At 44.6% G+C, this 50,998-nt stretch overlaps 1 pseudogene; it reads right to left on the reverse strand.

Moving 5' to 3' along the window:
* Positions 1 to 8,208: 8,208 nt before the first annotated feature.
* LOC111723142 lies at positions 8,209 to 45,535 on the reverse strand (annotated as a pseudogene).
* Between the last annotated feature and the right edge of the window lie 5,463 nt (positions 45,536 to 50,998).

The following is a 50,998-nucleotide window of genomic DNA, read 5'->3' on the forward strand; positions in this document are numbered from 1 at the left end:
AATTTACTGTTGGGGATTCTTGAGGGTACAAGAAACCAAGTTTCACTGATTACATTTGTTAGGTAAAGGCCCTCTTACAATCATGTCTTGGCCCCAAAAGGTGTGGCACACACCAAGACCCCAACTCCCTCCCTCCTTCCCTCTCTCTGCGAATCCCTTCCCCACTCCTCCCTCCTCCTTCCTCTCTGCTCACCCCCTCCCCTTGTCATTAATTGTCCTTAGATCAAAATTGAGTACATAGGATTCATGCTTCTCCATTCTTGTGATGCTTTACTAAGAATGTGTTCCCACCAATCACCTATGGTCCATCTTACAAGGGTACATGTGAATCTTAATGTAGAATATAAATGTCTTAACACAATAACTAAGAAAATGCCATGAAGGCTATGTTAACCAGTTTGGTGAAAATATTTCAAATTGTATATAAAACCAGCACACTGTATCCCATGATTGCATTAATGTACACAGCTATGATTTAATAACGTGTTCCACTTCCATCCATGTTAATACAAAGGCTGTAAAGTCTCCATCTTTTTTAATGGCTGAATAGTATTCCATGGTATACATATACCACAGCTGTTAATCCATTCCTGGGTTGGTGGGCATTTAGGCTGTTTCCACATTTTGGCAATTGTAAGTTCAGCTGCAATAAACAGTCTAGTGCAAGTGTCCTTATGGTAAAAGGATTTTTTTTCCTCCGGGGTAGATGCCCAGTAATGGGATTGCAGGATCAAATGGGAGGTCTAGCTTGAGTTCTTTGAGGGTTCTCCATACTTCCTTCCAAAAAGGTGATATTAGTTTGCAGTCCTACCAGCAGTGTAAAAGTGTTCCCTCCTCTCCACATCCACACCAGCATCTGCAGTTTTGAGATTTTGTGATGTGGGCCATTCTCGCTGCGTTAGATGGTATTTCAGGGTGGTTTTGATTTGCATTTCTCTAATAATTAGGGATGATCATTTTTTCATGTTTGCCATTCATCTGTCTTCTTTAGAGAAGGTTCTATTCATGTCTCTTGCCCATTGATACATGGTATTGTTGACTTTTTTCATGTGGATTAATTTGAGTTCTGTATAGATCCTAGTTATCAAGCTTTTGTCTGATTCACCATGTGCAAATATCCTTTCCCATTGTGTGGGTTGTCTATTTGCTTTGGTTGTCGTCTCCTTAGCTGTACAGAAGCTTTTCAGTTTCATTAAGTCCCATATGTTTATTTTTGTTGTTGCAATTGCCACAGCAGTCTTCTTCATGAAGTCTTTCCCCAGGCCAATATCTTCCAGTGTTTTTCCTATTCTTTCTTTGAGGATTTTTATCATTTAATGCCTTAAATTTAAGTCCTTTATCCATCTTATCAACTTTTGTGAGTGGGGAAAGGTGTGGGTCCAGTTTCAGTCTTTTACATGTGGGATATCCAGTTTTCCCAGAACCATTTATTGAATAGGAAGTCTTTCCCCCAAGGTATGTTATTATTTGGTTTATTGGAGATTAGGTGGTTGTAAGGTGTTAGTTTCATTTCCTGGTTTTCTATTTGATTCCAAATGTCTGTCTCTATTTTTGTGCCAGAACCATGCTGTCTTGACCACTATGGCTTTGCAGTACAGTCTAAAGTCTGGTATGGTGATGCCCCTGGCTTTGTTTTTATTACTAAGAATTGCCTTAGGTATACAGGTTTTTTTCTGGTTCCATACAAAACATGGAATCATTTTTTCCAAATCTTGAAAGTACAATGTTGGTATTTTGATAGGGATGACATTGAATAGGTAGATTGCTTTGGGAAGTATAGACATTTTAACAATGTTGATTCTTCCCAGCCACGAGCATGGTATGTTCTTCCATTTGTTAAAGTCTTCTGCTATTTCCTTTCTTAGGATTTCATAATTTTCTTTATAGAGCCCTTCACCTCTTTTCTTAGGTATATTCCTAGGTATTTCATTTCGTTTGGGGCTATGGTGAAGGGAGTTATGTCCTTAATTAGCCTCTCATCTCGGCTGTTATTGGCGTGTACAAAAGCAACTGACTTGTGGACATTGATTTTTTTTTTTTTTTAATATCCTGAGACATTACTGAATTCTTTTATGACTTCCAGGAGTCTTGTGGTTGAGTCCTTCGGGTTCTCTAAGTATAAGATCATATTGTCAGTGAAAAGGAGTTTGACCTCCTCTGTTCCCATTTGGATGCCTTTTATTTCCTTGTCTTGCCTAATTGTATTGGCTACAGAGGTCCTCAAACTTTGTAAATAGGGGACCAGTTCACTGTCCCTCAGACTGTTGGAGGGCTGGACTGCAGGCCCTGGGATGAGTTGGCTGCTAAGCAGGACAGGCAGTGGTGGCAAAAACACCTGGCAGGCCAGATAAATGTCCTAGGCGGGCAACAGTTTGAGGATGCCTGGGCTAGAACTTCCAGCACTATGTTGAATAGTAATGGTGACAGAGGACAATCTTGTCTGGTTCCAGTTCAGAGAAGAAAAACTTTCAGTTTTACTCCATTCAGTAAAAATTAGCTGTGGGTTTGTCATAGATAGCTTCGATCAGTTTCAGAAATGTGCCACATATGCCTATACACTTCAGTGTTCTAATTAGAAAAGGATACTGGATTTTATCAAATGCTTTTTCTGCATCTATTGAGAGGATCATATAGTCTTTGGTTTTACTTCTGTTGATACAGTGAATAAAGTTTATGGACTTGTGTATATTAAACCAACCTTGCATCCCTGGGATGAAAACTACTTGATCATGATATATGATTTTTTTGATGATAATCTACAATCTATTGGCTAAGAGTTTGTTGAGAATTTTTGCATCTATATATTCATTAGTGAAATTGGTTTGAAGTTCTCCTTTTTAGTTGGGTCTTTTCCTGGTTTTGGTATCAGGATGATGTTTGCTTCATAGAATGTGCTGGGGATGATTCCTTCCTCCTCAATTTTTTGGAATAATTTCTGGAGTATGGGAATAAGTGCTTCCTTGAAGTTTTGATAGAATTCTGGTGTGAAGCCATCTGGACCAGGGAATTTTTTGGTTGGCAGATTTTGTTTCTTTAATCTCAGTGCTTGCAATTGGCCTGTTCAGGAGCTCTGTTTCTTCTTGGCTAAGTCTAGGGAGAGGTGTGATTCCAAATATTGATCCATTTTCTTCACATTGTCAAATTTCTGAGCATAGAGTTTCTGGTAGTATTCAGAGATGATCTCTTGTATCTCCGTGGCATCAGTTATTTCCCCTTTATCATTTCTGATTGAGGTTACTGGAGATTTTACTTTTCTGTTTCTAGTTAGTCTGGCCAAACATTTATCTATTTTATTTATTTTTTTCAAAAACCTGACTCCTTTTGTTTTCAATTTCATTTCTGATTTAATTTTGGATATTTTCTTCTGCTGGGTTTAGGCTTAGATTGTTCATTTTCCAATTCCATAAGATGTCTTGTGAGTTTGTTGATGCACTCTTTCTGTTTTTCAAATGTAGGCTTCTAAAGCAATAAATTTTCCTCTCAGAACTGCTTTTGCTGTATCCCACAGGTTTGGGTAGCTTGTGTCTTCATTGTTGTTGTGCTCAAGGAAGTTAATGATTTCCTCTTTCTTCCTGCACCCAACTGTCATTCAACAGAAGGTTGTTTAATTTCCATGCCTTTGTGTGGGGTTGAACATTTTTGTTGGAGTCGAGTTCCACCTTGAGGGCCTTGTGGTCTGAGAAGATACAAGGTAAAATTTCAATTCTTTTGATTCTGTTGGGGTTTGTTTTGTGTCCTAGGATAGGATCAATTTTGGAGACTGTTCCATGGGCCAATGAGAAGAATGTATATTCTTTACCTTTTGGGATGGAGTGCTCTATATGTGTCTATCAAGCACAATTGCTCTAGGGTCTCATTTAAGTCCCTTATCTTTGTTTAATTTCTGTTTAGAGGGTCTGTCCAGCTCTGTAAGAGGAGTATTAAAGTCTCCTGTTATGGTATTATAGGATATCATATTGCTCAGACTGAGTAATGTCTGTTTCAAGAATCTGGGAGCATTTAAATTGGGTACATAAATATTTAGAATTGAAATGTCTTCTATTTTTCCCTTGACCAATGTAAAGTGACCGTCTTTGTCTTTTTCGACTTTAGTTGCTTTAAATCCATGTGTCTCTGAAAATAAGATTGAACTCTTTTCTGAATTCATTTGCCTGAAAAATTGTCTTCTAACCCTTAACTTGGAGTTTTAATTTGTCTTTTGAAGCCACGTGTTTCCTGCAGACAGCAAATGGATGGCTTGTGTTTTGTAATCCAGTCAGCCAATCTATGCCTCTTCAGTGGTGAATTCAAGCCATTGACATTTATCGAGATAATTGATAAGTATGTTAGTGTTCTATTCATCTTATTTTGTGAGAGTCCATTGCTTAGTTTTATCTTTTCCATCATTGTGAAAGCTAGGTTCTGTCCTTTAATTTCTGAGTTCTCACTTTGCTATTGATCCATTGCGATGGTCAGTGTGATGCGTTGAAGTATTTCCTGTAGTCCTAGTCTTGTTGTGGCAAATTTCCTCAATGTTTGCATATCAGTAAATGATTTGATTTCTCCATCAATTTTAAAGGTTAGCTTAGCAGGATATAGAATTCTGGGCTGGAAATTGTTCTGTTTAAGTAGATTAAAAGTAGATGACCTTTATCTTCTGGCTTGGAAAGTTTCATTAGAGAAGTCTGCAGTCACCCTGATGGATTTGCCTCTGTAGGTCAACTGGCACTTTTGTTAGCTTGAAGAATCTTTCCTTTTGACTTTGAACAGACTCATCACAATGTGTCTTGGAGAGGCTTGGTTAGAGTTGAGGTGACCTGGGGTCTGATATCACTCTGAAAGGAGTGTCAGGTTCTTTGAAATTTGGGAAATTCTTATTTATAATATTCCAAGTATGGCTTCCATTCCCCTGGGGACATTCTTCTTCCCCTTCTGGGATATTTGTAACTCATATGTTCAAACGCTTCATATGGTCCCACAATTCTGATAATGAATGTTCTGCTTTCTCTCTTCTATTCTGCCTCTTTAAGTATCTAAGATATCTCCAGAGCTTTGTCCTCTACCTCTGAGATTCTTTCTTTTGCATGGTCTAATCTGTTGTTGATACTTTCTATTGCATCTTTAAGTTCCTTCAGTTCCTTCAGCTCTGCTATATCGTTTCTATATTCTTCATATGGTTCATCTCTCATTTGATTGATTTTTGGATAGAATTTCTAACTTTTAAAGTTACATCATAGGTGAGTCTAAGATGCACACTTACTGACAAGAACTGATTCCTGTTGCAAGGTATAGGGGCTTCCTAGAGAAAGGGACCCAGGTTAAAGTCTACCATCCAGGATGCTTGCCACCATTCTTGGTGATGCCTCACTTTGACAAGGGGCGAGAGTATCAGGTGTCTTTGGGGCCATCTTAGGGCTAGGACATCTTGGCAGAAGAGCACCAGGTTTACTTGGGGATGACTTGGTCAGCCTTGTGGAAAGCAGCTGTGCCTTCCCTGCTTCCCTTCCAGGGGAGGCAGCTTAAACAGGCTGATGTGCTGAGGAATAAAGTCAGCCCAGTCATGTCTTTACAAAGCCAGTCATGAGGCTGCTGGTTTCTTATGGCTCCCTGCCTTCCTGAACTTAAGGTATCAGAGCATACTAGGACTCTGGCAGTAGCAATGGGACTCAGGGAGATCATCAGGAACATGCTGCAACTATGGGGAAAGTGACCCGAATTCCCCTTGTTCCTCCTCTCAGGAAGGCAGGCTGGCAGAAGAGCCAGTAATGGCCTAAGCTGGAGGCCAGGACTTGGCAGGGAAACCAAGCTGGCTGTCAGATAGAACAGGGTAAGTGGTGGCATGTAGAAAGTAGAGGGAGGCTCTGGAGTCCTGCCCCCCAGTGAACAGGACTTGGACACCTATGGCCTGGAGAACCTGATACCCATGTGGCTCAGGAGCCCTTTCTCTGGGAACTTTTGCTTCTAAGTCTATGTGAGGAGGAAAGGCTGACTGCTGGAAGCTAGGAAGTGGAGCCTGCTAGGAAGAAGTTTGGGTCAGGCTTTTTTCTCTTCACATTTTAGGTTATAAACTTCCTACTGCCATAGCTTTGAGCCCCCTAATTCTTTGTGTCTATCCTAGTTACCAAAGGCATTTGTTTATTAGCATGTTTCTCGTAGTCACTTCCTAGCGCTTCCAGCTCTGCTCGTGTTGCCCTCTGTTCTCCCATGTTGCCTCTTTCTGTTAACTTGTATTAATCAGCTATCTCAGGTCCCTTATGTAATTCTAAGACATGCCACATGAGTCTTATGCTTGCTTTCTCTTCAGACTTGTCATGCTTTTCTGCCTACCTTATCAAAGCTATACATGATGATAGATTAGCCTTCCATTGAAGCCTTAGTTTATTGTCTAATCTAGGAGCTGGGCTACACATGGTGGCTGTAACTGCAAGGGCACAAAAGGTTCTGGTTTCCCCTCTTCTCTCCACTGGCTGTCTCTGGGTTTTCTAGTGAACTGTCAACACTCTATCTTGGACCTCATTTGCAGTCTGTTATACTGGAACCCTATTGTGGGGTATGAGAGAGGGAAGACACTGTGTAGCACTACAACTAAACATCAGGTTTCCAATAGGCCTGACACACCACTTCCTTTTCTCCTGTGAGACAGGAGGACTTTGGGGCAGAGGTTGACTAATTGCTCTTCTCCCAGGGCAGAAGGCTCTGGTAACGTCTTCCTCAGACATTCCTTCTTCCTGGGTCCTGGAAGATGGTCCATATTTGAAAATGACTACTTTTTCCTCCTCTGGTCTGAAACAGGGGCTCTTTCTCTAATCCTTACCATGAAAACCTGGTGAGGCTCTTTGGTTAAACCCACCCTTGGGATGCCTCACTCAAGCTGGTCCTGCAACCTGCCAAAACTACCCTGTACGTGTCATTTCCAAGTTACTGGCTCCAACTTGCACTGCAAGTAAGCCTGTCTTCACTGCGGTTTCTTCAGAGCATCTGGTGTTCCTTGCTGATCCTGTATCTTAGCTGTGGGTAAGGGACCAAGCAAAACAAATCGGTAATTCCAGATACTCAACAGCTAGAGTTAGACTTGACAGAATTTGTAAATAGATGAGAGCTGGCTCTATACCTATATCGTATGTGGATTCTGTTTAGGATTCTTGATTCTAGGATCTGAGTGGCATGATCCAGCCAAGTTCTAATGAAATAGCTGAACTAAAGACTTAAGTCTCTCTAGACTTCCTTAGAAGCTTTGGGAATGTGTGGCCATCATGAGACTCAGATATCAGACAGCAAACTTTAGACATGTGGCCCTAGATAATTGAGGGTGGGTGTGTAGAGCTTATGCTCTGAACCTGGAGGAAAACCAGCTCTCTGAAAGGGGCTGGTTTATGTTTTGGTCACAGGCTACCCCAGCAGCAGGAATGAAGCTTGCTGTGTTCCCCCCACCTTAAAGCAGCTGGGGATTCCCACCCTACTCTGCTGTTGCTGGAGAGCATCAGAAACTCATGCCCTGGGGTTGGGGATGGGGGATCCTTGTGCTAGGGAGTTCTCTAAGCAAATGGCTCAGCTTTCTCCATGCTGGGGCAGAGCTAGCATGGCTAGGTTCCCTGGTATGCGAGCTCAGATGAGATCAACACACAGGAGGCTTACTAGGGCATATTCATTTTTTAAAAATAAAACATGTATTTATTATAAATTCTGATCACTAACAAGCAGCAGACTTTGGTCTCAGTGTTGTTCCCTCTATAAACATATCTTTCAGAATGGACTTTCCTCTCTTGCTTTAACATTTACTGAGGATTCCTATATAGACATCTTAAGTCTATGAAATGAGTTACAAATTTTCCAACTCCACCACTTCTAAATGTTTTTTATATCTTCATAGGAGAGGAAAAAATTCCCTGCTATGGAAAATTCCTGGGTCAAAATGCCTATTGTTTTTATCCTTGAGTCAAACCACAGAAGTCTCAGGATATTAAAAAAAAAAAAATGTTGCGTATGAATGACTTATTCTTACCAATTTGAAATATTTTTCCTTTTAAATGTCTCTCTATTCTAACCCATGGAGCAGCAGGTCCCACTAGGGGTCTGAGGGTAACATGTGCAACAGCCCAGTCTGTGCATAGCCTGAGAGCACACGTGAAGAGGACCAGTGTTCAGCTGTCAGTAGTACCATGGAATTGACTGTTGAGAGTTTCTGCCATCAGTTCCGATCAGAGATGTATGTGCCCTTTTTTCAGTACTTCATTCCCACTGGAGGCTTCTTATTAAGGCCTTGTTCCTGTGGATGCATTTAGGGCCCATGTTGTCTTCAAGATGTGGAGTAGGAAACTGCAGGCAGGAAGCAGGAAGAGTGCACTCACTTTCCCTACCTGCTTTTCAGGAACCCATGCTTATCCTGCAAGAAATTGTGGGTGAACCCAACTATCTGTGTCTGCAGAGAGAGACTTCCCATGGACCACATACCATCTGACATCACAGTCATTCTGTGGAGATTTCACTGCCTCTGTGGATGACCCAGCCCTTGCTGCAGTTCTGGCCAACAAGACCTCCGAGGCAGAAGTTAACAACTGTTAACTCCCTCAAGAGGCAGACTCCAAGACAGGCAAACCCCCTTCGTCATGGGGAGAAACTAATCCAGGAGTGAGAACTACTGCAGGATCAGTAGGATCAGCCCCCTGGGAACACAGCCTTTGCTCAGAACCTTCTGGGGATATTTCTTTCTTTTCCACATTTGACCTTTTAAAAGTGATTTCCAGAGTTTGGCCTCTTTTGCTGTGCTAAGGAATATCTTTTTGATTTGTGAAAGCATGTGTGCATAGTCACTTATATACATCCAGTTTCTGCCTTTGGTGCTCTGACGTAATTGCTAACACCAGGCCCATAGAGTGTCCCAGTGAAGAAGATTAACTGGTGGCAGTTTGTTAGGTAATGGAAGAATAGGCAGCACTTTCTTAGGTTTTGGGATGTCACTATGTTCTACTTTCTCTTGGGGGCAGAACTGTTACCCTTGACAGATTTTTCTCGTTTTGTTCCCTTTGCAGAGGTTCCTGATATAACAGGTGCGCTTGGATGACTCACAGCTTGTTGATCCTCTACCAAACAAGTTTCTGCTGATGCTTGGCCAAATCTGTAATTCTCACATTCTTCTCTGGAGTTCCCCTTGCCTTTTGCATTCTTCATACTTGAGGAGGTCAAAGATTCTCCCCCAAATCTACTAGGGCATATTCTTGTGACTAATGCCTCTAAGAGAAAAACAGGATGCAGGATTTGGGCAGAGTGGAGCTGGGATGCAGTCTCCTTGAAGCCTCAGCTATCTCTGCATCTACGGGGTGCTCTGAAACTGGACAGCTTGGCAACCTCAGCTGTTGCAGCTTCAGGTGAGAGGATTGAGCCTTCCTAATCTCATGTGGGTCAATCTGGAAGGATGGTAAACTCTGGGTGAGGTGGCTGTCCTCCACTGAGGCATTTCCAAAAGGGACTGATAATAGACCTTTGTGCTGGTGGCTGGGGGAGGCTCCACCCCTGAGAAGTCTGAGAGCCTAGCAGTGCCCAGCACACTCCTGGTCTGGATCTTGTGCTGGTAGGGCTCAAACCTCAGGAAGTCTGTCTGGGGCACAGGAAAATGACATGTAACAGGGTCTGTCCTTGGCTGCTGTCCGATTTCCCCCTCTTCTCCATCCCCATTAACCCTGTTCCCTCGAGCACTGTGCTCTGCTATATTTATCCTGGGGAATGGTTAGAGTGCTCACTGTGACATTCCCATCTCTTCTGGTCGAACACTTCTGAGGCTTAGCTATACTATGTCTAGGCAACTACTGCTAATGGCATAGCATATCATCCAGGGCAGATGTGTCGTGCTTGTCTAACTCTGCTCTGAAGAGCTGAGAGCCTCTGTATGCTATGTACTTATGAGACCTGAGGTATCTACCTTCTCGTGGGATTGCTGGGGCATAGCATATTCAAGGTCACCAAGTACTACCACTCAAAGCTGAAGGTGTGGTTAATTCTTTCACCTCTCCCCCAGAACACAGACTTCCCCACTTGATAGGGTAAAAGATGGTCATGTGTAGTTCTAATTAGAACAGCCTATCTCCTATTTAAACTTGTCTCTGTTCTTCACTTTTTTTGAACTACCTGATGTTCTTAATAGTACTGGAGTTCTTGCCTACCTTCCTAGGTATTACTTATATCTCTTAGATATCTCCTGTCTCTTGTATTGCTGATAAATTGTCTAATCAGTTTAATTCTGACATGGCCAATAGGAAACACATCTAAATTCCACCCTCTCATTCCCTGGTCCAGACTTTTCTTTTTGATGTTGAGGATTTTTTTTTAACCTCAAGGCAAAATGTTATCCCTTTTCTTCTAATAGCCTTAACTTTTTCACTATAGAGACTTCAAACACATATAAAGATAGAATTTCAACAGCTAGAATAGTCTAGGTCTCAGAAGGAAAATTAACTTGCAAGCTTCTATATGGGCATCATGTGGTTTCCTATGGGAGAAAATGACATTCTGTTCAAAGGGCTCTGGTTTATGTAACATGTTTTTTTCCTCACCAAGAAAACTAGAATATAACCCATTAAATCTGGGTATAGGAGACACATTCAAAGGAAAACTACGTGTAAAGATAAAAATATCTAAGATCTGGGGTGATCTAGAACCTATAGCAGGACTTCATGGCACCAGCTGGTGATCAGACAGGAGGGTTACTGGTAAAGGCAACTCAAGTTGTTGGAACTCTTGTTCAAAATATCTACGGGCTTCTATAACTTGGACTATGTCCTAAGGATCTAAGGACAAAGCAGAAACTGACTACCAGCATCTCTAGCTCTGTCTTCCGTCTGAGTCCAGTCTCTGATGTAGGCTCCTAAGGGGCCAGGTAGAAGTATGCTATGGGTACCCCAATGCCTTGGGAGAATAGGGGCTCTGGCACAGGGTCTAGGTACTATGGCTTCCTGCTAATTGTATAGCCCTGGGCTTGAAGCCCTCCTTTCTTTTTGCTCACCTCCTCCATTTCACTCGATTCTTAATCCTGTACTACCTTGAATTCGATTCTTGATGCCAGCAACTCCTTGGTGAAATAAAGTCTTAGTCAAACTAAGCAGGGCTTCTGGCTCTGCTTCCCGATTGGTGGTAAATGAGGTACCTTCTCAGTTTGGCTGCTGGTAGGGCTGCCAGCTCTGCTTGACTGGTCGGGAGTCTCTATAGGCATGCTGTGTGCCTCAAAGTTATAGTTCTAGGTCACCCAGATTTGGAAGCATCTTTTTTTTTTTTTTTTCTATCCCTGTTACCATCCTTACCCTTAGTGTGCACTGCTGCAGTTAATGCCAGGCATTAATCCTGTTTACCATCAGATTGGTATCAACTTTGTAGATCTTTCATTATGACCTGTTTCAAATAGGCTAAATCCATGTTTCCATGACCTATTTGAAGTATCTTTGGGGTGTTCTTCTGAGCTTTGAGAATGTTAGGTATCTTAAGGCTATGAGAGTTAGACTCTCATGAGAAGTATTACTAGATCAGTGAACAGGACTTAAACTTCATCTGTAGTAAGGCATACGTAAATCTGATTCCTCAAAGCTTCCTCTTAGAGATTCATGCGTCCAAAGACCTAAAAATGAGGTCTCGTGTCAAGTTTTATCCTAAATCTCTTAATATGACCATAACAGTCTATCAGCGTGTTTCCCCTCTAGAGTAACAAGAATTTAGTCAAGATGATGGCAGCTTAAGTATTAAAACAGTCTCACAAAAGTTTAGCCTCTTCTAGATGTACTCAGAGCCTGGAAGCAGTACACCAAGTTATCCTATACCACTCTTAACTCCTTGCACTTGACCTGCTTTGGCAGCTCCTGTGAGTTAATCTTTGCAGTAACTAGCAATGGTGAACCTTTGGAATGAATGCCTAAGTTTAAGACAGGTTTACTAAGCCAGGCTGCAGGGGTATACCTTTCCTGCCTGTCTGGTTGTTTACATGCAGTAATTTCACAACTGGTTCAGTGAATCTATTCACTCTGGAAATGCTTAAAGAACAGTTTGAAGAAGCTACCAGAGATGAAGAGATGACTTGAATGGCAAAAGGTCACTGGATTAGGTAGACATGATAGTTGGGCATACAACTCCTTCTAGCCTGAGTTAGCTATTCAGTTTTTGTTCCTTATCAGTTATTCAGTCAGACCATTTGGACTCTTAAAGATGTGATTATATACACCATCCTTCCTGAAGTTGGATGAGATCTTGTTATTTACTTATTTTATCACTTTATTTGTAAGTGCTAGTATAAGAAACTCAATGAAAACATTGCTAACCCAGAACAGGCTAAATTTTATGGTTTCCTCCTAACATAGAGGTCAGCAGGACTTTCCTACATCTTAAGTTTTATGAGCAAATAACAATTGATGACTTTAAGAGTCTTGAAGTGTTCTTATAAGTATTTCTATATTGACCAATCAAAAACTTATCTAGAACTAATAAAAACCGTCAAACATTAATTTTGAAAACAACGGACCAACTTAGATATCAACTAACCAACTGCCAATGTTCACTTGCAATGCTTACCTATGATGAGGCTTCGTGTCTTTCATCTTTGAGTGCCCTTGCAGGCAGAAAGATGCTGCTGAATGCTGACGTCTTATTAGACCTGTCTTATAAGATCACATGCTATTATCTTCAATGTTATCAAAATCATTCAGCTGAACTTGTGTCTTAGGAATAGGTTGGGGCATGGCTGAAGAGATAGTAAGAACAGGGATAGGATCAGAATCAGGGGTACACATACTTGAAAGACCCAAATGACTTGACATAAGCCATCTGTCATCCTAGGGGTTGTATAGTAGTATTCAAAGACAGTAACAAGTTTTAGGAAGGGTATAAGGTAACTGCCACTCTCATAGTAGAACATAAAATAGTCATTAAACAGTTTGGAAGCTTTTTTAAAATGTTAAACTGAATTTCTATATGGTCAGAAAGCATCTGGGTATGGTTATGACATCTAATAATGGTCAGGGACCAAAAGAATAACAGGAAAAAAGCCGTAACTACCCTGGGTTACAAAACAATTACTGGGGCTGTTAGGATCTAGAAGGAGGGTCTAGAATATTAGAACATTCTAATCTTTGACCTATCTCATGCAAATAAGTCTCCCAAAGGATGTCTAGGAAACATTAGACCACCCCTCTACTTCCAATATTCTGAATTAGCCCTGTCACTGAGATTTCAAACTTAAATCTTAGTTCACTTGTCCTGAGGCCTATAGGTGTAGGGGTGGTCGTGGTAGCAGGAGCCATGTAACTAATCTTATGAGAAGCATAGTAAGGCTAATGTGGACAGGGACAATGTCAGTTTCTAGGAAGTATAGTAGATCCCTTTCCTCCTTGACCACGGCATTGTCTTCCTATATTGCAGAAGATGGGAAACTTCCCAGACTTAGCTATAAAAATGTAGAAAGGTAAGACTCCAGACACGATCTGACTCTGCCAGCTCCATGCACTTACAGCTGTCATCTATTGGCAAGCCAGCATGGAGGGGTAGCCTTATTTGCAGAGGCGGTCTGCTATCCAGCACTACTAGCCTTGGTGTTATGTCAGTTGTGGCAGTGTAAGTTTCCCTCTAAGGTCATGGCCCAGTTCCTCTGGGCAAGTTTTGTGGTGCCATTCTGGCAGTGATTCTTGGAAGACAGGCTGAAGTCTGTTCAAGGATCTCATAAGTTTATAATTCCATGTTCTATTTCTACTTAAAAAGATGGTTTGCTGCTTAAATGAAGACTATGAGGCTGTGTTAGGAATACATAGCTTTTGAAACAGACAAGTGTCAAATTGACAGTCACTCTGGCAGACAGCATTGTAGGAAGTCATATGGGGGTAAATATAAGTTAAGCTAGTTAATCAGAAATGATGATTAACAATGGAAATGGGACAGTGGATGGGTTTAAGATGTTGGTTTGGGGTAGGGAACCTATAGCCTTCTGATTTCAAGATTTTTTTTTTTACTTGTGTTTTATTTGGCTTAAAACTCAACAATAACAATGTTCAAATTGAGCTGCGATAAATAGTCCTAGTACAAGTGTCTTCGTAATAAAAGGTTTTTTCCTTCTGGATAGATGTCCAGTAATGGGATTGCAGGATCAAATGGGAGGTCTAGGTTGAACTCTTTGAGGGTACTCAATACTTCCTTCCAAAAAGGTTATATTTGCAGTCCCACCAACAGTGTAAAAGTGTTCCTTTCTCTCCATATCCATGCCAGCATCAGCAGCTTTGAGATTTTGTGATATGGGCCAGTCTCTCTGAGGTTAGATGATGTCTCAGGGTGGTTTTAATTTGCATTTCTCTAATTAGGGATGAGCATTTTTTCCACGTGTTTGCTAGCCATTCATCTATCTTTACAGAAGGTTCTATTCATCTCTCCTCCACATTGATGTATGAGATTGTTGCTTTTTTTCTTGGATTTTCTGCATAGATCCTAGTTATTAAGCTTTTGTCTGATTCAAAACAAGATTGTTTAGTACTGAAGGGGGCAAGAAAAGCATCTTTCTGCTTCACTCCTGATAAAAGGACATGTGACTTTTTGATTGAGTCTAAGTTTTACAGAACATTTAAGGACCTAGAAGGCCATGTGTGGCCTTAAGGCTGCATGTTCTCCACCCCTGGAGGCTCAAGTATACAGCAGGTTCAGTGATGTGAGCCAGGAAACAGGAACATCAGTTGGGATTCATGAGTTGAGACTATTAACTCAGTCTTGGGCAAGCTTGATCTATGTTGCCCATGGGGCATCTGAGTATAAGCATCAACAGGGGACTAGGCAAATGAACTTGGAGTTTCTAAAGGCAAGACCAATACTAGGAAGACAGACTTGGAATTTCCTGGCTTCTAGGAGAAGGATATAGCTAGAAAATAACTTCAGAAACTGCCTATATTCTAATATGGTGTATCCTGAGAGAGCTCCAACACTCAAAGATTAGATTACAGGCAAAGGGGGACTAAGGAAGAGACTATGGTAAGGCAGCCGAGGCAGAGCCCAAGTTGAATGACAGGTTTAATAAGATAAACACAGAATAGAAGCATATGTCAAAAATGGGGCAACTTGGTGTCCCCAGTTGTTAAAGTAGTAAACAGAAAGTTGACAAGAGAAAAGAATGTATAATATAAACTTTTGCGCTCTAGCAATAGAATAGGAGAAATAAGAGGTTGTTTCCTAGAGAGCTCATGTTGACAAGATCTCATCGTAAGGTCATGCAGCAGAACTATCTTAAACTGTAAAGCGTTAACACAGGTAGACTATCCACCTTTCTATAGAATGAGTGCTTAAGCCTACAAACCAACCTGTAATCTATCTTATAGTAGGAAGCTCCTACTCATCTTTAGAAGACTGTAGTGTTGCTCAAGAGTGAAAGAAAACAGACGTTCAACATTCCTTCCCACATGCCTTCCCCTCTTGTCTGCCAGCCAAAAAATGCCAAGATCGACCAAGATGTACTTGATCCTAGGACGCTTAATCCAGGAGGCTCTTTCCTCCATACTTCCTAGAGGCTGGGATGTTCCATTCCAGCCTCTCAAATGTTTCTCTGTATAGCTCTCTCAGGAGGGAGAAAGGATCTCAGTGTTGGAGGTAGAACAACCAGGATGCTCAGTCGAGATAGCCAGAGCTGGGCCCTGTTCTTATTTGCATAGACTTAAGGGGTACAGGTGCAATTTTGCTTCCTTAATATATTGTATAATGGGCTGTTAATATATCCATCACCCAAATAATATACACCCATTAAGTGATTCCTCATCTATCCCTAGGCCCAACTTTTTTGACCTTACCTTGACCTAAGGGTGGTATGAATCTTCTACAGACTAGAGATGGGCTAAGATCTTCTACATGCTGTTCTAAGATTTTTCCTGCATCATATTGGATGTCTAATTGGCTGTTATGTCATGGACACATAAGACTGAACGTTCCTAATCTTAGAAATGGCCGTCAAACTTTAAACAGCTTGATATCTTAGATAAGGATGATACTACTCACACCTAAGCAAAACTAGAGTTCATATCTTACCAGTTGTACTAGGACTCCTCTCAGCTTTTGTGAAATTGGATCCAAATGAGGTCCACACAGTTCAGTGGTGTCCTATGTTTAATGTGTAGGTGTTCCCCTCCCCTCCTTTTTTTTTTTTTTTTTTTTTTTAACTTACAATACTCAAAGTAGTAGTATCTGTCCCATAGATTCCTCCACACATAGGCTTTTGTTAACTGCATCTCTCTGGTGTAACTTGATGTATTCCTTTCCTCTATGGCAGTGGTTCTCAACCTTCCTAATTGCTGTGTTACAAATGGAAAAACGGGTCGTGACCCACAGGTTGAGAACCATTGCTCTATGGGTTTCTTGTAAATCTCTAGTTAGCTCTACAGGATTAGATGGAAACTTACTACTTACTTACACAGTTGGTAAGACAACTCTGTAGGTAGCTATGTAGCATCGGGGCATGTACTACTTGGCTGTTACCTGAGGTGGACAGCCACTATTATCTGGTTCTAACTTCTAAAACTGTTCATTAATCTCTAACAATGCTCTGAGGAACTTATTCCACTAGTTCTTAAGGTCCAGGATAAATAGGACTTCTTAATTTTCACTTCTTGACCAAACATGGCTTGGCTTTGTCCGAATACTACAGTTTATGATGATAACAGTCTGAAATACCCTCATAGTGGTTGGATGAGCATTGTAGCATGTCTCAGCAACAACTATTATGTGGCAATGATGCTGCATGGCATCATAGGTGCTCAAAAGTAAACCCAAAGAACATTGAGTGCTTAGCTTTGCAAAGCAGATAAAGTAATATAGTTTGTATAAGTCAAAGCTTCCTGGGAACACAACTGTTGGCCTTTTTCAGAACAGATGGGAGACTGAAACCAGCTCAAAAGACTGCTGTCGGGTTTTAAAAGGCAATTTTTACTAGCACCTTCTAAAGTACCAGTGCTAAGAAAGGAAAGATTTTTCTGAAACATCTACTTATTCCTGAGTAGTCATAGTTCTCCTTGAGATGTGTCCTCTGCTGGGGGCCATGTGAAAAGGGCCACCGAATAGGTCAGAGTGCTGACTTCCTAGCTGGGGTCATGCCCAGGCTCTTCTGATCCTGATGTTTATTACCATGCATGGTGTATTTGCTCTACAGTGGCTCCCGTGGCCTATGTATTCCCTTTCCTCCCTAGTCTTTTGGCCTTCCTGCTGGCTATGAGCTCACTATGTACATATGGGCCTTGGGTATCAGGCCACCTGACTCACCCTTTTGGGCATCTGGTGCTTGCAAGCAGATGGCTCTTCTAGCCTGTATTCTAGTGTTCTCACTTCATCCTAGTGCTGCTCTTACCTTCCCCCTTCACTCACCTTCAATCACTGTCATTGGTCTCATCTCCAGCCTCTGAGTCTAACTTCTGGGACTGTCAGCTTGGTTTGAGATTCTTCTATCTTGAACCCAACCACTGTCATCCTTCTCTCAGGATTCTTCCAGTTGCCTTCAGAATATCATCCTGCTCTACTTCAAGTGCTGCCTGCCTTGGTCAGCACTCAGTGCCTGAACTGTCTTCAGAAAAACTTAGAAGAATACAACTCAACAGCTACTCACATATTCCTGTATAACTTTTAGACTTAGTTCTAGGTGTATCTAAGTGTATTAAACTGGATCCAGTTGTCAGATGGCATATCTATTGGCCAAGAAAATTTCTCAGTTCCTGTTGATACATTAGTTACATTAGGGTTGCATGGTTGTGGAACTGCTATTACTACTTATGGGGTCATCTCTTACTAGTCATGACTAGAAGGGTGGCCTAGGAAGCTAGCTAGCTGTGGGCCTTCAACATGCTCAGTGATACTAGGATTTTGCTCTGAGAATGTCTGGTTGAGGCTGGCCACCTGGGAGGCCTAAATGTAGTAAGCCTCAAGATAAACAGGTAGCTTGATAACTTGGAGGGATGTTCCATTTATGCCTACTTTAAAAGAACTTATCATGACAGGGTATCAGAGTGACTTTGTGGATGCCACTTACCAGGCCCAGGCCTAGTTGGTCTCCAGCTTTGGCTTATTTAGGCATGTTCCGGAAGCGGACCGTTATGCTACTTTGCTCAGGAACAATTGCTCTTAGGTGCCTTAGGTCGATTTACTTTAGCAGAAGGGAGAGAGAAATAGTCTTTGAGGGTGAAGTAGTCTTAGAAGAATAGATCTTAGCATTCTTGAGCAGAGCTTAGTGATCTTCAGCAGAAAGACAGTGCGCATGGTATTCTACATGCAGGAGAAGTGACAGAGTCAGAGTGAGGGGTCCATGATAGGATGGGCTCACTCCTGATTGCCTTCTCCTCCAGCCTAATATAAGGCTAAACTTGTGCCTCTCAACACCACAGGAGTAGACAGCCCATTCACCAATGCTTGCATCTCACGAGCTCTCTCATGCTTATTACCAGAGCTAAATCCCTCTCCATGCCCTTTTCACCAAGGTGTTCCATTTTTGAGCTATACAGGTATTACCTATAACTCAGTCCTCCTGGCCATAGGTTATATGGGCTGCTACAACAGGGTACTGCTGAATTCTATGCATCTATTGAGATGATATGGTCTTTGTTTTTGCTTCTGTTCATATGGTGAATCACACTCATAGATATGTATATGTTGAACATCCCTGGAATGGAGCTTACTTGGTCATTGGCAGGGGATGGGGCATGGCAGGGCAGGGCCTGACAACAATGCAAACTTTGATAGGCAGTTCTCGATAATCACTTCTCAACAATTATTATTATTACAGTTTAACATTATAAAATTAACAAATAATATAAAACTCATATTCTGGTAAAATAGCCACATGGCAGCCCAAACCCATGTATTTCCTTCCTGTTCTCCTGCCTGTTTGTGCATTCTTTCCAAAAATCGGGACTTTTTAAAAACACTGCAGGACATGGGACAAACTGTTAAGAAGTGGGACTGTCCTGCCAAAAGCGGGACATCTGGTCACCCTACTCTTGAGCCATTGTGGTACCTGGGCTCTGAACTTTAGCATAGCATAGAACCTCTCAGACTGTGGTGCCTGGAAAGAATCGGAGCTGAAGACCCTAAACCATGGGGACTGGTCCCTGTCAGGCTTCCCAGGAGGGCTTAAGAACTTCTCAAGGGGCTAGCTAAAACTATCTTCCAGTTCTCCCCTCTCAGAACTGAGGCCAGGGCTGTAGGATACAATAAAACAGGGAGGGCAGCATTTTAGTTCAATTTAAAGAAGTTCAGGGATCCCTTCAGTCTGTCCTTCCTGGGGGACCAGAGCTAGTAGGTGTCCATTATGCTAATCCATGTATAACACAGATCTGAGACTTCCTGCAGGATAGGTCTGGTTTTGCTCTCAGTGTTTGCTTGTCTGAGGGAGTGCTAGTGGCTTCCGCTATCCCATCCTTGTTGCCATTTATCGGGGCCTAGAACTGGCCAGGTCTCTGGCCCCAGCTTATCTATTGTCTGGATGTGGATCACTGTGTATCTTGTCAGGAACAATTACCCTTAGGTGTCTGATGGCTATTTGCCTTAGCAGAAGGGAGAGAGAGAGAGAAAGATAGTCTTCAAGGGAGAGAAAAAGTCTTAATAGGGAGAGGAAATCTTAGCAGTCTTCTTACAAGGGCGTCCAGCAGAGGCCCTCTGAGCAGGAGGAGTGAAAGAGTCAGAGTGAGTGAGTCTATGAAAGAATGTGTGCTCCCTGATTGACTTCTTCTGCAGCTACTTATAGATGCGATCCTGTGGCTATTTGCACCATAGGTGTAGAGACTGCCAATCACTGATGTTCTTGTCTTGCGCCCTCTGTGTTAAGGAGAGCCAATCCCTTCCCCATGCCCTCATCAACAAGGTGTCATATTACTGAGATGTTACAGGTGTTTCTCAGAGTATTCCGAGCTTAACTCTTGCTTCTCCTTCCCAAGAGCTATGGTCTGCTTCAAGGGAATCTTTATTCCTCTCTCATTAAGAAGCTTACTTTTGAGGGTACAGAATTCTAGGCTGGCCATCAATTAGTCTGTTTGAGAAGACTGAGAATAGGACCCCAATGCCTTCTGGCTTGTTAAGTTCTCAGTTGAGAAGTGTGCAGTTAGTCTGATGGGTCTTCCTTTGTAAGTAACCTGATTTTGCCTCATGGCTCATAGTTCCTGTCCTGTTAACTTTTGCCAGTCTGACTATGTGTCACGGTGATTGCCAACTGGCATTGAATCTCCCAGGAGCCCATTGAGCTGCTAGTACCTGAATGTCCAGATTTCTAGCAAGACCTGGGAAATTTTCCTCAAGTATTTCCTCAAATAGGTTTTTCCAGCCCTGTCTATTTTCTTCACACTCAGGGGATGCCCGTGACTCTTATGTTGGGCCTCTTTACATAATCCCATACTACTTGTGTGCTTTGTTCCTTATTTCTGTTTGTTCTCTTAGACTGTACTTTTAAGTTTTGAATTAAGTCAATTCTGGGGAGCCATCCTGGATACCTTATGGTCTTTAGGATGGCTGGGCCTTTGCTGTGGCACAAGGCTAGATTTGATGTCATTCTGGGCTTGTTGTTGACATGGTTTCTTAGGATCTTGTAGGGATACTTTCTCAGAGGCATTATTCTACCTGGGGACTAAAACAGATTATAGCCCTCTTACGGATCACACCCTGACTCCCTAACCTAAGTCTTCAGAAGCCTTTCGTGGTCTATGGCAACTATCTCTCCTACCTGGGATGACTATTCTTGTGAACTAGACAATAGGACTGTGGTGGCAGCTAGTAATCAAGGCAGTCTAGTTTCCTTGCTGTGCCTATAACCTACTGTTCCACTGAGGTCATTGCTTCTGATTTAATAGCTCTTTGCCTTTGAGCATGAGGTTTTATAGTCAGTGTCCCTTACCACACAGTCAGGGATACCTGGGTTTATAAGCTTTGGTATTAGGTATGCTGCCTGCCTGGCTCTCACCACATCCAGGTATATGGCTGGGCTTTTGGCTGAGAATAGTCCAGAATACTGTGGAGGGTGACAGCCCAGTATAAATGTCTCTGATTGTCCCTAGTCATAGCCTGGTGCCCTCCTTATAAGTAGATTAGATTCTCTTCTCTCATCCCTTTTTTCTCTTCCAGTGCTTGTGCATGTTCAGATGGGCAGGCTTGGAAGATTCTGGGAGAGGGGCTTCTTCCATGTTGGAGGACTTAGAAGATTCCTAAGACTCAGCAGTTAGAGTCCCTGAAATCAGCTGTACTATGGAGACCCTGGAAAAGTAGTCTTGAGATGAGTAAGAAGGTGGAGGCCTCATGTTCTCTGGCACCAGTGGTCCTTAGTGTATGGGAGGAAGTCATGCGTGGACTTTAGTCTAGTCTGAATCAAAGACTGCATATGGAGCTTATCTGTAGGCTTTTCCACAGACCATTCAGGATCATTTTCTCATTCTTCTGTGGACTTTATTTTTCTCAGAGTTGCTAGCAGTTGTCAAAAAGCCCTTCTAGACATTCCTGCTGCTCATGTTTCAGATCCTTGTCCTGTTATGTATTGTCTGGGGTTGTACATAGGTCTTTTCCTGACCTGCTAAGACCTGTTCTATTACTCCCCGGGGTGGGGGGAACCTATCCTTGGGATCTTCAGAGAACGACAATGGCATCTGCAGCCAGTGACCTCAGGAGAGCTGGAATGTATATTCTGACTCTTCCCTGGCTGGAGCACAGGATCTATATTCTTCCAGAGACGTCTCTCCTGGGAGCTGGTAAAACTGTTTCTTTGACCTTCAAATACAGAGTCTTAGAATTCAGACCCTATTTAAGCTAAGAGAACAGGCTTTTGGCATCTGGTCTACCAGGAATGATGTGGCCTCGAGTTCAGGTAGGGCCTCTTTAATTTATCCCCATGAGTCTGGCCAGTGCCTCTGTCAGGCTTCCTCCTGGCTGAGCATGACAGAGAATATCCCTTCCTATATGCGCTGGTTTTTCTAGGGCTGCCACAAAGTACCATAAACTAGGTGGCTCAGACAGAAACTTCTCAGTTCTGGAGGTTAGTCTTGACATCAAGGGCTGCCTCCTGAGGCTGAGAGCATGTTCCATGCCTCTTATTTAGCTTTAGGTGGTTTGCTAACCACTTGTGATCTTTGCTAGCTCTGAAAAGCCTCAGTCCATCTGTCTTTACCTTTGCATGGAGTTCTCTTCATGTGTCTGTCCAGATGTCTCAAGGGGGATACTAGTCATACAGGCTGGATTATAGCCTGTTATAATGACCTCATTTTAAACTTGATTACTGCTGTAAAGATTCTATCTCCATTTAAAGTCATTCTAAGGTACAGTGGGATAAGACCTCAAAATGGTTTAGAACAGTGGTTCTCAACCTTCCTAATGTCACGGCCCTTTAATACAGTTCCTGTGGGTCGTGGCCCACAGGTTGAGAACCGCTGGTTTAGAGGGCCATGAATTATCTCGTAACACTATAGTCTGCAACTTAAAGCCCAAGGGTCTGAGTTTAACTCTAGGGTGAACTTAGGGATATAACAAAATATTAGGCTTCTCATCACTCTGGGACTGTCAGGTTAGGAAGTGCCAGTGAGTTGATTAACCAGTCTCAGTTTAACTTTGGCTCATGGTAGTTATCAGGTAACTTATTTGGCTTGACTTGCTTTGATTAGGTGATATAAGCCTAGAAAATGGCAAAGGAATTCCTGACAGTGCTATCCAGTCTGCTTAGCTACAAAACCCTAGTGACCTGAACTTGGTTCAGGTTCTGATGGAATCTCTTAAGTTAGGTTCTCTTAGAACCTCCGTGTGCTGGAGTTGAATTCCAAGAAGTCTCTAAGCCATGATGGTGAGGTCTCTGTCAGGCTTCTCAGAAGGGCTAAAGAACTAACTTCTCAACGGCTAGATAAAACTAAGTGTCCTCTAGTTCTCCCTTTCAGAACTGAGGCAGGGCTGTAGGACACACTAAAACGGGGCAGCATTAGGATTCAGGGGAACTGAGTCACTTCAACTTAGAGAAATTCAGGGATCCCTGAAATTCTCAAAGTCTGCCGCCCTTAAGGAACTAGAGCTGGAATTAACCCTTGGAAGGTATTCAAATGAAGGAAACCAAGAGTGTCACTTGTCTTAAGTGAGTCAGGAATATACAAATCCATCAGATGTGATTCAGGTTTGGCAGCAACTGTAGCTCCTAACCAAGAACAAGGACCCTGCGCCCTTACCTAGGGATACCTCAGTAATTGCTAAGCCTACTTTTACATACCTCCCATAACCTCGAGGTGGGGGTGGAGGATGGCTCTGTTGGCTGGCCTTCTCAGGGGTAGCTCTTAGATAAGCATAGCTTGAAGGAATCAACTTAACCCAGCTTGAGAAATCATGTTCTAAGAGTCTGTCCTCATCTTTCCTATCACCCAGAGCAGAAAGGCCCGTTCAAGAAAATTTTGGCCTGAGTTGACTTTCTAGAGCTCCTATTTAGACACTGTCCCTGTTCAAAGAGCAGATACAGACTTCAGCTGTGACATGGTGGCATGAGGCTTGGCATGTGGCTGGTTATATGTATACCTTTAAAAAGCATTGCATGGCCCAAACAGCTCCTTTCCCTCCTGGGTCACTGTCTCCCTCTCCTTTTATCATAAAGGCCTCCTGTAGATTTGTCTCTGCAGCACCCTGGCACTGCCATCTCTGGAAGCTATTTCCTGTGCAGTAAGTACTTCTCCTTGCTGGCCTCTCTTTAGATTTTTAGGGTCCATCCTGCCAGACCGTCCACACTTTGTGGCATCTCTGGGCAGCATAAGCTCTTGTTTCTTTACCTTCTAAGTAGCCTCAGACATGCTGTGTAGGTTCTTGGTTTCTTCTTAGCTTTGGCCTTGCCTCTGAGCTGCCCATCCCAGATCCTGCAGTTCACCTCCAAAGCATCTGATCTTGCCTCTGCTTAGCTCTGCTGAGCTCAGGCCAGCTGCAGACTCCTTCTTGGTTAGGCTGGCATGTTCCCTGAGTGGTCTGTCCTTGTCCTGACTTTAGAATCTATACTTTTTGGACCCAGTCTCTTGAAGTCCTCTATTGTAGAACTACATCATCTATTCACTGAAAATGAACTGTTCACTCTTCTCATGATGTGGCTTCCTCTCAGGATTAGGTATCAGTTTCTCAACCAGGTTCATAACCATTGAGGACTACTAGCACTCTGTGTACCTTGACACTAAAGTGACAATAACCTAATGAACAGGTGGGCCTAGGAACATGTCTTCTGCCCATGTTTCCCTCTTAGCCCCCAAACCTCAGCATAAGGCCAATGGGAAAAGAAGATCACTCAAAGTTGAGATGCTTCTGGCCTAATAGGCTGGCAATCACTTAGCAGTAGGATGTATAGGGTAACTGAATACCTCTGCTTTTGAGGCCCTACATGTATTGGCTGGGTAGAAGGGGCTCCCAGGGGTGCTGTCAAGCCTATGGAAGCTTGTCAGTTGGTAAGATGTGAGTCACATGGCTGTGCTTGTATTGATTCTGGCAGTATCCTCAAGACATTCATAGGCTTGAGATCCTGGTATCTTTGGGACACAACTCTCTAGATCAGAAGCATTAGGGCTCCTTATCTACGAACTCTTCATAGGGTACCCACAACTGAATATGACATCATTCTAACTCTAATGGAGAATCAAATCTGAAGATAGACTTCTAGCTAGAAAATGGGTTAGTTTCCTGGACCTAGACACACTGAACAGTTCTGGGGACATAAGGTATCACTTAGATCCCTGTGGTCCCTACAAATGACAGCCATTACCCGGCTTTGCCTCAGGCTAGGGATCTGTCTTGGCCTGACTGTTTTCACACACCCTGATGTCTTTACCTTTGTCTTGACTCCCTGGGATATGTGCCCAGGGCTGAAACATAGCCAGACATTGAAATCTAGCAGTCTCCACTGAGTCTCTTCCTGTGGTTCAACACACATGGGGTTAAGATAACCAGGTTTCCCATGAGCAACTTTGTCGTCTCCTGATGACCGACTTCTTGCATTTGCTTATGGTCACTGTAATCTAACATTTCCTCCAAATTTTGGCATGGTCTTAAGAATTTTCTACCTATCATCACTTTACATGCTAAACAAAAACATACTTGGTTCTAGTTCTGAACTTCATTAGTCATCTTTCAGGATTACAAAAAAGTGTCCTTATTTTAGCTGAGACCATAGGAGACAGAGATGCTGTTTCCAGGCTGAATACCCTGTCAGACATAGCTTCAAGCAGAGGTACATCTGCCCTGGATCTTGAATTGATCACTTATTTAACAGCCCTACATAGTTATAGCCATGTAGTGTCTGAGTTGACAGTTGACGTACCTTTCTCTGCTTTCTGGTGACAGGATAAGTATTGTTACCCACACTGTAACTTCCTAACCCAATTCTATTAAGTCCTTAGTTTTTCAGTGTCTATGACTAAACAGCAGTCTAGAAGCTGACTGGGCCTCCCTCAAGCTGAGTGATTCCTGGGACTTGGCAGAGTGAGGCCGATGTCCTGTCTAGTGGTCCCGTGTGGCAGAACCTTCAGGTGGCATGCAGTGGGGGCCATGTGTCAGGATCCATTCTGGGAGCCCCTGTTGTCATAGTGATCCTCTATGAATAAATGGATCATGATGAAATCTTACTTGCTAGGATCAGATCCTGCATACAGGATGCTTCCAGAAGATATCCCAAGACCCAATCAGACTGCCTCCTAAAAATCTCAGTATCTTTGGAGTTACTCTACCTGGCAGCCACAGCAAAAAGACAGCATCATTGCTTGGGCTTTATTTTGTGCTGTGTGGAAATCTTGTCTGCAGGGTTTCCTGCCTGGTCTGAAACTCATTCTCTCCCTTTCACCCTGGGAGTCATGAAATCGGAACAGTGTGTAGTTTAAATAGCTTATCTCTGATCTGCAATGCACAAGGTCTGGCCCTTTCTTGGTGATCTATAAATGGTTCTTCATGATCTTTGAATGTGGGATCTTGTGCCCTCTCTTTGTATATTATCCTTCGATACATATAGAATTGGCCATTAGTTTAGGGTCTGTCAGAGTAAACTGATTAAGGTGCTTAGTTTCTCTAATCTATACTAGGTTTATGGCCAGTGTCTAGGCTGGCGGAAATGGATACGACTGTACCTTAATGATGTCCAGGTTCCCTGTGACTAAAATTCTTCTATTCATAGAATCTCTTGACATTTCATTCTTTGAGAATGAGACTTCAGAGCATAGGCATGTCCCTAGGCCACTCCTTCCTGAATGCAATACTCACAGGTACAAGAGGTGTATTAGGTCATAACTTGTCAGAAACTTCTGGCACTACTAAGTCAATGTTCAGATCAGGACATGCCTGTACAATCTCTTCTAGGTATTTCTGGTCTTCAGACAACTGATTTGTTCATCCCAAAAGACCTATAGGAGATGGCAAGGGTTCTTCCTAATCGCTTACCTCTCTGGCAGAGCTTTGGGATCGGCCAGGCAGCAGAGCCTTGCGGGTGGGGGCACTCAGCAGGACCCAATCCTCAGAGAGGTTGGGGGCCTCTTGGGCTTTTCTGGCAAGAAAGGGGTCTGGACTTAAAGATACTAATGGGCTAGCTTGGTTGGGGTAGTTGCTTTTTGGGGCCCCAGGAAGATCTGTGATCAAGAGGCCCATTAGGGATGGGCTTTACTTTCTATAAGCATCTAGAAGCTAAGACAGCAATGGGACCTACCAGGTCACCAGGAGCAGGGCTAGGATTTGGTGGGTGTGAGCATCTGGGTCAATCTGTAACTAGGAAAAGCCTGGGACTCTTGGTCTAGGCCTTACTCATGGCACAATTACAGGAAGATTCATAGGAGAAAATCTAGTATTACTCACTAAAAGGGACATGTGCTGGATAAAGGGGAGTCCACAGTGTCATGGGACCTAGGTATACAGGGAGACCAGGGAGAAGTTCAGGGGTAATGTGGCAAGGCCAGGAATAGAACTGGGACTGCCCCACTGATAGAAATATAGCTTGCAAGGTTAAGACCCTTCCTGAGTCTACAGGGGAAAGGATTCTAGAATAAGCTCTTCTGAGGTTTGGCCATAGTCTGTTGGTCAGGCTGATGGGGTTAGGATGTCATGTGAGTTTCCTTTGGCACACCTAAAGGACGACTGCTGGAATTGGCATCTGGGGAGGATAAAGCAGGGAAAGCTGACCTAAGACCCTTACAGTCCAGCCTTAAGGGCAGAGTTAGGTAAGTTATCTCTTAGCCAGTTGCATGGCCCACTCTGGAAAAGTTATGAAGTCTACGGTATTGCTGTTTCTCTTAGTCACATGTACTTTACTGTAGACCTCACCTGAACAACTGGGCCTTCTTGAATTTACCTGCCCTATTCTTCCAGGAAGTTCTAGAAGGGAGCTCTTAGTCTCTCTTGTCCCAGTGCTCTTTCCCTATTCTGCCCCTACCCCATACGTTCCCTGCTGCCCTGTGAAATGGGCCTATTTAGGCCGTTTGTGTCTTGGCTTTCTCAGATTCTATCTCTGGTTTAGGACTACACTGCCTTGGTGCCTTTACCACAGCTTGCATGTTGCTTTCACTAGTTGGCCTTGCCACTGCCTCCCTTACGCTGGCTGCAACCTCTTTGGTCAGGTTGGGTTGGTATAACTGTCCTTGGTCTTGCCTGGTCCCCTACACTGCTACCTGGCAGGAATTCTCTGTATTGAACTTAGAATCTTTGTGCTTTCTTGGCTCAGTCACTATGGCTATGAATCCTTACCCTGAGTCTAAGACCCTATTGTCTTCATCCTCTGCCTGGCTTGCTGGGCCCCTCTTCCTGCCATGTCTGCACATACAGATCTCTACTCTCAAGAGAAACTTCATCCATCGTGGGAAGCTTCCTTCCTGTGACTGCTTGTGGTGTTATTTAAGGGCCATCTTTGATCCTGACTATTATACCATACCCATTAGTCACTTTCCGTTTTTATAACCACACATCTATCACTGACAGAACTACTTTTACTTCCACCGGGGACTCGCTTTTCTAGGAGTGACTATCTTCAGCAGGCAAATGCAGGAGGCGGGTGGAACTTGGGCATCCTTGCTGTCTGTACCCTGGCTTCTTCCTCTAGGTCTCTCCTGTGGGGTTGTCCCTTCTGGTCTAGCACTTGCTTTCTCACTCCCTCCTTCCTGAGGTCTTGATTCTCAACTAAGAACAGAAATGGCAGCTGTGGCTATTCATAGTCAGACTAGTGGCTACATTTTTCATTTCAAAGTATTAAAGAAGTACAAATGTTTGTTACATGGTCACCTTGTCTGACGCTTACATTGGGACTCTAAGCGTGCCTGTCATTCAAATGGTGTTTTTTTGAATCAGATTTTTTTTTAACCCCTTCCTCTTTCCTTGCTTCTTGATTTCCTATGTTTACATCTTTGTGCCTGTTAGCTCTTAATTATTGGAGACTATACATGGTCCCTTCCTGAAACACTTCACTTAGGATAATGGTCTACAATTCCATCCAAGTTGCTGCAAAAGACATCCAATTCCTTTTTCTGGCTGCATAGTTCCCATGGTGTATAGATCTCTTTTTTAACCTAATCATGACTCAATGAACACTTAAGGTAGTCCCATGTCTTTGTGGTAAGGGCTCATATTCTTGTTCTGTGCTCAGCTGAGCATAGGACCTGACCCTTCTCCAGAAAATCTTGTTTCTGATAATGCTGGTCCTGATCCTTTGGATGCAGGATCTCATAACCTTCTTGGTTTCATGACCCTACTTAAATTCTTGCCCATAACTAAAAAATAGACCGTTAACAGATCCAACAGATTTTAACAAATGCTATCCCTGGCTAACAGTGATGATACAAATAAATCTTATTTGCTGTCATGGTCACCTTTTCCTGCTTCACTGGGTATTGTCTGCTGTTTTTCTCTAGGTCCTTGTTTCTATGGAATTGGACTCATAGGTCTTGTGGGGACCACTGGAGGGTAGTGGCCTGCAGGTCAGGGACAACTTGTCCTGATGTCTCCTGGCTGACTGATCTCCAAGCTGACACTTGGCTGGGTTCAGCATCCTGGGTTCAGAACAAGAGACCTCCACAAATACCTACCTATCTCTAATAGTTTATGGTCTGTCTAGCAGAATCCAGGTGGCCCATGGCCTGACTTAGGTCTCCTACAACTAATGGTCAGGGCCTTTTAGTCTATGTGGGAGGTGATGAATTTGTGCTTTAAGACAGAAGCTGCCAACTAGTTATAGTGCCTGGTCGCTTGTCATAGGGACAATGAAAAATTTCCCAATAGGTGAGTCAGGTTCAGGCTGCTTTAGCAGACTTGACAACATGGAAGTTGAAAAGCATCACTAGGGTACTGGGCACAGTCTGATCAGACTGTTTCGAGGAAGAGATAACAAACCTATTCTGGTTCTTGCTAGGAGCTGGGCATAAAGGCTGTCGGGGAGAAGCTTACACTGGCCCTCAGAGGAGACTCATGCTAACCAAGAAGCTCAGCTATACCAAATCAGCCCTGGGATGGGATCTGAGGTCCTATAGCAGATCATATCCAAGGATGGGGATTTTGGGGCCCTATCCCCTTTATATAGGGGTCTAACGTGCAGATACATGGAGACCTCTTTCCTGTCTGGGACTACTTCAGTCTGGAATCATAAGACTCCTAACTCTGAGCATCTTCCCTGAGCTTGGACATCAGGTTTGCTGGTCAGCTTTGTTGAGGTTGACTCTGAGACAGTGGCACACTGGTGTGAGAATGCTGATTCATGCCTGAGTGTGGAGATAATACAGAGGGGACTAGAGACCTTTGCCTTAAGAAATCCCTAAAGTATGGGCCAAGATGCAGACCTAAGGAACATCTATCAATCCTGGAAGCACTACTCATCCACATGGCAGGACGAGTGGGTATGTGGCCATAGTGGTTCATAAGTAGCTTTTGCTCAAGCTGTTATGGAGGGAAAAATGCATGCTTAGGTTCTCATACCTGTCTTCCCTTAAACTCTCCCCTCTGATTTCTGGTCCTTTTGCCTTTGCGTTAAGATTCCCATTATGTGGCTTCCTTTTGAAGTCCCACAGCTGCTAGAGTCTTCCCTAGTCTTCAACAGAGAGGAAGAACAGGAATTGGCTAAGTTTGACTCAAAGGAATAAGGGGAGGCAAAGAGTTTCTTGGAGATTTCTCTTGTGACCAGTGTTGTGGAAGTAAGCTAGAACCACACAGGGTTGTGTTCCGAAAAGTGAGATGTAGCTCTTAGAGGTGTAGCAAGGAGCATGCTTGGTCAAGATTCCTGGGCCAAGAACATTGCCATTGTCCAGAACTTGGATAGATGCCAAGGCAAGGGCCCTGGAAACCCTAGAATGGGAGACACAAGCTTAGTTTTATAGTTTTGTTTTACATTCTTAATATCGTGGCCTTTCAGAAGTCCAACATTCTCCCAGGATGATAGAACACTTTTGGTAAAAAGCAAAAGACTTATATACTATCTGAAGAGAAACTGTATGTAGAATACCTTTGGAACCTATAGTAGGACTGTTAGTTTGTGGCATGATTGTCACTATAGTAAGCAGGAATTTTTATTTCCCCTCCTTGTTCTCATCCCTGCCCCACCTTGGTCACCCACAGATGACAAATTCATTTCCTTGTATTGCTACAAGATGTAGTACACTAATTGTACACTCTATTGCTTTCCTGGTCTGTCACACCTGATACACCCTCCTGATACACTCTATATGTACGTCTGGCACAATCATCCACTCCGTGTCATGTTGCCATGCTATTCCCAGCTGCTCTTCTAGGAACAGACACCCAATTGCTTTTGCCTCTCACTATGAACAACCTCATACGCACCCTTATCTACCTATGGAACAAAGATCTTGGTTTCCACCTCCCAGGAAAAGACTCATGTATCTTGACTAATACTGTTCTCCAGAATAGCTGCCCTGGTACATATTCCCATGACAACACAGGAATATTCCTACACCTTGAATCTCTATCAACCCATATCATCAAAGTAACACTTGTCAGCCTAATGGGCTTGAAGGAATCTCATTGTATCTTTTCTTTCCAAGTTTGAACACTTTCTTATGATGACGCTTTGGGTATCCTTGACTTCTAGGGTTCCCATCTACCCCCTTTAAAAATTAAAGATAATAGTTTTTCACTGGTTTTACATATCATACCTCAGTCTGTTGGATACAACTTTATTCATAGTATCTGCCATTGAACAGAATTTTGATCACAAAATTTTTGATCAAGTTCTTTATGGATTGTGCTAGTAGCTTAAGACCCTAGTATCTATGGGTTACAATCTATATTCTCTCCTAGGTTTTCAATCAATCTTGGAGTCCCTTTATAGGAATAACTATGACAAAGGAGCTTTTCTAAAAGATGAGAAACATACCACAGTATGGTATCCAGTTTTTCCTAGGGTAAGCTGACTTCCCTGTGCAAGTTTGTCATCACTGGCTCATGGTATCTCCTTTACCATAGTTCATTCCTATGTATAATATGGGTCTTGTTTCTTTGCTGTATTTGTCCTTGTGCAAATTCCATAGTAGCTTTGTCACCATAGCCCTACAATGATAGGGCAAGCCTTCAGGCTTGACTGCATTACTTATGGGACTCTTTCCACATGAATTGTCTTTTTAAAAAAATGCTCAAAGTTAAGAATTCTGAGGCACTTTGAACTCTCCTAGGAAAAGCTAAACATTTTGTCTATGTTCTTGAACTGATTTATCTGGATCATCTTATTAGAACCTTTTAAGTTAATTCTTAGAAACAATATAGTGGGAAAATTCCTTCTTCCTGGCTTGCTAAATCTACTAAATCCTAAAGAGCTGAGCTTATTTGGAAGAAAGTCTTTAGCAAGTGTCTTTTCTTCACATTATTAATCTTGCAAGACACTCTGATAGACTTCTTTGAAGTGAAACTCTCATTTTATTCTAGAGAAAACCTACCTGATTGTGGTATAACCCTAAATATACCACTAGCTCCAACCATTGCCAATCTCACTTGCCCATTTCATTTGTGAACATGGATATAAAAAGTCACTAAGACTTGATGCCTGGGAATGGACATCCCATGGCAGCAAGTTCTGCCACAAAGCACAGGTTATGCTTCTAGAATGCCTGGAACATGACCAAGCTCGAAAGAAAAGTATCTTCCAATTTATAAGCTCAAGAGGGATTTTCCTATCAATGTGAGCTTCATGTCAGTAGAGCTGGTACATGGAAGACTCTGCAGCATTTCCACACCTTATACCCTTGTGTTGTCTTGTGAGTAAATATTTCCTCCAGCAGCATCTCCAGAGAGCTAAGTAGACTTTCATGGTTATGCAGCTGTAGCAAGAGTCTGCACTCATTGGCCCATTTTGGAGAGCTTATCGTTTATCAGGTCTTTGGCTTTAGTCAAACAAGATGTACTACACTCTGCCATACTCTTAAAGCATTTTCAAGCCAGGCATGGTGGCTCATGCCTATAATCCTACCACTCTGGGAGACTGAGGCAGGTGGATTGCCTAAGCTTAGGAGTTAAAGACCAGCCTGATCCAGAGCAAGACCTCATCTCTTTAAAAGAAGAAGAAGAAGGAAAAAACCCAGCCAGGCATTGTGGTGGATGCCTATAGTCCCAGCTACTTGGGAGGCAGAGGCAAGAAATCACTTAAGCCCAAGAGTTTGAGGTTGCTGTGAGCTGTGATGCCACAGCACTCTGCTGAGGGTGACAAAGCATCTCAAACAAAACAAACAAAAAAACCTTCCAATTAAAACAAATACAAGATACAAGAAAAATAAAACTTTTTTCAGCAGCTTTGTTAAAGGGGTACACCACTGTTATACAGTAGACCAGCAAACAAGTGATGCCATGCCTCCAACACAAGATCATTACTATAATGTCTTAGTATTTGCTCTTTCAGAACTTTCTACATAGAAAGTGAGATCAAACTGCATACACATACCATATATACATCACCATATTTTTCACTTCAGATTAATATGGAGGTACATGTGATTAGGTTACAGTCTGCCTTTGTAAGATTAAAGTCTAGGTTATAGTTGTGCCCTTCACCCAGGAAGTGTGCCATATAGCCCTTAGTGCTAATTGACAGAATACCTTCCTTCCCTTGATTCTAATTGAGTTTTTCCTCTCATGTGAGCATATAGTTGTTAATCTACTGATTCTAATTAAGTACTGAGTATGTATGGTGCTTTTTCCATTTTTGTGGTACTTAGTGGAATGTTCCCCTTATCCATCCAGGTTGTTATAAAAGAGATGAAATTGCCATCTTTGAATAGCAGTCAATGGTATACAAATACCACAGTTTATGAATCCATTTATGAGTTGATGGGCACCTGGGTTGTTTCCATATCTTTGTAATTGTGAATTATGCTGGTATAAACATTTTGAGTACAAATGTCCTTATGGTAAAATAACTTCACATCAGTAAACCATTTGTTTCTAGTTTAGATTTTACCATTGAACATAAAGTATCTGTCATAGTTCACTTGATCTTTTTTTCCTGAAGATTCTATTGTTGGGGATTCATTGAGGGTACAAGATGTGTCACACACTGAGACCCCACCCCCTCCCTCCTTCCCTCTCTGTCCTTCATTTCCCCCACCCCCTTTCCTCCTTTCTCTCTGCTCTCTCCTTCCCCCACCCCTACCATGTCATTAGTTGTCATCAAATCAAGATTGAATATATAGGATTCATGCTTCTCCATTCTTGTGATGCTTTACTAAGAATAATGTGTTCCACTTCCATCCAGGTTAATACAAATGTAAAGTCTCCATTTTGGGTGGATTATTTTTTTCTTGTGGATTAATTGAAGTTCTATATAGATCCTAGTTATTAAACTTTTATCTGATTCAAAATATTCAAATTTCCTTTCCCATTAGGTAGGTTGTTGATTTGCTTTGTCTATACAGAACCTTTTTAATCCCATTTGTTTATTGTTGTGGTTGTTGCTATTGCCATGGAAGTCTTCTTCATAAAGTCTTTTCTCCAGGCTGATATCTTCCAGTGTTTTTCCTATTCTTTCTTTGAGGATTTTTATCATTTAATGCCTTAAATTTAAGTCAATTATCCATCTTGAATCAACTTTGGTGAATAGAGAAAGGTGTGGGTCCAGTTTCAGTCTTTTACATGTGGACATCCAATTCTCCCAGCGTCACTTATTGAACAAGGAGTCTTTCCCCCAGTGGACATTTTTGTTAGGTTTATCGACGATTAGGTGGCTGTAAGTTGCTGGTTTCATTTCCTGGTTTTCTGTTCAATTCCAAATATCTATGTCTCTATTTTTGTGCCAGTACCATGCTGTCTTGACCACTATGGCCTTGTAGTACAGCCTAAAATCTGGTATGGTGATACCCCCGGCTTTGTTTTTATTACTAAGAACAGCCTTAGCTATATGGAGTTTTTTCTGGTTCCATACAAAACACAGAATCATTTTTTCCAAGTCTTGAAAGTAGGATGTTGGTATTTTAATAGGGATGGTGTTGAATTGGTAAATTGCTCTGGGAAGTATAGACATTTTAACAATGTTGATTCTTCCCAGCCATGAGCATGGTACGTTCTTCCATTTGTTAAAGTCCTCTATTTCCTTTCTTAAGGTTTCATAATTTTCTTTATAGAGATCCTTCACTTCTTTTGTTAGGTATATTCCTAAGTATTTCATTTTCTTTGGGGCTATGGTACAAGGACTTGTTTTTAACCTCTCATCTTGGCTGTTGTTGACATATACAAAAGCAACTGACTTGTGGACATTGATTTTATATCCTGAAATTAGTGTATTTTTTAATGACTTTCAAGAATCTTGTGGTTGTCTTAAGGGTTCTCTATAGGATCATATCAGCAAAGAGGAAGAGTTTGACCTCTTCTGCTCCGATTTGGATGCCCTTTATTTTCTTGTCTAATTGTATTGGCTAGAACTTCCAGCACTGTGTTGAATAGTAATGGTGACAGAAGACAACCTTGTCTGGTTCCAGTTCAGAGAGGAAAAGCTTTCAGTTTTACTCCATTCAGTAAAATATTAGCTGTGGGTTTGTCATAGATAGCTTCAATCAGTTTAAGAAATATGCCACCTATGTCTATACTCCTCAGTGTTCTAATTAGAAAGGGATGCTGGATTTTATCAAATGCTTTTTCTGCAGCTATTGAGAGGATCATATAATCTTTGGTTTTACTTCTGCTGATACGGTGAATAACGTTTATAGACTTGTGTATATTAAACCAGCCTTGCATCCCTGGGATGAAATCTACTTGATCATGATGTATAACTTTTTGGATAATCTGTAATCTGTTGGCTAGGATTTTGTTGAGAAAAGTCTCCACTTTTTTTTTTTTTTAATAGCTGAATAGTATTCTATGGTATACATGTACCACAGCTTGTTAATCTATTCCTGGGTTGGGGGACATTTAAGCTGTTTCCACATTTTGGCTATTGTAAATTGACCTGCGATAAACAGTCTAGTATGAATGTCCTTATGATAAAAGGCTTTTTTTTCCCCTTCTGGATAGAGCCCAATAATGGGATTGCAGGATCAAATGGGAGGTCTAGCTTGAGTTCTTTGAGGTTTCTCCATACTTCTTTCCAAACTGTTTTGGGCTGACCCATGGGGTCCTTGATGCTTCCATAGGAAGTATTAATCAATGCCTGAAGTTTCTGCACATTAGTACAGACTAGAGTATCAGATGTGGAAAGAGTAGTGTCTGAAGGAGCAGTAGCGAAGTATTAGGGATATATATCCAATAAAAGATTCTATCACCATTGTTGATCTTGCCTGGGCCTAGAGATTGGGGGACTCCTTCAGTGGTAGAACCCTATATTGATCCTCCCTCTCAGAAGCTCTAACTGCTTTAAGGGAAAGGGGGCAATGATCCCTCCAAGCTACTTCCTGCTGAGGATGGATGGCGATAAGGGAGGCAGTTAGAGGTTTCTCAGAGGAGGTTGATCTAGGGTTCACAGTAAGTGAAAATCAGTGTGGATAATTTGGAATAAAATGATTTCAGGCCTAGGAAATTAAGGTCCCCTATTCAGGCTGGGATGAGGGAACCTTGTATCAATAGGAGTTACTGAAGATGGATTTGTCTAATTGTTGGTGAAGTCTCTTGCTCACATCAAGGTTTGATCCAGTGAGCAGGCAGCCACTGATTTTCAGTTGGTCTGTAACAATATGAGCAAACTCTCGACCCCAAGGTAACACCAGGTTTCCATTCAGACATACCAGGTTTCTTATAGAAAATAGGTTGGGTGCATCTTACAAGGGAACATGTGAAACTTACTAAATGTGGAATATAAATGTCTCACCTTTTTCTAACCTGGGACCCCTATCCTGCCAGCCATAGAAATGAGGGCAGTGGTGGCAGCACTCAGCCTGCTTGTGCATGGCCTTTGGGGTGGGCCACGTGCTGGGACTGACCTCAGTGAGGTCCTTTCTGACCCTGGCGGGACTGGGCCTGTCTCTTCCAAGCTCAAAGACTTATTCTTCTCTTCTGAGTCGCTTGCAAAGTCCCTGCTGCCTTTCAGCCAGAGGATGAGGCGTCTGAGGTCTAAGTCCCTCTACCTCAGGCTTAGTTTTCTCTCTCTCCACCCTGGTCTAGCCAGCAGGAGCAGACATAGCTACAACTTGCAAGGCTGGACTTGACTGTGACTCACTTATCAATGTTTCTCCTTCCTGACTTCCTATGTTTTTCCTAGGAAATAAGTTCCTTGGCCTCTGGGATTTAGAATCGTCAAGAAGAAAGACCTATCTGTCATCTGTATATACATATGATATGATCTCACCTAAGCAGTAAACTGTCATTTTGGCATGGCTTACAGTTAAATTATGAGGAAGCTAATGCCCCCTTAATTGTGTTGGTATTGCTTAGTTATCTCTGGGGGAGATGGGACCTGAAGGGTCTTCCTTGATCCAGTAGCTTCCAGAAGATCATAGCAATCACCTGTTCTTCACATGAATAAGGACTAGAACAGCCCATGTCCAGCAATGGTTATATTTGAGAGTTGTTCTGTCCTGCCTCAGTCAGTAGCCAAGGTCACTTAGGAAGGCCCCTTTGTCTTACCTTCCAAATTTGTCACCCAGAACACATTACCTAGGGTTCTACTTTTTCCCTAGCATGAAGATGACTTCCTAGTGGTTCTACCTGCTGTGTTAACTCTGACGCAGATACTAGATGTTGGCTCTGCCATGGTCTGGGGTGGAAAGAGTCTAGTTCCTGTCTTTGGGGAACTCTGTGTAATGAGTAACAGGTCACAGGTAGTGTGGGACAGCCCTGGGTTATAATTGGGGCACATGCCAAGTAAAGCCTAAAACTGGCTTGTGAGGCTTTCCAGGCAGCTTTTCCCTGATCCAGAGCTCCTAGGAGAAGCCTCATGGGTAAAGGGGCTGCTAACACCCTGCACAACTGCCTTCAGGTCAATGGTGCCAAGGCTGTAGACTGCCTTTCTCTTGTTAAAAGTAGTTATGCAGCACTGGTATTAGAAGCAGGGATACTCAGGTGCCTACGGCTGTGCCCACTGGGGCTCAGTGCCACGGGCTCTCACCAAAGGTGTATCATGTTGATAGTGTTTCACTCAGAAGCTCAGATTCTGCTCTGCCCCACTGGTTTTCTTCTACCCTCTTCCATGAATACTTCTCCTTGAAATGCTCAGGTTGCAGGAGATCCATGCCAGTGTAGACTCTGGGTTCTCAGCTGTCCTGCCTGCTTGACAGGAACTCTGGCCCTGGGATCAAGCCTCTGGATTTTTTCCTATGCCCAACATCTTCTCTACTCCAGGGTACATCCTACTTCCCACTGCCTCAAGATGTGTCTACAAGGAGCCCTTCATTTCTCCCTCTTTGGGAGTGCTGAAATCCTTGTATGTATCTGTCTTATCTGTGGCCTGGTATCCAGGCTCCTTACTGTGTCCTACCTGTTGCCTCTAAGGCAACTTTTTTCAGACTTTCTTGATCTGGCTGCTGTCCCCTCAGTAGCCCTTGGCCTTAGCAATGGGGCCACCAGTTGGCAGCACCTGCCATGTGAGGGCCTCGACCTTAGGACTCTTGAGAGCCAGTATCTTATTTTGTGGGCACTGAGTCATGTCCATATGGAATGTACCAGCCTCACATATAGTCTGTCCTCTTAAAAAGGAATAAGACTGAGGTTCCCTAAGTTAGTGAATAAATAGGTTCTAGCCTTTCTGGGAGCACCAACTCTTCTGAGGGGCATAGGTCTTCCCCTGACACTGAGGCAGTTCCTGGAGCCCTAGTAGCTGAGCTACTCAACTGAGCTACTCAACTGAGCTGGCCAAGGAAGACCAGGGCTATATGTAGAAGGGCTGGGTGTGGTGATTTATCTTGGCCAGGGATGGGAGGGAGGGTGTCTTTATTACATTGTGCAAGAAGGGACAGATAGACTATCCTTGGGCATCTTGAATCTCATATCCTCTGTTCTCAAAGGGGTACATGTCCTTATGTCCTAGGTACATAAAGAAAGAGGCTGGGAGTTGCTGGTTTAAAAAAAGGGGGGGGGGGCTGAAAGCAAATTGGCTTCCTAGGTGTTCTAGGAAATGATGATAGACATGGAGGGTTCTGGAGAGATGTGACCTCCATAAAATTCCTTGTGATTCTAGCCCTAGGATGTGCTGAGGTGCAACAAACCAATCAGAGGGTCAGCTGAGGTTAAGTCATGAGCAGAAGTGATAGGTGGTTAAGATACTTAGGAGTCTTACTTAGGAGTCTTCTGGGATCTGACTGGCTAGATCCAAGAATTATTTCTGGAGATAATGGAAATTGTATACAAGGGCAGAAATTAAAAGAAAGAAACCAATAGTTACCAAACAGTCAGTTACTTAAAGTTCTAAGATCTCTACAGAATTCTGAGGTCTAGCCTAACGTAAAACACAACTATGGCATGAAACAAACCTTGAAGGGCTTGAGCCAGAAGGTTTATGGACAGGATCATGGGACTTTGGTCATCTAGGTTTTCATGGTCTGTCCTCTTCTCTCTCAGCTCTAAGATCTGCTGGTGATAGTCATGCTTCCAAGCATCAGGGACTAGAAATGGGATCTCAGTCTTGGCATCTCTCCCAGGTCCAATGGCCTACTTCCCTCTACCTCACCATGGGGGGGGTGGTCTATGCTATTGTGAAGCATGGCTTGGTCTATATCTCCTACCTTAGCAGCATAGGTCTAGTGCAGGTGCTTTGTCATTAGCAGAAGGTGGCTCTAAATGAAGCTGCCCGAGCCATCACTGGCTCCTGGGATGGCCTCATCCAAGACCAAGCTGAGGTCACAAGTACAACCCTGCACAAATTCAGGGGTACGTTCTCCAACTTGAGGATAGGAGGCACATAGGGAGGGTGGGTAGGGGGCTGGGGGCTAGCATGGGAAGAACAGACTGTCACAGCCAGGCCTGAGGGTGAAAAGTAGTATGATGCCACCCAAGGCTTGTCCATCCCCAACTCATGGATACTTTTTGGCGGCAAGATCACCAGGTAGACTGATCTAGGCTGAAGTATTGTCAACTTTTAAGATTCCGCTCAACATAGCTTTCCAGAAACCTTGTAGATGTTTCCAACTAATAAGTATTGTACCAGAACTTGTGTGGGATTAAGGAGGAGTTCAAGCCAGAGACTATTGGCCTTGGAAGGAGTCTCCTTCAGCAGAGCATGAAGATGACTTTGGCCTATAGTGGTCCTGAAGCTGGCCAGCAGGTCAAGACACTGAGCTCAACACACAGATTCACAATGAATACTGCTGTGGAACAGTCAGATGATCTCTGTAAACATGAAACTGACAATTCGGGGTTGTCCTTGCTCACTTTCCCTCAGGAGCACTAGCTTGAGAATGGCTTCTGACTTGTCACTTCAGGGGAGTTTAGAACAAGTAGGAAGGTAGAGACCCAGGTGGCTGAGCTAGCACAGTTCACGTAAACTCTGTACCTCATCTGACCAGCCTGACCCTGGGAAGACATGCTGAGAAGAGAAAACACCTTTGCTCAAAGGACTCACAGCCCTTATGTGGGCTGCACCTGGACTCTGTGGCTCGACTCTGAGGACTTGCAGATGGCCTCATGCAGTCTGAACTCTGTGTTAAACAAGACCTCTCAGCCTTGAGGCCCTGGTTCGGGCTCATCAGGAGTGGCTCTTCCCCCCATCTGGCTCCTTCCATTCTCATTACAGCTCATGGATGTCTATTTAGGTAAACTCTCCCATGTCCAGCAGGATGTAGGTTTCTGCACATACCTGGCTAGGAGGCTCTGGGGACTATATTGGGGACTATACTATTCTGTTGGCGGCCCTGAAGGTACATGACAGCCCCTCTGGGGTGATGAGGCCAATAGCTGGGTCTTCATCTCTGTAGAACCCAGCAGTGTCACTAGATGGTAGAGCCATGTGCTAAAAAGATGGCAGACATCCTCAGAATATATCACTAGGGTGGGGAGGCTTGGGCCCCACCCAGGACTGGCTGCTCTGACTTCTGTTTGCCTCTGTAGGTTCCAGACCTCCTGGAGAAGAGTTAGACTTGTGGGACAAAGCCAAAAGGAAGGACCAAAAGTCACAGAAGTATGTCTGTTAGTTTAGGCCCTGATCTGCTTGTAATAGTGTCACCTACTACCTGTTCATGGTTGTGTGCCTCAAGTGCATGAAGCCATGGTATAGCCCCAGGGGCCCATAGCCTTCATGCCATAGCTATGGCTGAAGGAGAAAGGGGTACAGGTTATATAAACCTACACATGAGCCCCTCATCTGGACAAGAAACAGACTCTATACTCCTGCTCCCAGACTAGCCTGTGGCTAGAAGGGTGCTGTTGGGCAGAGGATGGAGGGGCTGGCCACCTCGGTGTGGGTTCCTGACTGCCATCCTAACAAATCCATGAAAGGCGCCTTCCCTTTCTCTCTCCTTTCTGCTCAGAATCAGGCTTTACCCTGTCAATGGCCTTGCTGTTCCAGCCTCACCACAGAAGCTGGCCCTCTCAGGAGGCTGCAGCTTGGCATAGGGACACTCCCTCAGGGGAGCCTTCACTCAGAGCTACTAAGCTGATAGACAAGTAAGATGACATCTGCCTAGAGACTGGATTCTCTCTCCCTTAGCTGTGGTAGAAGAGACCTCATGGGCTTCCATCCTATGAAGAGGTAAGAGCCAAGTCTGGGGAAGTCAGGGTTGCCTATATGAGACCTGTATGCCTTGCTTGCTTATTGCCTTTGGGACTAGCTGGTGTGAGTCCCTCTGCTCCTCTCTGGGGAGCTCCTTACCCTCTGTCTTAGAAGCAGCACCCACTTGTCCTTAAAGCAACTGAAATCCAAGTGACCCCTCTCTGTCTCTCACAGGTGGAAGACTGACACCGAGCCCATCTTCTCCTGATTAGATGATCCCTCCCAGACTTGGACAGAAGCCAGTCATGCACATTTTCTGGGACTGTGGATGATCTCTGTGTGAACCAATAGTTGCAACAAGATCACACTCTGGACGACACTGGGAATGGCCACATCTATGTCCCACCAGTGGGATGGCACTTAATGCACAGTGGTGGGGGCTAGATGTCTTCACCAGATAGGTCTGTGGCATAGCCTCGGAACCTCAGGCTCTGGGCCTCCTGGGAGTTATGTGAGCTACCCTGCTCTGTCATAAGCCCTCTCTGTTCTGTTTGGTGAGACTGTCTGTTGCCTGTGACCAAGAACTCTGGCAGAGGAAGCTGCTAAGCTGGGCTGACCGCAGGAGACCACACCTTCAAGGAATTGAGACTGACATGCTGGCTGGTCCGGGCTGAAGGCACTGACAATCGCCTAGCACAAAGGTCTGAGACTCTTACAGCCTGTGGTATGTGGAAACAAAACAAATTGTCACTGAGAATGAAGCGTCTTTCAAGCTGTCCAGCAGGCAGCCTGCTCAGTCTTGAGTTTGTCACACCTTTCATGCTGTTCTAAGGGAGTAATTTGCCACTCAAAGCCCTGCCTATAGTGGACAAGCTGTTGCTGGGCCCTTGTGCTGGTTAGTGAAAATCACGACACCCGGTGGGCCACTGTGGATTTTGAAGATAGCACATGCCACACTTAGTCCAGCCTTGGCAGTGGTGACAAGGAAGCCTGGTAACAGAGACTGGGGGTGCAAATAGACTGTGGTCAGAATAGGACAGCTGCACATTCCTGCCACATGGCTCCTGTGTCTCAGGATGTTGTCAGTGTCTACTAAATCAGGTGCTGCATGGAACCTTCAGCAAGCCCCAATAAGAGAACCTTGGTGGCGGGCCCTAGGACTTTAGGACAAGGTCAGACTGCCTTCCACCAGTAACTGTTGTTGAGAAATGGTACTTGACTCATGCTCTGGTCACTGTAAGAGGTGAATTCTGCCCAGGAGCATCAGCTCACAGGGCACAGAGCCATAATGTCCAGGGGTCTGTCAACTGAAACCTACATAAGACATGAGCATGTCCTAGGAACTCCTGTAAATAGTATGAAGAATATATGCCTAATCCTGTCACACTGCTACCCACATGTACAGCTTATGGAAGAAAAAGTTAAAGGACTTAAGTAGTCTTAAACTATGTGCTGATGTCAGATATAGACTGCTATGCATTCTAGCCCCACTCAAGGTGATCTTCAATTGACTATAGGGACGGGGGACCTTCCTGAAAGGTAGGATTTTGGACACATTATCATCTCTTGCCTAAAAGAGATGGTTTTAGACATGGTTTAAGATGAAGATTGTGTAGATCTGTGGGTGCAAGCCAATGATATAATTGGTCAAGGACTTAGAAGGATTTGGGGAAGGAATATGCAGATGTGCTTGCCAGAACGTGCCCACTTGGTGCCATCTCTTGTTGCATGCTCAGGGAGGCCCAGCTCTGGAATACCTGTCAGCCTCCTTCCCTAGCCACCCTGGTATTTAAAGGACTCATAAGTGAAATGATACAGTCAAAAGGAATGAGGCCATGTGCAGGATCAGGCCATGTGCAGGATCAATGATGTGAACATCTCATGAAGAAGGCTGTGCTGACTGCTGCTAAGAGACCAGCTTGCCAGCAGTGATCCCAGGTTCCCTGACAAGGCACTTTAAACCTGTGAGGCCAGTCTGCCACCTGATGAGTCCCTTCACTGGACTCCTACCATCCAGGTGGAGGGGGCTGACCTCTTGCCATTCATTACCACAATGCATACTTGGATTTATACCTTTGCTGGCCCGACAAATGTGTTCAAAAAGTACTACCCGTGAACTTGACATTTGGTTTCACTGTTTTCCATACAGCATTGCATCTGACCAGAGGACTCCCATCTCAGCACATGTGAATCAGTGAGCAGAAGCCTTAGCAGCCCTCTGTTGTATACCTCTTCTCCAGGGAGCAGCCAGCTTTGGAACGGTGGGACATCTTCTGAAACCTCCATTTCAGGCCACCTGGGAGTCACTGCTCTGGGAGGCTGCAAATACTGTAGACAGAGGTACAGCAGGTGTCGAAACAGTGACTGCTGTGGTGTCTTCCTCATGGCCAGACTGCCAGACTGCTCAGACCCAGATGCTGAGCAGTAGAAATACTCATGGTCCTGCTCACTATAACATCAAGTCTTAATTGTAACTAGACCTCCTTCCCTGGGTTTGTGGGCTCTGCTAGTTCAGAGGCCTTGGTGGTGGTGTGTTCCTTGCTAGAAGCATTTCTCCTTACACTTCATCACTGAAGTAGCAGAGACAGTGTGATTATTTCTCTACTTTGAGCAAGCAGAGGGTGGTTGGTGTTGGCTGAGGCCACTGTGTCAGATCGCCAGGCAATTGAGGCAGAGGCAGTAGAGAAAACGCAGGCAGTCCTGACAGACCCTCCCAACACTCAGTGCAGGCTAGTAGATGACGACAGCCTATGCTGGCAGTGCTGCCAAGGCTATGCTTATCTCAGTAAAGAGTCTGGGACGTTCTGCATAAACCCACTCAGCTGAAGCTTTGGATTAAGGGGAAGGAACAACCGTGGCCTTGTAACTTCTGTAATAAAACCTCTAACCTTCATGGTAACTAGTGCTTATTTTCTTAAAAGGTAGGATGGAGATTCACATATTCCATTCCACAGGCCACATTATGGCAGGATCAGCATAAAGCTGTGAACAGAATAGGAACCTCCACCTGATGCTGGACTAGGACAGAATGTAGCTGACTTGGTCTCCCCTCCCTTGGATGGGGAGCAGGGGGTGGGTGGATCTGAACAGTGACATTGCCCTTTCCCCAAGTATGGGAGTGGTAGATAATGTTGGGTAGCGGACAGATAGACTGACAAGTAATGGACATCTAGGGCAGTGGTTCTCAACCTTCCTAATGCCATCATGTATTTTCACTGTTACAGGTTGAGAACCATTGATCTAGGGTCTCTTTGTAGACTAAGGGAATACTTAAAAACCTCCCCTCCACATGAGTCTGGAAGGAGTCAGCGTCTCCCTACCGCAGAAATGCACATCTGGAGGCTTTCTCAGTCCTCAGTCAGATCTTCAGGCAGTTCTGTGCTGTGATTTTTATTTTGGTGGTGGTTGGGGGGTTGTTTCTGGTTGAGCCTTGATCTCTGGACCTGAGTGCTTCTGGAATTAATAAACTCTAAAGTCACATGAAGTCTGTTTCTGAAAGTCAGTAGGCAGAAACCCTTAAGATGCTCTGGACATGTTCTCTGGCCTTCACCAAGCTGCTGTCTAGCTCTCTGGTGTGCTGGAGGCCCAGCCAGCTCCCATTAGTCTGTTCCAACTTTAAGTGGGCTCACTATAGCTTGTTAGCCTCGATACCCACCTTTGGCGATGCCTATAGGGTCACGGCTGGCTCTGTTCGTGGGCCTTCCTGCATGGTAAATGGCCTTGGCTGGCTTCCCCACTTTAAGCACAGCTTCCTCTAGAGTCCCCTGACCGTCCCTCTATCTGTGCCTAGGGCTCCTACCTGGCCCTGCACCTTCACTGCCTTTCCTCTCTGAGCTGGAGACAGCTCACTAAGGGTTACACAAAGCTGGTTGCCCATCTTGTTCCAGATCCTCCTCGGGCCTCTGGGCATCTGTGGTCCAGAGGCCTATTCCTGTGTCTTCTCTGCATGACTCAAGTCCCAAGCAAGATGCTGAGCCCTCTTCCAAACCCAGAATGAGGAGGGGGTGGTCTAGTCCAGTTATACTGTCTTGAAGCCCTCCTATGGCTTTGGGCAGCTGCAGTGAGAATCCAGTCCTTTCCCTCCCTTCTGTAAGAGGCAGCCAGCTGGGACAGCTTGCATATTCCCCTGGATGTGCTAAACATCTACCTAGGTCTATGGGAGAGCACTTAAAATGATCCTCCTAGGCCTGGCCCAGGGATGGAGCCACATTCTATGCTGCTGCCTCATGTCTGCCCTAGATTATTATAACAGCTTCCTAACTGTTCTCTGGGCTTCCATTCCTATTCCCATCGACCCTCAGTACTTCATGTATAATTGTTCCAAGCACACACCAGCTTTCTCTGACAGCCCCTGGCTCCTAGCAAGGCAGATGCTCTGTCTGGCATAGCCCTGGTTGGCACCAGGAATTCAAAACACTTGTCTAACCTTTATCTCACCTTGGGCTTGTTCCCTGTGCCTGGAACTCCAAAGCATCCCAGTACCAGGGAGGTGGAGCAGCAGTGCTTGGCAGCCAGTGCTGGGTGTGAAGTGTGGAAGGCCTCAGTCTCCTCCTTCAGGCTGAGGAAGATAGCTGACATTTTCTCTTCCCTCTGTCCCCAGCCTTCCTGTCCCGAGTCTCTTATCGGGGCACCAAAAGGCTCCTGGGTGTCTGCCCCATCCTATCTCTATAACTCCTGAGGGTGCAGATGAATGAAGGGGAGAACTTGTCTAGAGATGACCATGGTGGGTGCTGACACTCACTTGGCATTGAGGGTGCTGTAAAATACTTCTCAGGCATGAAGTCATCTTGTTCTTGCAGTGACCATATGGAAGGCACCATCCTTTCCCATGAGGGAAACGGAGGCCTAGAGGAACAGTTTGCCTAAGTTCATGCAGTGGGGAAGTGGGAGAGTGGTAGATACTGTCTGATTATCTAGTTCTCGGGTGTGTACCTCCCCTAATAGCGCCTAAGAACTCTATTGGCAAGCTGACCATTTTAACTAAAACCCATATCCACTGAAATTTGAAGCTTGTTTTGTCCTTTCTGTACCTCTCACCCACCAATCTTTTTGAGTTTCAAAATAGGCTGCAGACATTTGTATACTGCCCCCGAATACTTCAGCATAGATGTTAATCGGAGTTCAGGATTTTAGTTCTCTCTTGATGTAAAATTGATATGAACTTCCAACCTCTGTGCTCTATTGAGATGCTGCACAGAGGTGGGCTAGGCCATCATATGGTCATTTTGCAAATGTCCACTGAGCAGCTGCATGGAAGAGGACTTGGGTTTATGAAGGTAGAGAAAACTCTCTACTAATGGAGTGCACATCATATACAAGCTTCAGGCCGTCCGCGTGGAGGGGATGCTGGATAGTTTTGAAGTAAGACATTGACAACTAGCCGGGAAAGGCTCTCAGGTGGCAGGTGTTGCATGTACAGAGGCAGGGAGGAGTGGAATGGGAGGGCTTCCATACCTGCAGGTGGCCTAGTGTGAGCATAGGATGACAGCAGGGATGTGAGTTCTTAGTTGCCTTTTATTGCAACAGACTACTACAGGTGTGGTCAAAACAACACAAACTACGACCTTATAGTTGGGAGGGGTCACTCTGAAATCAGTCTCAAGGAGCTAAAATCAAAGTATTGGCAGGACCCTGTCCCTTCTGGAGCCCCTAAGGGGGAAATGTCTCCTACCCTTCCCTGTGTCTAAAGACTTTTCACCTTCCTTGGCTTGTGGCCGCCTCCTGTCTCCAGGTCCAGCTATGGGTACTCCAGCCTCTCTCATGCTATGTGACGCTGACACTGCTTTATCACATTGCTTCAGGCTCCTTTGTCTCCTTTAGTTATAAGGATCCTGGTGACTACATTGGGCTCACCTGGGAAATCCAGGATAATCTCCCTTTTCACTTAATCACTCCACTTGCTTTCACTTAATCACATCTGTAAAGTCCCAGATTTCAGAGATTAGGATGTGAACGCCTTGTTAGGACCAGTGTTCCACTGGCCAAAGAGGACTTGGGTGGAAGGGACCATCAGTGCCCTATGAACTGGTGTTGAGCTGAAGCTCCTGGGCTGAGGCAGGTTTGGATGGACTTGGCAGAAAAGGGGCAGGGTTAAGTGTGGAGAAGGGGATTGTCCAAATCCTGCCATGGTCTTCTCTCCCCGTTGGGCTTGGTGTACAGGAAATATCCAGAATGAATTTGCCAAATACAGAGAGTGAGGTGAGCCTGGCTGGTGGCCGTGGTAGGAGCAGGCTCTCCCTGGGGGTGGGCTGGGACCATCGCAGAGGGTGGGGCTCTCCTGAGACACAGTGGCTAGGCAGCCCTCTCCACACAGCATGAGGATTTAAGACAAGTCTATTACTGTTTCCTTGTCACTCTGTCACCTATCTAATGGCCTTCGATAGTAGTTGAATGAGAATTGATGGGGAGATAGATTTAATTAACCCCAGTGTCAGCAGCTGCTGGGCCACGGTTTGTGTGTTAATAGAGCGGCTGCCGGGCCTCTCCCGGGTTTTGTGGGAGCCCCAGGCCAGAGGAGCAATTCTGCTATCCGCAGAGGTGGCCAGGCAGAGGAAGGAGGAGCGGGAGCTCAGCCTGGGCCGCCTCTTTCTTCTGCTGAGACCTGGTAGTCACCTTGTCAACTTTGATTGGGCCACCTGGCTCTGCTCTCTTGTCTGGATACCTGAGCAGGGTGAAGATGAAAGCCAAGGGCCTACCCACTGCAACATCTCAGCCAGGTGTCTGAGGCCCCCAGTACATCCCTGAGCTTAAGGGCCCCTGGTCAGCACCTAGCACTGAGCCCCAGCAGAGTGCGTGCTCTCCACGCCTGGCTCTGCCTGTTCCCTTTGTTTTCTTTGACCCATGTGCCACCAGGGACGCAGTGGCTGGGCGGCTTCATTTCCTACGAGCTGTCTCCCTGTTGCCCTGTGTGCTGGCCTGACTTCTCAGCCATATGATCAATTTTGAGAGAGTGACTATGGTAGAAAGGGTGCCAGGAGGCTGTCCCTGGCTTGGCCACCTGTCTTTTGTGTGGTGCAGGCACAGTTTTCCCATTCTGTCAAATGTGAGCGCATTAGACAGGCAGCCCCAGAGCAGGCTGGAGCCCTGGTGGCCACTGTCTCCTGGCACTGACAACCTACACTTCTCTGACTTTGTTTCTTCAGCAGTGTCTCACAGTGGGTGGGTGGTAACAAGGGGACAGCTAAGGATAAGGACTGTGTACTCTTTGGGACGGTGAAATCTCGAAGCACAAGGACTTTATTAGTCTCACTGCCCACATGCGCTGCACACACCCAGAGCTCTGGGATTATTTGCTGAATGGACGCTGTGACTGGGCCTGCCCCAGAGGCTGAGTGGTGAGTGCCTTGGACCCCTCGGGAAGACCAGGACCACAGTTGTGACCCGAATGAGACTGGCTAGCTTGGCAGGGAGAATATATTCCTGGCAATCCCAGTCTTCCATTCACTGCCCTGCCCTTCCATAGCTGTGTGACTTTAGACAAGTCACCCCAGTACCCAGAGTCTCAGTCTATGGGCACAGAAGTAGCATCTCTCTCACAGGTATGAGTAGGATGCAGGGAAATGGCTGGCCTTAGGGGCCTGTTCCCTGGACCTGGTGCTCCCCACAGCACCTGCCTCCTCCCCCTGCTATGTCAGGGAGGGGACTTTGGAGCTGGAATCCAGAGGCCACCCAGGCTCCGTCTTCCGAGTACCTGGCCCTTCCCAATAAGCAAGCATTGGCCCATCCTGGGGTGTCACCACAGAGAATGTCTGCATGTGGACTTTGATAGGTGCTTGAAAAATGACAGACCAGTGCATACATCTTGTCAATTCAGCCCTGGGCAGAGGCCCTGGCTCCCCTGGGCATCCATTTCCCAGAGAGGCCGGGTACTGTGGTGGGCCCACAGTGACTGCAGGCAGATGTGCGGCGGCAGCCACGCGGCCACCAGCACCCAGTACCCGTCTGGCAGTCTCCTTCCCTGCTTCACACCTCCGCTGCTTTTCATTTTCAGTTCTGATTGGTTTTCTTGTTTTAACACATACCCCAGGCCCCGTCTTTGACCCTGGTGATGGATTCAGCTGCTCTCTGGGACTCCAGCTGCCAGGCTCATTTGGAGCCTCTGGCGGTGGGGGAGGGGCAGTGATAGAAATCACCCTCCATTTCAGGCTAGGTGCCGTGGGGAGCCCCCTCCCCAGAGCCCAAAGATGGCTCATTGCTAAACAGTAGAGAGCAGGTCCCTTAGTGTGGAAGGCTGGGGTTGGGGACCATTAGGCTCCATCACAGGGAACAGACTTTCCCTCTCTGGTGCCTCTAATTCCTGTTCTGTACGAGAGGATATGGTGGATGTAGATTGCCCATCTCTAAGGGATGGAGTGGCTGAGTCCTCAGATAAATGGGACATTGATTTCCCGTCATGCCTCTGCATGTGCCCGCTCTAAATGTCAGCTGGCTGTCCAATAGCACTAACTGCCCTTGCTCCACTGGACCTGGGAGGTGAGCAGGGCTGGGGAGGACCATAGGACGGCCAGCGGCTTCCTCCACTAGATGGTTGGAGGGCTGGGTGTGTCACGTGTGAGGAAAGCCCCTCCCGACCTGCAGCCCTTGGAACCAGAATGGAGCCCCTGTCCTGGTCCCTGGCAGGTTGAGGACAGTGATATCCCAGGTGTAGGAGATGGGGCATCTCAGGCCACCAGATGTCTGGTGTGTCCAGTGCCCAATGGCTATTTGGAAGCAGTGGACGTCACTCTTCACACAGGTCTCTGTGACCATGGTCTCTGTGAGCCTGGACACTGGGAGTGTGGTAATACTGGGAAGTGGGGCTTTTAGAATTTTATGTTCTCGCTCTCCACTCCTCTCCTGCTGCTTTGTGGTTGACTTGTTTTTCTCTTAAAAGTTTAAAACTTGGGTCGTGCCTGTGGCTCAAAGGGTAAGGCACTAGCCCTATACACCAGGGGTGGCAGGTTCAAGCCTGGCCCTGGCCAAAAAAGTGCAAAAAAAAAAAGTTTAAAATTTATGAAAATACATTGTTATAATAATGTTGAAACAATCCAAAGATAAAGGGAACAGTTGATAAAATTCTGAATTCACACTTAAATGCATTCTCTCTCTCTCACATGTATATATTGTATGTTGGTTATAGATTAAATATGTCTCCCCCCAAATTTGTAAGCTGAAGCCCTAACCCCTAGTATGGCTGTATTTGGAAATGAGGCCCTAAAGGAAGAAATTAAACTTAGATAAGATCATAAAGATGGGGCTATGATCCAATAGGATTAGTGTCCTTATAAGAGCCACCAGAGAGCCCTCTCTTGTGTGCACATACTGAGGAAAAGCCATATGAGGACATAGTGAGAAGACTGCTGTAGACAAGACAGGAAGGGAACCCTCACCAGAAACCATAATTGCCGGCACCTTGATCTTGGACTTCCCAGCCCCCAGAACTGTGAAGAAATAAGTTTGTATTTCAGCCACCCACTCCATCATTTTATCATAGCAGCCTGAGGCAAGACAATATTTAGTGCATACACATAAATAAAGCTAAAAAAGATCATAGTTAACCTTGTTACCTTTGAGATAATAGTAAACTTACAGGGATTCATTCATTCTGATGTGAAGAAACACCCCTGGGCAGACGTGGTGATACATCCACCCCCTCAGTTATGTCACACACATCTCATAACCACCCAGGAGCATGCTCATAACTAACTCCCTCTCTCACACCATCCTTCAGGTCTGTGGTGTGGCAATGACCCCACAGTGAAGAGTCAGGAGTCCAAGTGCTTCTAACTCTGCCACCAGTTGCCAGTTTGGCCTTGGGCAAGCTGCTGTCCCACTCTGGCCTCAGTTTCCCCATCTGTGAAGTCCTTCTGTGTCTTACAGACGGACTCAATACCTATAGGTGTGTCTCTGGGAGGTGGATACTTTTGAGGGTGTTTCCCACAGGTGAGCTGGGCTGGCTTGGATCTTAGAGACAAGGCTGTGGGGTTGAAAGCTCTGTGACTATTCAGAGGGCTATAACAGCTCCAAATGAGGGAGCTGTCTCACATCCTGGAGGATGGGAGA

The sequence above is a fragment of the Otolemur garnettii genome, unplaced genomic scaffold (assembly GCF_000181295.1).
Source record: "Otolemur garnettii isolate 467f Iridium unplaced genomic scaffold, OtoGar3 scaffold00008, whole genome shotgun sequence".
Lineage (NCBI taxonomy): Eukaryota > Metazoa > Chordata > Mammalia > Primates > Galagidae > Otolemur > Otolemur garnettii.